Here is a 69,946-nt window from a genome sequence, read left to right on the forward strand (position 1 = left end):
GTTTCCATCCTATATGGGATTTAGTTTGGTTCACTGGCTCTCAGCACCCGCACTATAAAAAGTTCCAGCCCGCTGGCCACCCCTAGGGTGAATGCAGTTACCTGGGGATAAAGGTGCCTTTTACCAGAATAGCTCATTCCCCTTCCCACATGGGACTAGCTAGAAGCACCTTTATATGATATAACTACACCCACGCTAGAGAGGGTGGGACTGCTTTGATACTGTACCTACACAGACAAGCCACAGGAAATCACCCCGGCTGATTCGGGAAGGAAGCCGTGAGCTGTCCGTTGGTTCCAGCGTCATGCCAAGTCCTCTGGCGTGGGACGGGACATGTTCGGTGCCTGGGCACAGCTGCTGGTGGCAGAGCAATACCCCAAGCCACACCCGGCGTAGTAGAAAAAGTAGCGGCCCTGCTTCCTCCTGGATGGGGGAGCTTGCTTTGGGTCCATGCTGGGAGGGGCAGGGTGGCATGAGAAAGTGAAGGCAGCCTCCCCCTCCCATTCCCACCCGTGCGGAGTGGGGGCGGAACACGGTCGCATCAGAAGGCAGCAGGGATATGGCTGTGGAGGACTGGACGGGAGCTCCCTGGCTGATCTCTGTCCTCCCGCCACTTGCCCAGTCTAGGTCACAATGCTGTGGACCTCTGCGAACCCAGGCTCGAGGGCAGACTTTCAAAACACCCTTCTCCTGTTTCACCTTTCCCCTGCTGGTCTCCTCTCTTCTCCCGTTTGCTGCCATTATGTCACTGAAATCGACGGGGTTTCTGGGAGGTTGGGTAGGGGAGCCAGTGTAGGCTGGGGGGAGGGATAGCTCAGTGGTTTGAGCATTGGCCTGCTAAACCCAGGGTTGTGAGTTCAATCCTTGAGAAGGCCACTTAGGGATCTAGGGCAAAAATTGGTCCTGCTAGTGAAGGCAGGGGGCTGGACTCAATGACCTTTCAAGGTCCCTTCCAGTTCTAGGAGATTGGTATATCTCCAATTATTACCTTATTTTTATATTACCTGACCTGGGTGCGTCTGGTGCCTCGGGCAGCACAGCAGACGTATTTATTGCCTGTGCATCCTTGGTACCTTGAGCAGCAGTTAAAGGGTTAAAGCGATGGCCTCCGGGTTCCTTCCCGCACCAAACACCTTCCACTGATCAAGGCCTGCGAAAGACTCTGCTTGAGACTCGGACCCTAAGCAGCAACCTGGAGAATTCCCGCCTGCATCCCCTCTGTGTAACTGATTCCCACCCAGGGCAGCCGGGCATTGACATGGCTTGGAGCTCATGGCAGGGAAGCTGAAATCAACAGACGGTGCAAATACTAGTCACGGCTAGGTGGGATTTGGAGGGGGGAAAAGCTGCAACCCGGAGATGCAATGCAAGCTGTTCCCTGCCCTCGGCGGTGCTGGGGGGGAACTGAGACAGTCGCATAGGAAATGGCTTAGGGGAAAGAAGAAAGTAAAAGGCACACAAGCTGAGAGATGTGTGCAGCTGGCCAGCCAGTGAGAAGGGCAGCTACAGGGGAGGCTACTCCAGATAACAGGAAGTGCAGAGAAGGGTCTTGCAGTGCTAGGCAGGTCGCTTGAAGGGACAGGGGCAATGGGGACGGAGTTCTGCGAGTCGGTGCCGCAGCGGGGCTCCGTTCTAGGTTCTATCCCTGCCTCCCTCTGGACTATCTGACAAATCGCTCTCCCCCACCCCCGTGCCTCAGTTTCCCCATCGGTCGAATGGAGATAACGATCCTTCAGCTGTTGTGTCGAGTTAGATTGTAAGCACTTCAGATCGAGGGGCTGGGGCTGCGCAGCACCCAGCACATCAGGGCCCCGATCCCCGCTGGGGCCTCGGCAGGCTGCTGCAATGCAAATACCAACACTCAGCAGGGGGAGTGTTGTAAAAGGTCTGGGTAGCCAGAAACCTTGTGACACAGCCACGCTTTGTGGATGCCACCCTCGCTAGAGCTTGAGAAAAAGCCAGGGGCCGCCTAGGCATCAAAAGGCTTTTCCCTTCCTTTTCTAACAGCTGACAATGCAAACGCCACTGGGATCTGGCACCCCAGGCGGTGGCCTTAGCTTCTTAGAACTATCACCAGCAATAAAGGTTCCGCCGCTGGATCTTAGCAGATGGGTCTGTTGGTGAGCAAGGGAGAATAGACTTAAGCTTGTTCCGCTAACAGTTGCACTGGCCCTGCAAGGCTAACGGGCTTGAGACAGCTGCCGTTAGAAAAGGGATCAGAGCTGCTGAGCAGGGAGCCAAGGTCATTTTCCTGAGCATTGCCCGGCTTGAAAAGAGAAACTGGGCCACCACAGAGCTGCACTACTACAGAGTTTACGGTAAGCTATTCTGTTCTGTATACTATTTAGCTTCTCCAACCCTGCCCAGCACCATAGTAAGCTGAGCCCCTTTGGGGTGAATTATGGTTCTAAGTGATTGAAGAAAGTAGCTCCTATTGGGAGGAATTAAAAGTGTGGGATCTCTTTCTCTCTTTTCACATGCTTTGCTTCCTCCTTGAAGTCCGGCCCTGCCAGCCTCAAGTATTTGGTTAGGGTTCAAATGAAAATGAAGGGAATTTGTGCCACAGCATAAATTGCTTTGCATTTAGCAGTCAAAAAGCAGTTCTGCTCTGAATCAGCTTGAAAGGGGTCTTAGCAACTGGGAGCAATCTGCAGTCTGGTGCATGATCTTTGCAAAGCCAGACCCTTTGCACAAATGCAGCAGTTACCAATGTGTCTTGCTCTGATCTACTGCCGGGACCTTAAATCTATCTGCACTGCAGACGTGCTGGGTTTAACATCAGAACTGTAAATTCATGCAGCCTGCAACCGTGGGGCAGTATATAGGGTCTAACAGGTCATTCTCTTGCGTTGCTGACCCTAAGCATTGGAAAGTCATGCATCAGGCCCTGAAAAATCATGTTTGTTTGTTTTAAGTGAGAAACGTGGAGGAAGTTTCTTTGATTTTGGAGCCTTTCGGTGATCACTTTTTCAGCTTGCCTCTGCAAGCACAAAGGCCAGAACAGGGGTCGGCAACCTTTCAGCAGTGCTGTGCCGAGTCTTCATTTATTCACTCTAACTTAAGGTTTGTTGTGCCAGTCATACACGTTAACGTTTTTAGAAGGTCTCTCTCTATGAGTCTGTAATATATAACTGAACTATTGGTGTATGTAAAGTAAATAAGGTTTTTTTAAATGTTTAAGAAACTTCATTTAAAATTAAATCATAATGCCGAGCCCCCCGGACCGGTGGCCAGGACCCAGGCAGTGTGAGTGCCATTGAAAATCGGCTCGCGTGCCGCCTTCGGCACCCGTAGGTTGCCTACCTCTGATCTAGGTTCACTTGGTCCTGCTTAAGCGCACGGGGCTGGACTTGATGACTTCTCAGCAGTCCTTCCAGCCCTACATTTCTGTGATCAGAGAAGTACATCCCAGCTCTTGTCTCTCTCCAGTTGAGGGGCAGGGTGGGTGTGGCAGATTCATGGCACAGCCCAGGGTGGGAGGTAGAGGGGAATGTCAAATTTTAACCCTCGCCCTGGACAGTCCACGTGCTGACAGGGACATTTGCACATGTGGCCTGCTAGGCCAGCTCACCATCTCCCTAGCGAGCAGAGTGGTGAATCCCTGCAAGCCTCGGTAGCTAACTCGCCTAGCTAGCGTGCTGCCTGTCTCCCGCCGGGAGCTAACAACTATTTCTGGGGCTCCTCTCGCTGCACCATGTGCTTGGTTTTCTTGGCTGGGTCATAGTCGGTCTAAATTTAGTCTGATCTATTTCGACGCCTGTCCCCTGCTCTGTGTGTCTTGCGAACGGGAGGGGGTGAGGGGGAAGCTGCTGAGGGAAAATGGCAACGAGGGGGGTGGAGAGAGATCAAGACTCCTGGCCCCGGGGTGGAGTGCATGGAATCAGCACGGTCCCTTTCGCTGCAAGAGACGGCATCTTCTCCTGACCCTGTCTCCTGGAACGTACCCTCGGGGAAGCACGCGTCGGGGTCTGGGAATGAGCACTGCAGACCCAGGTGGATGGCACAGGCCGCCTGGCTGGAGTCACCTTGCTGCTGCCTGGCGTAAAGATTTGGCTGGTAAGAACACCGGGCTGGTCTTCGAAAAGCAGACCTGCCTGGAGGGCTGCACCCTGGCTGTTTTGCTATTAACCCTCGCTAATTAAACCCTATGTCCTGTGAGCTAGGTAAATATCATCAGGGCGGAGGGGGGCGGCCACGGAGGTCATGGGATTTGCCCAAAGGAATTCGTGTCAGAGCTGAAGCGTGGGGCAGCCGGCCCAAAGGGAGGGAGAGAGGGAACGGCCATCAAGTCATCCTGATCGGAAATCTCCTCTCTCCTGTTGGTCTCACAGAGAACGTGCTCTGTCCATGCTTGGTACTGGCCGGGAGCGGGTTGCTTGGGGAGAACGGCGGGGGGGGGGGGTGCTGTATTATACCCAAGGCTTCCTAGGATGAGCTGGGGGCGGGGGTGGTTCACTAGCAAGCTGAGAGCTCAGATGGTCCTGGAGAGCTCGGCGTGGCGGTTCCCCCTTCCATTCTCAAAGCAAGCGCGGGGATGTCAGCTTGGTTGTTGGCGGCAGGGAAGGGGGCTGCTGTGTGGGGCGGGCAAGGCTGGCTGAGGGGAGGGAGGGTCTGTACGAGGGTGGTGGAGGAAGGGGCATGCGTAGGGGAATGGGGATGGGGTGGGGTTAGGGAGCATCTGGGATATGGCGGAAAAGGAAGGGGCAAGTGGTTCGGAGCTGCCGTGGATGTGGGTGGGGAGAGACAGGGTCTGCGCTAGGGGCTGGTGACAGATGGGGGAGCAGTGGATTCGGGCGGGGGGGGGTCTGTGCTCAGGAGGGAACATGTCACGGGGGCGGGGCACAAGGGGAAACGTCGGCACGCGGGCCGTGGGGGTGGTTAGGGTTCTGTCCCTTTCTGAAAGAGGAAGCAGATTGGCACGTTGGCCGGGGGCACTGTGTGTGGGGAAGGCAGCCGCAGGGTCAGCCTTCTGGGCGTGTCTGGTCCCCGGCTCCAGTGCGCTCAGCCAGAGCCCCTGCACCAGCCACGGCTGCCTGGCTTTAGCAAGGCGGGGACACGGGGGTGATGAGAAAGTGAGGCCGATCTCTCCCGCGACTTATAAAGAAGAGTCAAGAGAATGAAATCTAGTGAAAGCTGCTGATCTCCTGGGGCCTTGGGGGAGCCTGTGGGGTGTGTATCAGAGCCCTGGAACTGGGGGAGTCTGCGGAAGATCTGTTCCAAGTGGACAACCCATTGTGGCAGAGGAAGATGTAGAAACCAGAGCCTTTGCCCCTGCTCTAACCACTAGACCACACTCCCTCCAGGTCATCCCAAATTTGAGCAGCCTCCTCCTCATGCACGTGAAGTGCCCTCCAGTTCTCATGTGCGTATAGATTCTGCAAATCTCATTGGAGACAGGGGCCGGATTCTGATCTCAGCGTAAATCCAGTATCATGCTGTGGAAGTCAATGGTGTTTTAGTGGTTGGAGTCAGATCAGAACTGTTGAAAGCGAAATTCCAGTAACACCTTAAGCAGACGCAGCAGGTGCACTCAGCAACGTTCTCTCTCACGTTCAGTTTGTGCAGGCTCGGTTATCAGTGCAACAGTTTACCCAGGGAACCAGAATACAAATCACTGGCATTTTATTACCTACTTGAGTTCCATTCTTCACGAGATCACAGGCCTCTGAGCCTGGCTACTGGATATGATGAGAAGGATGTTTGGAGGGGACAGATCTTTGCCCTTCTTCTAGAAACGCTAACCCTCACATGCCCTGTGAGGTCTTTTATCCCCTTCCTAGAGCTCGGGAAGTGGAGGCGATTAGCCTGAAGCCACACAGCAAATTAGTAGTAGACGTGGGAATAGACCTCTCACTCGCTGTCCTCTAACCCCTAGACCCAATTCCTTCCCTGATCTGAGAAGAGAACCCAAGAGTCCTGACTCCTAACCCCCCCCTTGCTCTGACCGCTAGACTCCACCAAGCCACGTGCATTCTGTTGGATTCTCCCAGGCCCTGCCAAGATGGTCTCACTTCACGTGTCTTGAGATCAGATCTCCATCGCTGGAAGTCTCCGTGCCGAGATGCTTTAGCCTAACCCAACCTGTCGGGCTCCACAGTGGGGTAAGCGGGTGACGTGTGATAGGCTGGATGTCACACGAGCTGATCTCCCGGCCTCCAGCTCTGTGAATCAGAAGCTTCTCTTACTGGGAGGCTCTTGTGGGAGGGGTGATGGCAAGGCCTGGGCCCCGTCCCGTGGGCGGAGCATGTGGCGGGTTGGCTATTTTTTGGTGGGGAGCGCTGGGTTGATCATTAGCTCCGGCAGCGAACCCAGAGGGAGCTGGCAGATGCTCCCGGGTTGTTTATCGGCTTAGTCAAACACCCCAAAGTTCAAGCGCAGTTGCAACAGGCAGAGCTGGAGAAAGCGAATGCGAAAGGCTGGACCCGTTGAGCGAAGGAGGCAGAGGAGAATGAACCACCTGCTCGTATTCCTTCGGACCCAGCGCCCGTCCTAAGGGACAGAGGTACAAAGGGAGGCGACAGCGTTAGTGTCTCTAATGGGACAGGGCAAGGGGGATGACAGGGCCAGTTCCTAGGGCTGTGAGACAAGAGGATCACCATTAAGAGCCCACTGACTGAACCAAGCCATTATGAGTCCCGGGGCTAGACCAGTGCTGCTGATCTGAGAGGATCTGTCTGCTCTCGGGATAGTGGTGCTCTGCCTGTCTCTCATCCTAGCAGGAAGGGATCCTGTTGCAGCAATTGAGTGTGTGTGCGCGCGCGCGCACAAGCGTGCCTAAAAGAGACTCGTACCTGCTTTTGTAGGGGCGATAGACGAGCCCCAGTTGGAAAACGGGGGCAGCGAAGCAGATCTTAACCACCGGTAGCCGATCCACCCCAGGGCTGCCCGGGGGAGGACGGGGGGCAAGTGGGGCAATTTACCCCAGGCCCCGCAGGGGCCCCGCGAGCCCTGGCCCGGCGGCGGTCCGGGTCAGTACAAGCGCCGCAGCTCCCCTGCTTTTCCCCAGGCCCCCTGAATCCTCTGGGCAGCCCTGATCAACCCAGTGATCGCTGAGAGACCACCAGATCAGGCGTAGGGAGCAGGGATCTTTTCCCTTCAGTTTTCACAGCTGATCAGAGGCGTGATCGTTCCACCAGACTCTTCTCGACAGCTTTTCTTAGAGCTGGGAACGGTACTGTACTCCCTAAAGCCCGCATCCCATCTCCCCCGCTGCCTTCCCGCCCAGGGTCCAGGCCCATTGGCGGAGCAGCATGGTGGCGGCGGCAGTGTAGATAGATTCCACCACCCAGTGTCTGGGTAAATCTGCTGCAGTGCTTGTATGCTGCGTGTGGCCTGCGGCTCTCCGTGAGCAGTGAAGGAGAGGGTGCGGCTAGCGTGCCACGCCAGGACTCGGGAGAGCTGGGTTCTGTGTTCCTGACTCTGCGGTTGGCTTGATGCACCTCTCTGTGCCTGTGTCCCCTCCCCCATTTGTAAAATAGGGATAGCGATACCTGCCTCTACATAAACGGTTGTGGGATTGATGGATGTAAACCACTGTCTATTCTCGGAGCGATGAGGACTTCACAGGGAGGTGCATGCACCCATAATGACCAGAAATGGACATTAGAATCAGTCTACAGGTGTCCAGGACTGGAGACAGAACTTTCTCCGGGGATGGTCTGAGTTTGTGCTATGAATTCCCTCAGCAACCCAGGACTATCACAAACCTCACCCCTCTCCTGCTCCACATTTAAGGTGCATTTCTTGGACCTGGCCGTCTCTAATCCAAACGCACAGTGACAGGTATCTGCACATGCTTCTCCCCCTGGCGGGAGGGCGAGAGAACAAACCCTACAGGACTGACGTGTAGTCACGTTGCTTCCTGTCCGAGTGGAAGGTGCTCAGATACTACAGCAATGAGCATGGTATAAAAACCTATTGAGAACAGGATTTCAGACCCAGTATCCATAAGCCTATAGAAATCTAATCCTGGGTATACACATGCTCCAGACTTGCAGAGGCTGCAGCTCCCTCCTCCATTGCAATCCCATTAGATAGTTCTTGCTTTAGGACAGGTGTTGGCCAGAAGGACAGAGCGTATGTTGTTAATGAATGCCAAGGAGGTGCTGTTTTATTTTTTCCTTGGGCCAGATTCAAACCATCTCCCACCCCCTATCCTCCCCACCAGCCATTAATCTAATTTTATTTTTCCTGGCAGCAAATGCCTGGGGGTGGGAAATGTTCTAGCCATGGCTATGGTCCATCCAGCACAAATAATGGCCTGGCATTTAGCAGTTGTGACCCTACTGTCTCCAGAATCCTCTTCCCTTCACAGAAACTTTTACTTCATTTTCAGAAACTTGCAAACACTGCCAGTGTGAGCTGCTCCCAGAAGGGAGCGGAGTTCAAACTCCCACAGGCAGCTGGGCCAGTCAAAATTAAATGTGTGACCCTCTCTTTTAAGTAAAATAGAAGAACCTTTATTTACACATGCAGTATCTGTGCCTGTCACTACCCCGCGTACACTTGCACATCCCAGTTCATATCCGTGCATCTGTGGGACCGTCAGGATCACCAGTGGTCGGCACCCTGCAGTCTATTCCTTAAATCTAGCAGCAGGGTGGAGAAATTGCTAGTTTTGAGTCTAGCTGTTAGCTAAAATACCATGTGCATCCCCCCCACACCCCCATGGAATTTAGAGTGTTCCTTATCCCAGCCCAATGCATGAGACACGTGGTTAGACTGTTAGCGGGGTGTTCATGGTGCATTCCTCTACATCAGAGAGAGAGAGAGATCCCGGTGAAGTCAGACTCAAAGACATAAATGCAGGACTATCAACGCTATCTCCTGTATCTAGATTTTTGCATTGGCAGCCAGCATAATCCATTTCAGGTTCCCACCCACAGTAGACCCTAAAATCCAGCTTCTTTCCTAAGTAAGACCATTTGAACGGAAAATGAGAGAGGGGAAAAAAATCCCTTTGTTTCTAGAGAAATTCTCCCCTTAATTTTCCATGTGTGCATGTGACCGAGATGCTGTGAATCTGGAAAGTCCCCCTGGTTCTGGATACTAACTCGCTTATTTATGCGGACGTGGAGTCAATTTAGTGTAGAGGTCAACGGAGTGAAACTTACATAATAGATGCCTGCATGTAATTTAGCCATTGGAATAATGGTACCCAGGGACGTGGTGGATACTCCATCGTTTGAGATCTTTAAATCACGACTAGATGCCTTTGTTTCTAAAAGATGCATTATCACTCAACCAAAAGCGATGGGCCTGATGCAGACGTTACCGGCTGAGGTTCTCAGGAGCTCAGACTAGCTCATCACAGTGGTTCTCTTCTGGCCTTAAAAAAAGAAAAATCTACAACTCTGTGCTTCATTCCTTCTGTTTTCACAATGAGCTTTTCACCGGCTGGAGTCACAGCTGACGGCTGTTAGTAACGCATTCCTCTGTGCACCAGCAAAAATGGCACAGGCTGTACCTAACCTCGCATATGGGGACCGCTGCAAACAGCTGTCTGCAGATCCAGGTCCTCTGGATGCAAGAAAGGGCTGCAGCAAACGATCGGGCTCAGTGTCTTGTGGGGCTTGACAATGGAGCAGTGACCCTTTCGACGGGGAGCCGAGTGATTAAGTCCAGCGCAAGTCGCTAATGATCCAGTCTTGTCTGCTGTCTGGTTTGGGGGCCTACATGAAATGAGTTTGGCGGGTCTCAGTCCAATTTCCAGCAGCCCACTGTCCCCGCCACAAAAGTCAGCAGCCCAGTTTTGGTGCCCGTTGAGGTTAATCTAGGCATAGAGGTCAAGGACTGAGTGGACTATGGAGGATGAATTCCCCTCTCAGCCCCAGTCCCTTCAGATTAACATTAATGCTGCCTCGCCAATGCATGCTAGATAGCAGCCAGCCCATTTCTGCCCTCTCTTGCCACACGCACCATATCTGAAATTCTCTTTGATACCATATTTCTGTTTGAAAACATCTGAATTTCAATACAACTTGACAATTATATCATGCGCTTTGATAGTGGCAAGTTTCTGCCGAAGGATCCCAATGCACTTCGAACTATATAAATGCAGCCACTTCGGGGGTGGGACATCAGAGAACATTAGAACACTGGGATGGGGAGGAGAAGGCAGTTTGGACCAGGGAGAATCCCATATCACGTGCCATAGGGTCACTAATGTTCACACACAGCAGACAGGACCCTGTTATTAAGCTGTCTTCTAAAAGAGTCACACAAAGTAACTTGTAGATGTGTGTCTCTCCATGGGAAAGATGAAGATGATTTAGTTGGAGTTGGACTAGATGACCTCCTGAGGTCCCTTCCAACCCTGAGATTCTATGAAGAGGGTAGCTGAGCCTGCTGGATTTTGAACCTGCGGCACTAGGGATTCTGGCTATTTCAAACGTGAAGCTAAGGGCACCAAGCCATCCTGTCCAGCAGCTCATGTTAATTTATTTAGCCCAGATCCCTGTATCTGCTTTGCTTCCAGGGGAGCTGGTGAAAGAAAAGAAGAAAAGGGAGGTGCCTAATCCCCATTGGCTCTGGATGGATTGGAATGGGGAAGTCAGCCTGCAGTACGAGCCCACAGCAACTGGAAAGCACCTGCTTCATCCTCAGAGCACTCTTCCTTCTCCTCTTCTGCAGGCATGGTAAGGAGCTGAACATGCAGAGATGCCAGGGGTCAGCGGCACGCCAGCAGTGGGGATTCCAGTGGGAACGTGAGCAGCATGCACCTGCCAGAGGCAGGGGATTGCTGAAATAGAGGGGTGGGCATCTGCTAGCGTGGTGGCAGTTCCCCTAGAGAATACAAAGTGGTGGCAGGAGTGTGATGGCTCATTGCATCATTAAAAACAGCAATGGCCCGGCAGCATTTCCCTGATGCACCGGTTATCGGCGATGAAAAGGTTCTGCCGGGTCACCGTGGGAGCTTTGCCCCCAAATTCAGTAGGACCAGGGTTTTGCACTTAGTCTTTCTCCTTCCCCTCACCAGTGTGGGATTGCTCCCAACCCCTCTGGGAATCTGTAGCTTTGAGATCTTCCTCCTCCTGCAGTCCCTTGCCCAGAGGCTCCCTCCCTGCTCTCAGGACATGCTTGAGATCTGGCTTATTTTGCAATGCCCCAGTGCACCTCTGCCTCCCATTTTCCATTCCCTTGTGCAAGCTTTAGCCTTTGGGGAAGCTCCAGATCCAAGAGAACAGCATATTGCTGGTGGTCAGCCAGAGAATACGGTGCCATCTCTCGCACTGTGAGGAGGCAGTGCTGAGCCAGGGGAGAGTGGCCCTACTGAATTACCAACTCCGTTGCCTGCAGCACCCCAGTGGTTACTTATATGGTCTCCCACCGCAACCAGGCCCAGCCCTGCATATCTTGGGAGATCTCGCATACTCACCGCTCTCTAAGGCAGTGTAGTAATATGGCCTGGGACGGGAGGATAGAATGTTTTAACACTCTGTTGCCGCCTTTAGCCCAAGCAGTTAGCCAAGATTTGGGCCCTTTCAGGGTTGTTTCCATTAGGACGAGAAATCTGTGATAGGAGTCGGAGAGATTCTTGGTGTGATCTTGTTTGTTTACAAAATAAAAATAAAAATGTACAGAGAGTCCTCGTGCCGTGAGCACAGGAGAAAGAAGCAGCAAGCAGTTTTCTTGCGCAGAAATCCCCGTGTCTGCCCCTGTAGCGAGCCCTGTGCCCAAGAAGCTCAAAAGAAATCCTTCCGTCGAGCTAACGCCTCTTGGAGAGGTGGATTCACTGCAGCCACTGTGGCGTTTCTAGTGTAGACACAGGCTCAGGCTCACACCACAACTGCTTCTCCTGGCTTTCAGCCGCTAACATACACAGGTGGTGACTACCATCCTAACTACTGTGTTTGCAGTCAGGGAAACCCCTCGACCCACAGGGCTCAGGCTTGGTCTACACTACAAACTTATGTCAGTGTAACTGTGTTGCCCTGAGTGATGTCGTTATACCAACCTAAGCCCTGGTGTGGACAGCGCTACGTCTCTGGGAGGACTTCTCCCATTGACACAGTTACCGCCTGTTGGGGAGGGGGAGTGCCTACGCCGATGGGAGAAGCTCTCCTATTGGTGTAGGTAGCGTCTTCACTAAGTGTTACAACGATACTGTAAGTGGAGACATGCCCTTAGATCTGACCTGCCATGTACCTTGGGTGGGGGTGTCCCTCCATTGTTGGTCATTGTCATTACAAATGGGCTTAATTGCTCCTTCCAGCGAGGCACAAAGAGAGAGTGCTTGGCACAGCCATTGACTTTAACAAGGTCTGCGGCTGTCCTGGCATCCAAGGCCTCCTGGATGGTAGCCATTAGCCCCTTTCAGCAGAGTGGTGTAGCACTGACATCAGACGTGATGCCATACGCTCTGTCTCGCCACCCAGCTTGCTGCCAGTGTAAGATCCTGCGCTGCAATGCCGACTACGTGGCTGCCACCCTCAACCTGCGCGGCTCCAACAAGGACGCGGCTTACTGCAACGCCCTACGCTCCTACTCCCACTGCACCCGCAAGACGGCCCGGACCTGCCGGGGCGACCTGGTCTACCACTCTGCCGTCCACGGCATCGAGGACCTCATGATCCAGCACAACTGCTCCAAGGAAGGCCCCACCTCGCCGCCCCGGCCCCGCCCACCAGCACCCAACCACCAGGGCTTTGAGTCCCTGGACATCTGCAACTACGAGAAGAGCTTCCTCTACAAGCATGGCCAGTCCCCCACCTACCAGCACTGCGCAGCCTTCGGGGACCCCCACGTCCGCACTTTCCAGGATGAGTTCCACACCTGCCGCGTGGAGGGCTCCTGGCCTCTCCTGGACAATAACTACTTGTTTGTGCAGGCAACTAGCTACCTCGTGGCAAAGAGTTCCAACGCGACTGCCACCGGCAAGGTAACGTCACAGCCTGGGATTGGCTGCTGGGGGTTCCCCAGGCTTTGGGCGGCTGCCGTTGCATTCGCGGTGCGAGAGGGATGGAGGCTCAGAATCAAATGTAAGAACCATTCGTGCAATGACAGAAATGCTCTCCAGTTGCTCCTGGGCATGGGAAGGGGGCGGAATAGATTAGAGGAACAGATCTCAAACGGCGGCCCATGGACCACTTGCTGGTTGTCCATCTGCACCTGGCTGCGCACATGGTGCTGGCCCCTGCTCCTTAAGAAAAATACATTAAGTACTTTCCTAATGGGACTTTTCACTTGCCACATAGGGCATGGTAGGCAGCCCTAAGGGTGGGGCTTATGCAATTAGGAATGAGAGTGACGCTTGGGGTCAAGAGACCATCCTTCCAGCGGTCACCAGGTGAACAGTGGGAGGGGCTCATTCTGCCCTATGAGGTCCTCCAGGTATGGGTCCAGCCTGGGATTGTGGAAACCCTGTATTTCAGGGTTTCTCAAACAGGGGTCGCCTCTTCTGTAGGGAAAACCCCTGGCGGGGCGGGCCGGTTTGTTTACCTGCCCCATCCACAGGTCTGGCCGATCGCGGCTCCCACTGGCCGCAGATCGCTGCTCTGGCCAATGGGAGCTGCTGGAAGCGGTGGCCAGTAAGTCCCTCGGCCCGCGCCACTTCCAGCAGCTCCCATTGGCCCGGAGCAGCGATCTGCAGCCAGTGGGAGCCGCAGTCGGCCGGACCTGCAGATGGGGCAGGTAAACACACCGGCCCAGCCCGCCAGGGGCTTTCCCTACACAAGCGGTGACCCCTGTTTGAGAAACCCTGCTGTATTTGGATGTACAGCAGGGTTCTCAAACTGGGGGTCGGGACCCTTCAGGGGGTCACGAGGTTATTACATGGGGGGGTCGCAAGCTGTCAACCTCCACCCTAAACCCTGCTTCACCTCCAGCATTTATAATATATAATAAAGTGGGTTTAATTTATAAGGGGGGAGGGCGCACACAGAGCTTGCTGTGTGAAAGGGGTCACCAGTACCAACGTTTGAGAACCACTGATGTACAGTGACCTGCCATGAGTCCTAAGAAAGATGATGGGCCGCATGGTAACTTCCTGATCTCTTACTACAACGTCAGCCAAGGGCAGGGCCCTACTGCGCTGGGTGGTGCACAGACAGACCCAGTTTCCCAGTCCCCAAAAGAGCTCACACTCTAAACAGCCAAGACAGATGGACATTGGGTGGAAGGGGAAACAGTTTTCCCAAAGTCTGGCAGCAGGTGAGTGGCAGAACTAGGAACAGAACCCAGGAGTCCTCAGTCTCACTCCAGTGCTCTGGATGTTGGACCAGTAGTTCTGTACCTTGACCTGCCTCCCATCTATCAATACGGGAAGGGCAGGGTGGTTGTTGGATCTCCTGACAGGTATCCAGGAGAGTCACAATCCCTTCCTCTTTCCCGTCTCCCCACCACGGTTAACCGGAACTAGACCATAGGGCCTCTGATCCAGCCTTGCTGCTTTCTTTTTGCCCTGCAGCTCACGATCATATTTAAGAACATGAAGGAATGCATCGACCAGAAGGTCTACCAGGCCGAAATAGACAACCTGCCGGCTGCCTTCGAGGATGGCTCGGTGAATGGTGGCGAGAGGCCAGGGGGGAGCAGCCTGACCATCCAGGAACGTGCGCCCGGGCAGCACGTGGAGATCCGGGCTGCCTACATCGGCACCACCATCGCCGTGCGCCAGGCGGGCCGGCAGCTATCCTTCTCCATCCGGGCAGCCGAGGAGGTGACACGGTCCTTCACCGAAGAACAGGACCTGCAACTCTGTGTGGGCGGCTGCCCGCCCAGCCAGCGCATCTCCCGCAGTGAGTGTCGCCACACCGGGATTGCCACGGAGACGGCGCGACTGCTGTGCAAGGAGAAGCTGCCGGTGGAGGACGTCTACTTCCAGTCGTGCGTCTTTGATGTGGTAACCTCGGGCGATGCCAATTTCACCCTGGCCGCACATGGTGCTCTGGAGGACGCAAAGATGTTCCACCCAGACGCTGAGAAACTGCACATCTTCCAGACTGGGGCGGGCTGCTGTCTCATCTCCTTACCCTTCCTCCTTGGCATCGTCACCTCTAACCTCTTGGCTATTCAGTTGCGCTTTTAACACTCCTTGTCCATCAGGTACCAGGTACTGTAGCTGCTCTGTGACATACAGACTGGAGTGAGGTGGACATCAGCTGAAAGGAAACGGTGCCCTATCTAGAATCTGCTATTATGGGGGTGGAACCAAACTGGCAAAAGGCCCTGGTCTTAGAGAAAAGGCCTGGAAATAGCATCTCATGCTTCCCATTCTCCAACACGCTGAGGACTGGATTAGTTGAGTTTTGTTCTGCTCCTGAGCGTTAATGGAATTTTCCCATCGTGGGTTCTGATTTGTATTTTTTTTTTTTAAATAAAAGTGGGGAATCTGTTGCCACATGGGAAAAAGCCATGCAGGGACTTAACTTCTATTGTCTCGCTTTTTTTCTGATCACGTGTCTGAAACCCGGAGCGTGGATCCTCTGAGCTTCTGCAGCGCTTCTGCCAAGCTAGTTGTAGCACACAAGATAGGTAATTTGCAGGACCCCTTCTTGCTTTTTCTCTACCCAGCATGCACTTCAGTTCCAACATACTTGTAAACAGACTCTTGCTCAGGAACCTGCTAGAGTTAGAAATGATGGAATCCAGGCTGGGGTCAAAGCTTTTGGATGGCAAAACTTGTTGATTTGTAGCTTCAGACATTCTTGTGAGAGCTGCTGTGGAACCACGTTGGAATGAAGTAGAAAGCAGTAAGATGGTAACCAGAATGTCTTGTTCAAGGTTTGAGATTCCTTGAACCACTTGAGCTAGGAACAAATATTTTTCTCTTGTATTCTCATTGTTTAGACTATTGGTATAATGCTAACTTGCCAGCTGTCTGCAAAATGTCAAATCTCTGAAGTTTCACTTTAAAATTGTCATCTCAGCATTGCAATTTCTCTCTTTTTGGCACTAATCTAGGACTGAATATAGCAAGTCCCAGACTTTGGACCAGTGTTGAGTTTCAACAATACAGTATAGAGAAAAATCCATCTAATTTTCCCCTTTTTTAGCCCAAGCTTGATCTGTTATTCTGTCTCCCATAGCCCCACAAAAACCCAACCAAAGCCACTGGCTTGATTTCAAGAGTAAGATTAGTAATGTGATAAACCCCAGAAGCAGCAAAGGCCAACGCTATCAGATTGCATCACTGACTAGGTAAAATATTAAGGAATGTACATAAATATTGCCGTGAGACTGAAGTTAAATGTTTAATATATTTGAGGTTTTAAGAGACGTGTATAGAGTTCTATTTGTTAACAAATATTTTCCATATACAAAGACTTTAAAAAAAAAAAAAAGGATTCATCTGCTAAACAACTTTGCAATTCTTGTCCTGCTGAACTGTGAGAGGAATCACAGAGCTTTGATCCTACAAAGATGGCATTCGTAGAAGAGAACAGTCTTTGGGGGAAGGCTGGTAGGATTTGCAAACATTGTTGCATGAAAGAATTTTTAAAATAGTGTGAGGGAAGGCTCATCAAACCGTAAAAAACAAGGTTCGTTTTTATGGCTCATGTTTCAAGCCATATTTGGTTTATTTGTCTAGTCCTGCTTTTTCATGGCTCCTCTGATCAAAGTCACAGGAAAAGGTATAGTCTAGGGAGCTTCTAAAGTACTTCTCGCTCACACACTGTCCACCATGTGGTGTCAACCGTAAGAGTTTCTCCGTTTCTTGTACACCGGCATCGTTGATCCATGAACGTTTGACATTAAAGGTGTCTATTTTTGAAGTCCTCATTTCCTGTCATCTGTCTCTTATTTCCCTGGTTGGCGTGCAACAGGTGAAGATAATTATATCTTGTATTCCACCCCATCGCTCCTTTCATTCCAAAGCACTTCATGATCTAAATATACACACCAGGGCACTGGGTGTGGGAGGGAATAGCAGTGGATACGCTCACACTCCACCTACAACCAAGCTCCGCCCACTTGTGATACCAAAATGGGGACACCACTTGCAATAGATTGTGTGGATCTTCAGAATGTAATCATTGCTCTTTTTCTTTGCCCCCCGTAAAACACTCATGCCAGTGTTAACACGCCTCAGAAATGGATGAAGGCCCTTCACACCTCAGAACTGTTGTTTCAGGCTCTCTGCAAATGCAGGCAGACATTCCTGCAATGGTTAACATTTGGTTTGCATTTTCAAGGTTCTCTTTGCAAAGATAAGGGCCAGAATCTTATTTTATTTATTTTAAAATGAACATTTAGATTCTGGAACACGTTTCATCGTGGCTCCTATTTTGTAATCAGCTCACTGGGCGACTGTGACCCAGCCCAATTAGGTCCCTATAGATACGGAATTTACTTCACCCATTATTAAAATGCATCCACCTCTGGAATGGAACGCAGCAGCTGTTTAACAGCACACAGCAATGCTGCCCAACGGCCAGGAAACAAAGAACAACACAGTATCTAAGTGAAGTGCCAGGGGCAGTTTTAGGGATGCAGAATATAATTACCCAGTAGAATTTGAGCTACGATACAGCAGCTAATGAACCTATTACTGGGGAAAGTGACAATGGCTCTTTCAGGGACCCCAGGTGATCAGGTCCTCAGTTTAACATCTTGGCTCCTCCAGACCTACTGGAATCTGGTTCCCAGCTCTGGCCTCTTTGCACCTCTCCAGTGGCATAATGGGGTAGAATGGCCTTCTGGGAACAGCAACCAATGCAGAAGCAACAGTGGCAACCCTGTGCTGCCCTTGGGCATGGGCATGGCAAGGGAGTCGTGCCAGAGAGGCTGGCCTACTCTGTGTCCCTTAGCACTGTGCTGAGGCATTGGCTCTGTACTGAGAGGGAATAAACCATGCACCGGCTACTGCCCCAATACTGCCCCAGTCTGCAGCCCCCTGGCTTTGTGAGACTCTCATATCCAATGCCAATCCTGCGTCTCTCAACCTTTCCCTCCCTGCCTGAGAGATACAAACTACAGAGCAATCAAACGTCCAGATGGCACAAAGTACCTGCCCACCAGCGCCCAGTGCCTTGATCTGGTTTCGTTTACGTCTGCTGAAATTGAACCATTTTCTGAGGCCTGATCTTTGGCCTGTTACTTGACCAGCAGAGGTCACTCTTTGATAAGAAATAGCACTGATTCAAAGGCTACTGGAGTTGACTGGGGGAAGGGGTGGGCGCAGGGCCGGCTCCAGCTTTTTTGCCACCCCAAGGGGCAAAGGGGAAAAAAATAAATAAAGCCACAATCAGCGGCACTTCAGCGGCTGCTCTACCGCGCCGCTTTTATTCTTCGGCGGCAATTCGGCAGCTGGTCCTTCCCTCTGAGAGGGACTTGCCGCCGAAGACCCGGCCGTGCCGCCCCCTTCCATGGGCCACCCCAAGCACCTGCTTCGTTCGCTGGTGCCTGGAGCCGGCCCTGGATGAGGGAGAGCGTTTCCTTCGATTTCAGTGAGCTTTCGATCATAGTACTAAAATACACTCCAAAATACAGTACGCCTGCCAATTAGCACCGAGCTTAGAGCTGATCTTCAGCAGGGAGGGGCAGAGGGGTGGTATTAGGGGTCATCACCTCGCCCTGTCACATCTTAATTGTGCACTTCACATGTACACGGCATCATTTATCCAAAGCAGGCATTGAAGCCGTCCACCCCACGTCTCTCAGAGGTGAGCAAATTTTACCCCCATTCCACAGGGAGGTAAAAATCAAAGTGAAGTGACCTGCCTAGAGCGAGCCAGGGAGTTAGTGGCATTGCTGTGAATGAACCCAGGAGTCTTGACCCCTCGGTCACAATCCGCCTCCCACAGCAGGTAATAAAACCCAGGAGTCCTGGTCCACTGATCTACCCACTAGATCACAATCTCTCCCAGCATGCAACACAGAACTCAGGGAGTCCTGACCCTCAGTCACCTGCTTTATTAGGAATTCTCTCTCTCAAATGCAGCATAAGATTGGGAAGTTATCATTCGCATAGCACCAAAACACGGTATACAGTTGAAGGACCAACAAAAAAAAACCCATGTGTTTTCCATATGTCAAAGCCACCGAAGCAGGCAAACAAAAGTGACTGAGTGGTGATGAAGGGCACGCACCTTGTTAGTTACAGGAGCACCCAGAGGTCTGAGTCAGGCAGCTGGGCCCTGATGTGCTAGGCCCAGTATAGGCACAGAGAAGACCAACTTACATTCATTATTGTTTGTTTGGGTCTTTTCCTTTTAACATTACGTCATGGGAACAGCAGTGATTGATAGCCGCCTCCCCCCCGCCACCCCACCCCCGCCAGGACAAGTGGGAGCTTTCAGGAGGCAAGGAATGGACCAGGTCAAGGAGCCGATCCCAGCAGCAGGATTTTACACGGAGGGAGGAGAGGGACTGGGTGATGGGAGGATACTACAGGAACATAGCAAAGTGCAATCTTACCAAGAGGGAGGGAAGCAAGGGACGGGACTCTTCAGGCCTGCTCGTATGTCAGCGCTCCCACCGATCTCAACGGAAGCAGCACCAGTGACATGTCTGGGGCAGTGACCAGAGGAGAAGAGACCTGTCCACTGCCAGCAGATTTCACGCCGCAGTCAGAAGCTGCGCCGAGGCCTTGATCCAAAACCCCTTGAAGCCAATGAGAGCCCTTCCATCGATGTCAATGAGCTTTGGATCAAGCTCTTGGTTTCCTAGCGTATGTTGCATGAGAGGACATCAGGAGCATTGGCTGATGTTTTACAAAATGGCCACAAACTCTGGACAGCCTCCATTTTCGGACGCCCGACTTGAGACATAGGAACATAGGAACTGGCAGACAGGATCGATCCCAAGATCCATCTAGTCCAATTTCCGGACTCCAACCATGGTCAACAACCGATGCTTCAGAGAACCCCACAGTCAGATAATCTGTCCCCCTACATCAATTCTCCTCCTGATCCCTAAAAATTAGAGATTGTCTTAAACCCTGCATCGTTGAGTTTAACTTCCCTTCCAGAATTTCCATTAGCATTAGCTATTATACAACTTCAAGGGGGCTGATTTTCAGAGGTATTCACTATCTCCAGCTCCTAGAGACTTCAGATGCAATGTACTCGGCCAAGGTGTCTCCAACTGGACACCCCAAAATAGAGCCCTTCAACTCAGAAGTCAGTCTTGAAAAGCTTAACACAGGTAGCTTCAGTGCGCCTTCAGTGCCAGTAACACACAGGCTTGCCTGACTTCATATGTGCTGCAGCCAATGCTGCAGCATGTGCTATTAACTAGAAACAGGCCCCAAGATACAGAATTCAGACCCAGATTTTCCCAAATGTTCAGAGGGGTGAACCCAGCATTAAATGGGTCCCAGAAATATATGGGAAACCAGTAACTGTGTGGCATTAGCTAAACAGAATCTATGCATGATAAAACTGGATGCTGAGGTTAAATTAAATACCTGGCTCTGACCTCAGCATCTTTCATAGGAAGAGCTTCCGGTATTTCAGCAAGGACATAAAGGTATTTGTAAAAGGGTGGACTCACCCCTGGCACGCGCACCTCCCAGCTGGGGGTGGTGTAGATGGCTCTCGTCCAGCACCTCCTGCTGGCAGTCGCTTCACTCCGGCATCGGTCTGCCACTTCTCATGGCTCAGCCTTCTGGCCAGGTAGTCCCACCCCTTCCAGGGTAACAGCAGGGGCAACAAACAAGTCCAAATAATTCCAAGACCTCGACAGGTCTTCAGGCCCCGATCCTGGCCCCAGGAGTCCTTACACCCTTCTCCGCAGGCTCTGAATTGTCCTTATCCCTTTCCCTCAGGGAGGCTTTGGACTTCTCCTGTGGCTGTAAGGGATTCTGGCCTGCCCCACCACACTGGGTCAAGCCCACAGACCTTTTAACCAGCCACCAAGATCTGCTCCATCCAACTTCTTGTTGCTGCCTCTGCAGGACTCCTTCCTACCGTGGCATTTCTCCCCAGCCCCTTTGCAGGCTCTTGTGGTGAGCAAAGCCACCCAGAGCTTCTACCTAGACAGCCAGGTCCTGCCCTTGCCTGTGTCCCCAGTGACCCTCGCATCAGGGATCCAGTGAGCCAGCCCCCTGCTGCAGTCCATATGCCAGGCCCCTCTGCCTTTGAGTCCTCCCACGCTGAGCGTGCCCAGGCATAGGTGCTGGAACAAGAGATTGTGCAGCACCCCTGGGATTGTGCAGCACCCCTGGGATTGAAGTGGTTTCCATTATGTACAGGGATAACAGTTTGGTTCAATGGCTCTCAGCACCCCCACTATACAAATGGTTCCAGGGCCCCTGCATCCAGGAACCCTGCTCTTGGATTCAGCTTCTTCCCCTCTATCTTGGGGCCCCACCTGAGCCTTCTACCCAGCAGGATTCCCCAGCTTTGGCCAGTTCCATCCTCCTCCTCCAGCAGGTCATGCCTGTCTCTCTGCCATCTACTAGAAAACAGCTGCCGAGTTCTTCCCACTCTCCCTGCTAACCTTGTCTGCTCCAGCCCTCTTCACTTCACACTAACAACTCAGCTCCTCTCCCAGCTGGGACTCATCTTTAATCAGGCCTGGCCCAGCCTCCCAGTGCTTTAATTAAGCTCTCATTAATCCCGTTAGTGCCAGTGTGAAGTAGATACCCCATCACAGTCATCATTTCCATTTTACAGAGGGGGGAGTCAAGGCAGAGAGAGGTGAAGTGACATGGCCAAGGTCACGCCAGCAGGCTAAGTAGCGGAACTGGAGAGGGAACCCCGATTTCTTGCATTCCCAGTCCTCTAGGCCACATTGCATTTAAAAATACTACAGTCATCTGGAACCTGGTTTACACTATTTCTTAAAGCCATGCCCTTCTCCTTCTTAGAACCCCAGCATACTCAACACAGAGTTTGAGAGCCTCGCGCACCTTAAAAAATAAATCCTATCAACAGGGCTCAGCCTGCTAGAAATGTGCTCGCACCATCTGGGTTTAAATGTGGCCGCAGCTAACATGGTCTTGAACCCTTCGTGGATGGGTCCAAAATCACTTCTGAGACACCGGTCAAGAGAGGCAAAGGAGTGAAGAATCATTTCTGGGGCTCAGTGCTGTCATGCTGTTCCTGGAGAGGCCGCTAGATGTCTGTGCACACTCAGAAATAAGGGCCAGCTATCAATAGCACAAAAGGAATCTGGGCTGATACCCAATCTTGCTCCTAAGACTACTGTACCCTTTTCAGGAGGCTGATTTGTCTGGCATACCTGAAGTTTCACCTCACTTAAAAACTACTTGCTTATAAAAATCAGACATAAAAATACAAAAGTGTCTCAGTGCACTAGTACTGACAAATTGCTGACATTCTCATTTTTACCATATACTTATCAAATAAATCGATTGGAATATAAATCTTGTACTTATATTTCAGTGTATAGTGTATAGAGCAGTAGAAACAAGTCTGTATGAACTTGCAGTTTGTACTGAGTTTGCGAGTGCTTTTCACGTAGCCTGTTGTAAAACTAGGCAAATATCTAGATGAGTTGATGTACCCCCTGGAAGACCTCTGTGTACCCCAGGGGTACATGTACCCCTGGTTGAGAACCACTGGCCTAAGATATGTATTTCCCTACCAAGAGCATCATGAAATCCCTACACAAAAATCTATACATTTTTCATTCTCATGCCTTAGCCTCAAAGTAAATAAAAAAATATTTGGAAATATACCTGTCTCATAGAACTGGAAGGGACCCTGAAGGGTCATCAAGCCTAGCCCCCCTGCCTTTGCTAGCAGGACCAAGTACTGATTTTGCCCCAGATCCCTAAGTGCCCCCTCAAGGGCTGAATTCACAACTTTGAAGTTAGCAGGCCAATGCTCAAACCACTGAGCTATCCCTCCCCCCTCAAAGTAGGAGTACAAAGCATCCCTGACCTGTGTCCATCACCAGTTGTGGCACGTAGTACAGGCAGCGCCATGGAGAAATACTCCTCTTTGTTGATTAACTCCATGACTGGGGGGTGGCAAAGAATAGAACATGAGCAATGGCCCCCAATACAATTCAGAGACCCCAATGATGTGCATCCATCAATAGCTCCTCTAGTGAGACTCTGTGCTGTGTGGCTGCTGGGCACTAAACTAGAGCTGAGAAGCTGTGGGTTCAAGTCCCAGCTCTGACAGGGACTTGCTGTGTGAGGTGGATTAAGTTGCTGCTCCTTCCTGTGCCTCAGTTTCCTCTTCTGTAAAATGGGGATAATGCTGCTCATCTATCTTTGTAAAGCACATTGAGATTTATAGATAGGAAGTGCTACCATATAGGACCATTCTACCTAGCTTGATGCTTTGTAATATTTTTGCAGTGGAGTGGGTTGGATAGGGTTTCTTTTTGGTTGCTGGTTTTCTTGGGGGGAACGGGAAAGGGAGCTGTTATTGGGTTTTTATGGCAACACAGCTCTGTGTTTATATTAGCAAAGGCAGGTTGAATAAGTGCACTGTGCACTTGGAGAAGAAGGTGAGGAGTTTTGTGATGGTCTTTAGTTAACTCCACAGTCTAGGACCAGCCCCTGAGGAAGCTCTGTCTCCTGCAACGCTGAGTTTCACCCTGATGACAGAAAGTTCCACTGGGCCTGAGAAGTGGAGTTGTCAACCACAGTCCCCATCCGGGATCGTTCAGGCTCCTTTAAATATGCTGGGCTCACTGAGCACCCCCCAAGATAAGGACTGCGCCCTTGAATTGGACTCGCTAGTCTACAGGAAGCCGATGAGAAAGGGGGAGGGGTTTGATGTGCTCATGGTAACCTGGGCTGCTGAGGAGAAGTGGAGTAAACTCTTCCCTGCTGCCTCCAGCAACATGGGGTCCCGTTCCTGTTTGGGGATTTACAAATGGCAGACCCAGCCCTGAGGGAAGGAAATCGCTCTTGCCAATCAGTAAATCTTTTGCTATATAAGAGCTTCTTCTTTTATTATTCAGTAACAGTAGCAGTAGTAATAGTACACAGCCCAACTGTTGCCAAAGGCAGAGCTGGTCCCTTGGGTTGGTTTCACAAAGTAATTGGGCAATGAGGTTAAAAGAAAAACCCAATAACATTGCAAGGCACAACTGCTAGCTGAGTAGGTGGATGGCACCAAACTAGGCAGGCACCAAACTTCCAGGCTGGAAGCATGTGGTGTCATACTGCATGTGTCCAGAAGAAGTCAGTCTCTACTAGCCAAACAAATGAAATCCAGCCCTCTCTCCCCACAAGGCATTCCGTGGGTATGGAGCTCGTTCTCACTGCTGGTTATGGGTACTGGTGATGTGACCTTTCACAAACTCTAAAATTACATCTATTTTTGTGTATACATGGTTGGATTAGATCCCAGTCACAGACCACTTGGGTGTAACCAGCTCTGGCTCCTACTCAACTCATTATAAAAGCCCTATCTGGGAAGGATATGGAGAAGAACATAAGAATGGCTCTACTCGGTCAGACCAAGGGTCCATCTAGCCCAGTATCCTGTCTTCCGACAGTGGCCAGTGCCAGGTACCCCAGAGGGAATGAACAGAACCGGTGATCATCAAGTGATCCATCCCCTGTTGCTCATTCCCAGCTTCTGGCAAACAGACGCTAGGGACACCATCCCTGCCCAGCCTGGCTAATAGCCATTGATGGACCTATCCTCCATGAATTTATCGAGTTCTTTTTTGAACCCTGTTATGGTCTTGGCCAATTAACTCAACAATCCATCAGCTAGAAAAGCTTTGCGAATTGCATTCATGCCAAGAGCTTGCAATCTGGGACCTCCAAACTGGATCAACGTAAGCGCTTACCCTGTGCTGCTGGGACAATCAGGGAGAGATAGGTTCCACTATGTGGCAGAGAAGTTGAAATCTATGCACCAGATTGATAAGCACCATGGGAATCTTTCAGAAGACACCTGTGATGAGGTCACCTAACCTCTGCTAGGAACTGAACTGGGACCCACCAAACTCACGTCACATAGATCCCTGAAGATCTATCAGATGGCAACCATTTCCAGTCACTACCAACCTGGGCTGGATTTGAAATAGGGACCTACATGGTGTAAGGTCCCATGGCTCGTTACCAGTTTCCCTGACCCCTAAAATCTTCATCCATTTTTTTAATTTAGAAACATTTCACTTCCTTTCTGAAGGTAAAATTAAACACCCCATTATCTGCTCAGTTTTGAACATAGGCAGCCAGTCCTCCTTTACCCCATTGTTGCAGTAGGGTGTTTCCACTGGCCACTGATCCTTATAGGATTTGGGTGATGAACACAGAGAACCCAGATCAGATATGAGCAGAAAGGAGCAAAGCAGGGGATAGGTGTGGCCATTCAGGAGGACTTTCAAACCACAGCCCCCTGCTTAGGCTCTGAAAAGACAGTTCTTTCTTCCAGGCCTCTGTTAATCAGCTCCCACCCCCACCAGCGGAAACAGCTTTTGCAATAACAGTGCTGGAGTGGGCAACGGAACAGTCAAGCCTTTGCATGACAGTCAAGTCCCTTTTGGTAGGGCCCTTGTGAATGGTTTGAAATTGTGTCTCTGTACTTTCTGGAGGAAACCATATATGGCTAAAGTACATCTTGTGTAAACAACTATTTGGAGTTTTACGCATGGCAACAGCAGCCCACAACCAGCCCCCTTCAGAGACTAGAGTTATATCATTCGTTGTGGGGTGGATGAGCAAGCAACAAAGGACACGCTAGAATGATTGACTCCTGCCATGTGACAGAGAGAACTTTTTGTTACCCTGATCCATGTCAAGTAACTTTAGGCCAGGAAATAAAGATGCTTAGCAACACTCTCCAGTGCATCAGATCTTTGGTACAGGGGAAATTCAGATCACCAAGGGCAAAAGGGATCAAGACTAGAAGAGGGTTTGTAAATTTGGTTTAAACACAGTTTGTTGTCATCATCCCCCCCTGTGTTTGAGCTGAGTTAGCCTGAACCATGTTTGAAACCAGTTCAGGTAGCAAAGCAAAGAGCAGACAAGGCTTTAATGAACCACCTTCGAGAGCTGCAGGGAGACGGAGACAACAGTTCAGTGGTGCTCACCTCTGGCATCTTCTCTTTGAAAGTGATGTGACAAACTAAAGATTTTGTTTTATGAGCAAAAATTCCCTACTTAAAAACCAAAAACGAGTCTTTCCAAATCCCCCTTGTCGTCTAATCTGGCATGTTGCCCCAGAAGTTTTACTATGCCCCCCATGTGGAAGCATTCATAATCTAGTCCCCTCCTGAGGACATCACAGTCCCCCTGCAGGATGGAAGTGAGGCATTTTCAGGAAGTCAGGGAGGCAAAGGCCAAAAGCAGCCTGCCAGGGAGAGATGGCTGGAGAGGATTCAATTTTTGTAATGCGCCTTGGATCACAGCTCTGGCAGGCTGCCTGGCCCAGGGATAAATGTTCTGAGACATCCGTGGAATGTGTGTTATCACCGGCTGAGAGAAAACAACAACGGGCTGCAGCTTGGAACAGGCCAGGGCAGTACAGCCAGAGGGAATATAATCCTTCAGGAGATACATGCACTGAAGGGAACCAAAGAGGCAGGATTTAACGCTCCTCCTAAAGGAATGCAAGATGTTCTGTTAAGGAACTGCATTCAGAACAAAACCGACCGTCCAGCTAATCCAGTATCCCATCTTCTGCCACACTGGAACAGACAAGTGGGCCATCTAATCTGGTATTCCACTTCCTGCCAAATTAGACTAAATCAATGTCTCACTTTAGCCCAGTGTCCCTCCACCTACCACATTGGAATAGACTAGTGGTATCAGAGGGATAGTTGTGTTAGTCTGTATCCACAAAAACAAGTGGTGTATCTAAACTAGTACCACGTATCGAACACTAGCTGTTAGCAGCTGTTCCAGAAAAAGATGCAGCTCCTTCATTTCACTCCTAGGCGGCCAGTGCTCCTTTTCCCCATTGCTTTCTCATAGCAAGGAAATTCCTTCTTCGAGCCAGCAGATAATCAGTTTATATCCTACCTTGTGAGGAACAATTGACTTGGGGGTGGGATACACAAGCCAAATTCTAATCTGAGAATGTACGTGAGCTTAGTTACTACAAACACACATACTATTCCCAGTCCCCATTTCGGGGCGAAGGACAGCGAAGGGAAGTGACTATACTGGGGACACATCCCTTTCCCCAGTTGGCGGGGCAGAGGTTTTAGAAGCAAGAGGAAGAGAGTCTCTGATTTCCCTATTCCCCTGTCCTTTATAAAATCTTGTTTTAGCTGGTTAACGACATTGTTTACAGCAGGGGTGGCCAACCTGTGGCTCCAGAGTCACATGCAGCTCTTCAGAAGTTAATCTGCGGCTCCTTGAATAGGTGCTGACTCCTGGTCTGGAGCTACAGGCACCAACTTTCCAATGTGCCAGTGGTGCTCACTGCTCAACCCTGGGCTCTGCCCCAGGTCCTGACCCCACTTCACCCCTTCCCCCAAGGCTCTTGCCCCTTCCCCAGAGCCGGTGGGGCTGAGGGAGGCACTGGAGGCGGGAGGGGGGAGCTGATGGAGGGCGCTGACATATTACTAAGGCTCTTTGGCAATGTACGTTGGTAAATTCTGGCTCCTTCTCAGTCTCAGGTTGGCCACCCCTGGTTTGCAGCTTTGCTTGCATGAAAATTGTATTGATCTAAAGCAGCGTTTCTCAACCCTTTTGATACCAGGGACCGGCTTGCTGCCTTCCTAAATTATGTCATGGAGATCTCAGGGACCAGCGCCAGTCCACGGACTGGTCGTTGAGAAACACTGATCTAGAGAAACAGCTTTTAAACTATGCCAAAATGGACCACAGTTGGTCAGGGATGGGATGAATGCCTGACAACATGACGACTGAAAGAAAACTTGAGGGCTGCTGTGTAGAAATATACCCAGAACAGTCAGTGAGTGGCTTTGTACCAAGATCCCCCCACTCCCCAAACACTCAGGAGGGTGAGGTGTGTGAAGCTGCCCCTGTGTGGTCAATAAGAGGGAAATGAGGAGTGGGGATGCTGCTTATTTGATGTCTAATATCCCAGAAGTCAGAGTCTTCAGGGAGTCAGCACTTGATCCGACAATAAACCTGTTTTCCAACCATCAACTCTGCAAAGGACGAGGTGCTATGATCATGCAACTCTGCTATGATCCCAACGCACGGCTTGTCGCCCAGAATAAAAGCTGTGACATTGAGCCCCTGAAAAATCAGCTTTGTTTCCTATTTTTTCACCCAGTCACCCTGTTTCCTGTATTACAAGCAGTCAGCCCCATTGCATGTGATGTCCTTTAATACAGTCAGAGGAGGGGGTGGAATTTGTGCAACTCTTAAACATTCTCAGTGTGGCTAAATGAGGATTTTTTTGTTTTCCTGAGGGGAAATCTGTGTGTAGCGATGGGGATGAGGTTGGGGCTGCGGGGCAAGTACATTTTGGAACTTGGGAGGGCTCTTTGGGAAATGGGGGGATTTGGTAAAGGAGCAGCCCCCAAGTATAATCAATAGAAGGGTTAGGAGAGGCTGAGATCTCCCCACCCTCAATTATGATCTGTGACATGGGTTTGCGGGGGACTATCAAGCTGTATAGTCAGTATGTGAGAGGAGGTGTAGGGGGGCTGTTGAATTGCCCCCGACAGTGTGTGGGGAGCTGCTGGGGTGGGGGCTGTGGAACTGCCCCCCATGATCAGTGTAGGGGAGGCGTTGGGGGTTGCCATGATCAATGTTGGGAGTGGTGTCAGGGGGCTGTATAAGTGCCCCCCCATGGTCAGTGTTGGGGGAGGTGCTGGGGGACTGTGGAACTGAACCTCTATAGTCAGTGTGAGGGGAGGTGTAGAGATGGAATTGCCCCCCCTCGTGATCAGTGTTGGGGGTGGGGGAGGCTGTAGAAGTACCCCCCACATAGCCAGTATGGGGGGATTTGTCAGGGGGCTGTGGAATTAACACCCCCATGGTCAGTATGTGGAGGGGGCAGTACTGGGGGGGCTGTGAAACTGCCCCCATAGTCAGTGAGGGGGAGTTGTCAGGGGGCTGTAGAACTGCCCCCTATGGTCAGTGTGGGGTGAGGTGGGGGGGCTGTGTAATTGACCCCCCCCATGATCAGTGTGGGGTGAGTAGAGGGGGCTGTGGAAATAACCCCCCGCCAGTGTGGGGTGAGTAGAGGGGGCTATGGAATTAACCCCCCCATGGTCAGTGTGGGGTGAGTGGGGGGCTGTGTAATTGACCCCCCCATTGTCAGTGTGGGGTGGTGTAATTGACCCCCCCGGGTCAGTGGGAGGAGGGGCTGCGGAACTGCACCCACGGTGGGGGGGGCAGTGCTGGGGGGGCTGGGAGCTGCCCCCGTACAGTTTATCCGGGGGGAGCCTCCCTGCCCCCCCGCCCCGAGGAACGGCCGGGGGGGAGCTGACATCTGCCTGTGAGTGAAACAACAACCCGACCACAAAAACCCCCTCACATCCCCGCCCCGCTCCTCGGGAACATTATATCCCGCCCTCTGCCCCTGATTGGCTCGCGGCGCCTCCCTGCTTGCCTCTCCTTGGCCCGCTCCCCCGTCGCTCTCTCCTCCACTCCTGCCTCTCGCAACTCCAGCCGGCACAGCTTACACACGGTGTCCACGCTCCGCGGTCGGCCCGGCGATTGGCTGGCGGGGATGTAAACAAGACCGCGGCGGCCAATGGGAGCGCTGATCACGCGCCAAACACGCTTGTCCACGCGCCTTCAGCATGGAGAGCTGAGATCAACACGGGAGGGGAGGGGAGAGGGGGTATAAAGGCAGCATCCGGCTTTTCCTGGGCTCACAGCTTTGCAGGCTGGAGCAGAGTGGGGTTCTCTGGTGCTGCTGAACTAAAGGAAGCTGTTGCCTACCAGGAGGATCCCGTCCTGCTATTGTTCCCCCTCCCAGGATTCCATCATTTAAAAAAGGGGCTGAACTTAAAGAAAATTGCCATAAATAGTCATTTTGTAACCCAAAAAGGGGTGAATTGATTTGCAAAAACTCTCTGAAGTTTTGCAACTAGAGCTTTTTTTTAAAAAGTCATAGTTGCTTAAAACCTCTAGATCGTGACTCAAAACCACTCCGGTTCCAAAAAAAAATTTCTTTTTGGGGGGAGGAGAGAGAAATCTTTGCAACCAGTCGCCATGGTGGTGTTCAAGAAGATCAAGACCTTCGAGATCGTCTTCAGCGAGCCTGACAAAGTCTTCTGCAGTGGAGAGAAGGTAGCCGGCCGTGTGCTGGTGGAAGTGACCGAAGTCACCCGGGTCAGCTCCGTTAAAGTGCTGGCTTGTGGGGAGGCCAAGGTGGTCTGGATCAAGGGACCCCAACAATGCAAGCAGGAGATGGAGTACCTGCGCTATGAAGATGTCCTCACCCTGGATGACCATCCCACTGGTGAGAACCTTGGTTCAAGAGTCGTTTTGTTGTGTGTGGGGTTCCCACTAAGTCTTTGTTCTTAAAACTAAAGGCCTGGGATGCATTAACTTAACTGAGGATTGGTGGCTTTTTAAAGGTTTCTTGATACAATTATAGAGAGACAGATTTTGGGTGTAAAGATGCAGACTTAAATATTTGCATCTTCCTGGCTTTTGCTAGAGTATAGGAAGCGCTAATCATTCATTTGAGCCCTGGCAGACCTAAGCTGGCTAAGAACAACATTTAGCCTTGCAGGGGAAACTCATTGCAGTTTGAGAATTTAGTGTTATTTCCAACTTAGTAATAAAACTCTAGCCACTAATACTCACGACATTGCCAAGGAAGAAAAGCGGGTATAATTATAAGCCTTGTGGCTACTTTAGCCAGCAGAGAACAGTTGCAGATTTTAATATGCCTGTAGGACTGTGGGAGCAGCTCAGAATGACAGATGAGTCTTTTTAACCTTCGATTCAATTGCAATGGCTGGCTTCCCTTGATTCCTAGGAAGAGATGTGGGTACAGTCTATACTGATAAGCAAGTACAGTATGCAGAACAGGTGTCACCGTAGGGAACTGCAAGTTTAGCTTGTTGGCACGGGTATGGATTTCCGGGATCTCTGTAACAGGACGTTCCCCATCAATCCTGCAGGCAAGTTGTAAGTGGGCAGAGTTGTCAAACTTGGCAGAGCTTCTTAACAGAGGGTGAGAAAACTAAGATGAAAGAGCGGTGGGGACGAGAAATGCCTTGAATGGCTCCCCCCCTCCAACCGGGAGACTCTCCTAGCAGATAGATCATGGGAGGGTGGGGAAGGAGAATTCAAAGGGAAGTGCTGTGTTGAAGCAGAAGTCAGGTGCTGGCCTGTCTTAAAACGAGACTGTTACAATAACATCAAGCCTAGATCTGCAATATTACTCCCCTTCCAAAAGGGCATCAGCAGAGTGTCCGCTTGTTTCTGTCTAGGGGGTATCAATGCAACAGCTCCGTTGACTGTTACAACTGTGAAACAGGACAAGCCTAATGAAGCTTAAAATCTCAGTCCGGCAGTGTGTTTTAATGCATTCCTTTTTCTTTAATCTTTCTAGATGAGGATGGTTCTGTGATCTTGAGACCTGGCAACAAATACGAATACAAATTCGGATTTGAGCTTCCCCAGGGGTAGGTACTGGCCAAATGTGGCTACTAAGAATCCTACTCTTGTTAAAAGTCCTTCCTTTGGAGTTATCCTGTGCGTCTCTAACGGGCTCTTCTGCCCTCTTGTATTGCAGGCCTCTGGGGACCTCGTTCAAAGGGAAGTACGGCTGTGTGGATTACTGGGTTAAGGCTTTCTTGGATCGCCCATCCTGTCACACTCAGGAGATAAAGCAGCATTTTGAGGTCATGGATCCTGTTGATGTCAACACTCCAGACTTAATGGTAATTATCAGGTCTCTGTGTCTGTGCATGTGGGTGTTAGTGGCTGGAACTATGGGATGACTCAGATCCTTTAGGAAAGGACATTCTCACTGGCCTGAGGAATCTCTTTAACTGGCTTTGCTGCCAAGTACAGATTAAATACTTATCTCTGGGGCTGTAGTCCGTCCAATTAGGGCTGGTTAGTACTCTGCTTCATGAGACAGCCTGTCTGGAGGGCAACCATCTGGGCATCAGAGTCTCGCCTACTATCCATAATGCAGGATGTTAGGGCCTAATTGGAGTTATAAATTAAACTGCAGCAGGTTTGAAACACAGATGACAGGGGAAAGGTCAGGCAGGGGGCAGACACAGAACTTCCAAGAATGGGGAGCTGAGGAGGTGAAGACAGCATTTGGCAGTGCGGGGGGGACATGGACTGATGTTGTTGTGGCCTGTGGCCACTTCGTCTGTGTAACACAATCTCCCTGTGAATCTCTTCCAGTCGCCAGTCGCTGCCAAGAAAGACAAGAAGGTGTCCTGCATGTTCATTCCTGATGGGCATGTGTCTGTCAGTGCCAGGATTGACCGAAAAGGATTCTGTGAAGGTGAGATCTGGTTTCTTTCCTTGGAGAGTTGGATGGTGAGGGAAGAAGGGGGGTGAAGGGCTAAGCAGAGTGCATGAAGGTAGCAGTGCTCCTGAGGGATGAGACCACTGGCAAGGATTTGAAGTCTGAAAATGCAAGAGGGGAAAGGAACTGGGTGTGGCCCGAAGGGTCTAAGTAGGAGTATATAATAATGCAGTGTGAGTGTAGATGAAGCTTCTGTAGTTTAACTAGTGAAAACTAGCTCTCAACACATTGTAGGGCACAGCACTGGTCTGCTAAGAGACCTTAGGTCTTCTCCATAACTAAGCTTCCATATCTCTTTTTCCAGGTGATGATATCTGCATAAATGCGGACTTTGAGAACATCTGCTCCCGGATCGTGGTACCCAAAGCAGCCATTGTTTCCAAGCATACCTACTTGGCAAACGGGCAGACCAAGGTTTTGACCCAGAAACTTTCCTGCGTCCGAGGCAACCCCATCATCTCGGGCATGTCTGAGAGCTGGCGGGGTAAAACTCTCCGGGTCAAGAAGATCAAACCATCCATCCTGGGCTGCAATATCCTGCGGGTGGAGTACTTCTTGCAGGTAAGGATCTCGCTATCACAGCAACCCTTTATTCCTAGCTGCTGTTTGGATTCCAGCTCCATCCTGCTTTAAGAGGATGCCCACTTCTGCAGTGAACATGAGGGATGCCATTATAAGGGAATTGGACACGTACGGTTGTCCTTACATCATTAGTTAGTCTCGCTGTAAATGGGAACGTAGGCATATGATTCACTAGCTCATGTCACTTTGACCAATGAAGGATGGATTACACTTAATCAATACCATAGATCTTTCCCCACATCACTGCAGTTTCACTAGGAATTCTAATGTGACACAGACTCTTAATTTCGTATCAGGGTAATGATGTAGTAACCAACTCTATCCTGGTCTTGTTCATACAGATCTACGCCAGCGTCCCTGGCTCCAAGAAGATCCTTCTGGAGCTGCCTCTCGTCATCGGTAGCAGATCTGGGTTTGCCAGCCGCAGCTCCAGCATGGCTAGCCAGGCTAGCTCTGAAATGAGCTGGGTGGACCTCAATCTCCCTGATGCTCCAGAAGGTGAGCTGAGTGCTAGGCTGTTTTATGGGGATACTTGCTTTAGTCTTTAGCAAAGAGGGCAGTGTGGGTGTCTCCCAGCGCTCTAAAAAAAACCACTTCCATGAGAGACGTGGGCTCGGGGGTGTTTTTTCCCACCCCCAGTGAGGGGGAAGCGGAGAGGGGGGAGTGGATTGCTTCATCATAATGGCCTGGGATCTAGGAATAAAACTGGGATCACATCACCAAGCACTCTCCTACACAAATACCCTGTAGGGCTCACAAGCTTCTCTTCTTACAGCACCTCCATGCTACCTGGACATCGTATCTGAAGATCACCGTCTGGAGAGCCCCACCACTCCCCTTCTGGATGATCTCGACAGTTCCTTCGACAGCCCTATCTTCATGTATGCCCCAGAGTTCAAGTTCATGCCTCCTCCCACTTACACAGAGGTGAGATTTGGTGAATACTTGAGTGGCTGGTTTCAGCCACAAAGGAAATAAAGCTGGAAAAGAGAAGCCTAGGATTTAGCTGGGGTGGGAGGCTCATACCAGTATCAAGAATGGTAAGAATGGTGTCCCTAGCCTCTGTACGTCAGAGGATGGAGATGGATGGCAGGAGAGAGATCACTTGATCATTGCCTGTTAGGTTCACTCCCTCAGGGGCACCTGGCATTGGCCACTGTCGGTAGACAGATACTGGGCTAGATGGACCTTTGGTCTGACCCGGTACGGCCTTTATGTTCTTATGTTAATGCTCAGACATGGCTAGACTCCTACTCTGTATTGTCAGGAAGACAGAAACTGACAGACTAGAAGAGACTAATGGTCCTTAAGATACTGATGCGAATCTGCCCAGGGATGCATTAAAACCGCACTACATCTGCTTGTGCAAAGTGGCCCAATGGGGATGATGGTGCATCTTACTTAAGCTGTAACTCAAAGCTACTCAGCTGATTTCTCAAGTCAATTTCCTAAACACCTGACTATAGTTCACTAGTCAGGGGAGACTGTATATCTTGGCTGAGGTTACCAAGTTAGTATTTTTCAGCAAGTGTCTAAAGACCTCCTTACTTTTCTTCCCCAGGTGGATCCCTGCAATGCTAACAACAATGTGCAGTGAGTGCCAAGAAGCAGCTGTTCCTCTGTTTCTTCTACTTTCCTGGACTCACTTTATATCTGCAGTGATTGTACCTAGCCAAAGTTCAGAACGGGGTTTCAAAGCCCTGATGCGGGAAGAAAATGGTCCCAAGGAAGCGTGTGGTAGGGCAGCTTCTGCCAGGCTGAAAAATGCCAGCCAGCATGGAAGAAGGCAGATGCAAAGGTCTTTCTTCCAAGATGTGCTGTGTGCACAGACTTGATGTGATGAGCGAAATGCCATGTTGGTCAGAGGCTATCGGGCCTGGCCTGCATTCCAGAACCCTTAAGAATCTCCCTGGAAAATAAATAGTTGCTTGTGTGGAAACTGTAATGGGAGTGCATGGGGTGGAAGAGGTGTGTGCTCTGTGGAGAGCACTTAAGAGTTAATTTGTTAGGGAGAGGCACGAAGCCAGCAGATTCTGACTTAAAAAAAGGCTTCTATGCCAGAAAAACTACCATCACCGTGCCTTGAATCTGTTACTATGCTGTACTGATGATCAGTCGTGTTTGAACACATGATCTATTTCTCAGTGTTTTTGTTTTTTAATGTCTGAAGATTTCAATGAAACCTGCTATTTTAGGATTGTAAACTTGTTGCTCTGTAAGGATTGTTACTTGTGCTTGAGCTAGCACTGTAAATCTCAAAGCTTTTTACAATCCTCCTGTTGAGGATTTTGGGTGCTGGTGGAAACACTTCTGTGCCTTGGCAATAGGCAGAAGTGAAGAGATCAAATAGCAATCGTTGAGGGGAAGAACTTAAGGTTTTAATATGCAAAGAATATTTATGCATGTGTTTTTTTTTGTTCTAACAAGCAAATGAAACGTTATCCAGTCCAAATGTCTCCAAAGCCAAGATTTTATACAGTCAGTTCAGAGCAGTGTCCTATGACTTGTTTTTATTGCTTTGGTAGCATTTATTGTTCGACTTTTGAGTTTTCTGAATCTGCCAAACAAGTGTAAGCTAAACTCCATGAGCCTGTTGAGAAGAATCACTATCTCCGTCCTCTTTTGTTTTGAATTTTTATCGTCCTTTGTGCAGATAAACCAATGCACCCCCCAAAAAACCCCCAACCATCACTACTACTTGGTTCAATTGGCCTCAGCAGGTGCACAGAGGAGTCTGGCTGGGATTGTGCTTCAAGGACCAGCCAAGAAATAAACTTCTCTGTGCCCAGGCAAACCCTGAGAATTTTCTCATGCTTTCCCCTGCCTGCGGGTCCCAAACCCACTCTCTGGCACCAATTGAAGAAGCTTCGATCAAACTATCTTGTGCAATGTCCAGAGACCAGGGGAAAAGGCGCATGGCCTAAAGCGACGCTGTCCCAACTTAGTCAAGTTAAACCCAAAAAAATGACTGGAAGGTTTTCTGGTTGCGGGGGGTGGGGGCAAGGCGAGAGAAGAACTAGTATCTTAACTCTCCCCCTCCGACTGGGTCTGTCTTCTCCTTACACAGAAAAAAGCACTTTTTCCCCCCCACTCTTGTGTATTCATTAACCCAGCACTGCATGTCCTAAGTGTTTGTTCATCTGTATTTGGCAGAGCCAACCTTGCTGAGCCTTAGCAGCTGCCTCTGCCTGTCATGACACGAATCGGGTGTACTGAATTTTTCTACTGTGGTTTTTTTGTATTTGTTTTTGCAAAGTTTTTTATATTTGTACAATTTAAGATGTTATATCCACCCCCGGGGGGTGACATTTTTAATAAAGACAATTGAAATAACCAAAGCCTCCATCGTTCTTGGGGGGGAAACTTCTCTACTGGGGGTGGGGTGGGGCAAGGGGGCGGGAGCTCGTATGGTAAAACTGATGTGAAGCTTCAGAACTGGTGCGATTAGGATGTTGGGCCAAGTTACCAACTTACCAATTCCACTGCTGGGGCGAGGGGGATAAATTGCTGGGGCAGGAGAACCAGCAGCTGCTTGGGTTTAAATAGTCTGCAACAAAAAGGCCAAAACTTTCAAACGTAGGTGCCTGTGAGACAGTCCCTGCCTTTTATCCGTGACTTTTAGTTTTTAATGGCCAAAGCACCTCCAATTTCCAGTGACATCAATGGGAGCCTGCGTCCAGTTCTATTGTAAATAGCACTGTTATAAGCGCTGAACCATTTGACCCAGTGGAAAGGGTGCTGGGTTGTCCTGGGGTTAAAGTGACCGGCCTTTTTATTCCCAGCTGTCAGCTAGCCAGCTGTGTGACTTAGGGCAAAGTCACTGATTCTATACTTCCTTCTGCCCCTGCTTTTTAACATGGAGACTTGACACCTTCACAGATCATTAGTCCTCTAGTGATCTATCACAAGCAGAGAGGGAGGATACAAGTTCTACAGGAGGTCAGATGAGATGATTAGTAGTTCCTTCTGGGGTGTGTGTGTGTGTGTGTTGTGTGGTTAAGGGTCTGAGACCTCTATAGGCAGTTTTGCCACTGATTAAGCGATTTGCCTAAAGATTTGCAGATAATCTGTTATAATACTCGCCTAATTCAGCATTGAGGCTAAACCCCTTAGCAACCATGGTGTTCAGATACTAGGATGACATGGAGGCTTGTATGTGCTTGGTTTGTTAGCGATCTTTACCAAAATTGGTGACCATACTGCAGAGAGCCAACTTAATTCACCCCATACTGGCCTGGTCTACACTAGGTTGGTATAATGACATTGCTCAGGGGTGTGGAAAAATCCACACTCCCTGGGCAACATTGTTAACCCCAACTGGGGATGGCTAAGTCAATGGGAGAATTCTGTCGACACCTCTCGGGGAGCTGGATTCCCTATGCTGATGGGAGAAAGCATAGGGGGGGGCTTCACAGAACAGCGCAGCATTTTAAGCATTGACCTACACCTTGTTACAACAATGGTGGCAGCAAATTAAGAGGTCACATTATAATTAATGAGAAGGCACATACGTGATCAAAGGAATGTTCTTTCATCCGTTGCATGCATAACTAAGCTTCCTATATAGCAAGGTTTGTAAAACTGACTGTTTCCTTCCCCTCCTGCAGCAAAATCGAGACATATTCAAAATAACACTTTCTCTTAAGCAAATACTTGTGATGGAAAATGTAAGGATATTTTAAGATGGAAACTTTAATCCCCAAGGTCCTGTCTATTTTATGTGGCCACTAAAAGTCCCATAGCTTGCTCTTAAGAGTAATTGATTACCCTTGATAAAAAAAAAAATTCTCTATCCCACCCCTGACATCTGCCTTTCTGCTACCCCAGCAGTGGCTGCATATCGCTGGTGCTGTGTGCCCAAGGGATCAATAGGAGAAGGATCAGGCCCATCATTTGAAATGCTTTGGGATGGAAAGTGCCATATTATATTTGTTTCAACCAATTTTTCCCCACAATTTAATTTTTACTACCTGCTTGTGTGGCTGCTTAAGACAAGTACCCAGCCGTGTGTTCTGCTCAAACAGTCCTTGCCCTGAGAGGCTTAAAATCTCACCCAAGACGGGGTCTATTTGAAATCCATGCTGCAAAGCTTATCCACAGAGAAGAATAAAACAGCTGCAGGAGGTGATCCAAAATGATTTAGGGACCAGAAAGAGATGAGCTTGAAAACATTTAAGCATCAGTTAAGTGGAACTTCACCCCTGCCTAAAAATCACCAGCTCTTCTTGCTGAGTATTCCAGAGCGCTGGTCAAGAAGGAATGGCTGACACTTCTACATTCAAAGATTAGATGTAAAGGCCAGAAGAGACCATTACAGCGCATATCCAGGAGGTCAGGCTAACAGGCCAGAACATTTCAGCCAGTTACTCCTGTACTGAACCCAATAACTTGTGTATGACGAAAGCGTCTCTTCCAGAAAGGCATCCAAAGGCTTAGAAGACATCAAAAGATGGAGATGCCACCACTTCCCATGGCAGACAGGTCCAGTGGTTAATCACTCAAATATAGCACAGCTCTGTTCCGGACCCAGTAGCCAGGGGCGTCTCTATGTCCTGAGCTACCGAACTTGGCTTTAAAAACCTTTGGTGGGGAAATAGTCCCACTACAGGCCCCCATGGTGCTACCAGGTGGCAGTGTACCGCCCCGTGCTAGGTAATTTCACCATGGGGCTGGGTATTGGAGACACGGTGGGGAGGTCTCATCTTTCATTGGACCAACTTCTGTTGGCAAAAGAGACAGGAGTGGCAGAAGCTCTCATATAGTGGAGGAGGGGGCCACCGGCACCCAAACTGTGCCCCCCCCCTCCCTGAGCCCCCACCCCTTCCCCCCAAGACCCCACCCTCCCCCACTCACTCCTCCCCCTCCCCCCTTTCTCGGTGCCCTTGCAAAGAGACACGGTTTCAAGCTTACTCAGAGCGCGTCTTCAGGTACGCTGAGGGCCACAGCTCAGCCCACCATTGAAATGCTGCACAGGACCTTCCTAGATGAAGTGGGCCATTAACACGGCTGCCGGCCTCGCACAAAGGAGGGTGAGCGAGCGCTAGCGTGTCGCGTAAATCCGATGGCTTTAGCGAGTCCCTGATTTGCAGGTCCCAGGCTTCGTGTGGGGGGCAGGTTTCTTTGCGAACGAGAACAGATATGGGCGTAGAGTTAGTCACCGCTGGTTGTAGACGAGCACCTAGCAGCCTTAACCGCGTGCTGTACAAACACCTAGGGAGAGGCCGGCCCTGCGCCCCGAGCTTACAATCTAGGTACAGCTGGGAGGGGAAGTGACTTGCCCAAGGTCGCTGGCGGCTCTAAAGAACTCAGGTTTCCCTAGTCCCAGGCCAGGGCCTGCATAGCTGTAGTGGACGTGGGAGGTTGCGGGAAGGGGACTGGGCTGATTCTGAGCCCTGGGAAGTCGACCCCTGGCGGGAAAAGGGCTCAGCAGCGGAAGGCAGGCATGGGGGCGCGGGGGGAGAAGACCCTTTTGTTCCTGCTCGCAGCGAAACGCCAGGCGACACAGCATGGCCCACGGAGCCAGCCTCCCCCCCAGCCACGCAGTTCATCAACAGCCGCAGAGACCTGCCGAGAGCGACCACATCGCAACGAGGCCCCTGCCACAGCCACAGCGTTCCCGCTTCGCTCCCCCAGGTCCCCCTCGCCCCGTTAGGATCCCATGGGAGAGCTCGCCCTCCCTGCTGCAGGATTGTTTTTCTTGATACGAACAGGGCCCAGGTGCCTCTAGGGAAGGAAAATAGCACATGCTGCTCAGAGGTCGGCCGTGACCTTGGCAAATGGTTTTTCTTGCAGAGGCAAATAGCTCAGGCTTCGGTTTCTTTGCATTCCCCTCTCTGTCCGTTGCTCATTAGCAAGGCAACACCCCTGGACAACAAGTGCTGCTAGTTAAGGAAGCGAAGGCCAGAGCTTCCTCCACACAGTGTGGAGCGAGGGGAGCTTTTCAAGCGCTTCCATTAAACCCGTGCGAATGGCTGTGTAGACGCCCCTACTCGGGCTTGAGCCAGGCTTAGTTCAGTGCAGCTTAAGTTACTCAGAAATAGATTGACGCTAAATCGAAATAAGCAACTTTTCTTTAAGGCAGAATCAAATGCAGAAAAACTGGCAGCCTCTTGCCTAGGCAACACCGGTGTTCATGCTTCTCTAAAGACAAGGACAGTTTACACTTCTCACCACTGTGTCAGTTGCAATAGTGCAACAAAAAAAAACTTCAAAGCCAGACTCCAACGAGAGACGGCTGAATTGGAATTAATTCGCAAACTGGACACCATTAGATTAGGCTTGAATAAAGACTGGGAGCGGATGGGTCATTACACAAAGTAAAACTATTTCCTTGTGTTTATTCCCCCCGGCCCCCACTGCTCCTCACACCTTCTTGTCAACTGCTAGACATGGGCCATTTTGATCACCACTACAAAAAGGTGGGTTTTTTGGTTTCTTTTTTTTTCTCCTGCTGGTAATAGCTCATGTTAACAGATCACTCTCATTAGAGTGTGTATGGTAACACCCATTGATTCATGGGTATGGGTGTGGGGGTGGGGGTGTCTTCCTACTGTATTTTCCACTGCATGCATCCGATGAAGTGGGTTTTAGCCCATGAAAGCTTATGCCCAAATAAATTTGTTAGTCTCTAAGGTGCCACAAGTCCTCCTGTTCTTTTTAGTGTCAAAATGGGACTAGGTGTCAGGACTCGTGGGTTCTTTTTGTAGCTCTGGGGGTCTTCACACCCATTGCGTAGTATTAAGCAGTTAGGGCAGGAGACTGGGAGCCAGGATTCCTCGGTTCTATCCCCAGTTCTGCCACTGATTCACGCCACAGTCGTGGGCAAAGTACGTCCCTGCCGTGTGCCTCAGTTTCCCCCATCTGTAAAATCAGGCTGCTGCCACTCCCAGGCAGGTTGTGAGAGTCTAATTAAGTAATGCAAAAGGAACACGCAAACCCTTAGATGAGCCAAGCGGAGAGCTGGAAAGGCAGCTTTTCTGGGAAGCGCTCTTTATCTCTCCGCCGCACACAGTGCTGACTTCAAAAAGCAGCTTCCCGACACGTCCGCCAGCCCCGTGGGAACCAGTGCAACCCCAAACACCAACCAGCACAGAGCCAGCTGCCTCTGTCACCCTCTGATTGCAAGTTATTGCCCTCAGTACCCAATGTGTGATTGCAGCTCCCCTAGCTCTAGCTGTTCTTGGATTAGATCCCACACTTGACTTCCCGCCAGGGCTGGCCTGGTGCCCATAGGTATGGGCTGTGCAACAGAAGATTAGTTGGGTTGTTTTGGTTACTGAGTGACATGTTCTTCTCTTGCACCAGTCCTCTGCAGGCACCTGGCTCCAGCTGTGTTTTAAAACATACACTGATGAGCTTCGAAAAGAATTTTCTTTCCATGAACGCCTTGGATCCGGCTTTGGGGAAGAGAACGCTTAGGGCTGGTTGGGAATTTTCCATCGAAACGTTCGCTTTCAATGAAAAATGGCTTTCTGCAGCAAGAGACCAAAAATCATCCATTTTCACCAACAATGTCCACTGGAAAAAACAGGGTTCAAACATCCTTCCCCAGCCCGCTCCACAAACAATTCAGAGCTGGTTCTGTTCCGAAAACAGACTCTAGAAATAGCACCTGCTTCCTCAGCAGATCCACTCTCAGGGGTGAGTCAGATTCTTCTCTGCATCCTGAAGTGATCGAAGTCTGTTGGTCCTATTCTTAGCCCTGCAGCACCATCCCGGCTATGGCAAAGGGAGCTGGTTTCTAGTCGGACTCGCGCATCGCCACCAGAATTTTATCACCTTCTAACGGCAGGGTCCAATGTTCAGTTATGGTGGCCGTTTTCACCATCTAGTAGGGACTGTTGCACTCCTTGCACATAAGCCACCAAATGGGCTTTGGATGGCACTGACTTCTAGTAACATTTACACACACTGATGCAGTTATCCAAATTCTGGGTGAGCCAGCCCCTGCTAAACAGTCCCATTCCCTCCACCACATCATTCACGTCGGCCTACAGCTTGTAACAGGAGAGGCCGCAACAGGTAGACAGAAAAAGGGCTGGGAGGCAGAACTGCTGGGATCCATCTACACCAGGCAAGGAAATAATTGTCCGGATCACATACAATGACCTGGCTTCAGGGCCGCCCAGAGGCTTCATGGGGCCTGGGGTCTTCGGCGGCCGGGGCTCCCGCTTTGGCAGTAATTCGGCAGCAGGGGGGTCCTTCTGCTCCGGGACCCGCCCCCGAAGTGCCCCGAAGACCCGGAGTGGAAGAAGCTCCGGGGGCCCGGGTTCCATGAGAGTTTTCCGGGCAAGTGAAGGACCCTGCTCCAGGGGCCCCCAAAAAAACTCTCGTGGGGGCCTGCGGGGCCTGGGGCAAATTACCCCACTTGCCCCCCCCCTTCTGGGTGGCCCTACCTGGTTGTATCATTTGGCCTTGCAACAGTTCCATCGCTGCTCTTTCTGCACTATCCATTTCAATACCTCCCCCGGCTGCACCAGGACACTCGGGGATAGCGGACGTACCCAGCCTTATTGCTTACAACAGGGGCTTAGGAGTCATTTCCAAACAGAAGACCCTGCGTGGGCGGGGGGACGGGGTGAGGACGACTGGCTGACCCGCTGCAGCTGCCCTAACGGCACGGGGAAGATCACTGTACCCTACCCTGGTTCAATGAGATCGGAGCTAAGGGCCGTCTCCGGGGCATTTCAACCAGCTCCAAGCAATATTTCGTGTGATGCTTGCTCCAGGCCCCTGGATTCCGGTCCCCCTGCTGTGGGACACCTTGGGCACACTTGACCTTAGAGTCCCCTCGGCCTCACCGGGAGGTTTAATGAGTGAATGCTTGAGCACCGTAGGTTACCCGCAAGGTGCTGGACGCGGCCTGCTGATCCGAGAGCAGACGCAATGGAGGATGCTGTGAACTTTGTACAACATGCTTTGTAGGGGCATGAATAGCAACTGATATCCCTGCACAGCCCATGAGTGGCAGGCGGGCATGCCTCCCGGGCGGGCACGCCGATTGCATAAGCCCCTGAGCTCATGGGACAGGTGCAGCAGCAGCCACAGCCAACCAGGGGAAAGGTGAGCCCAGGGATGTGGCCAAGTATGGGCAGAAAGCAAAGTTAATCACTGGGTCACCCTCTGTCTGGTTGGGTGGCAGCTGGGATCCACCCAGGGTCTCTTAGGGAGCTCCTGGGTGGGTTGGCTTGGACAAAGGAGATTTTGCCCACTAGCCCGTGGGTCTGGATGGGTCCAGGCTCCGGCAGCAATCAATGGCCATTCCCACTGGGCTGCTGTTTGGTGGCCGACATGAAACAAGGTTGCTGGGTCTCACAGCCACATCCAGTGGACTGGTCTCAGAGCCCATTGAAACAACCAGAGCGATTCTGGGTCCGTCCATCCCATGAATCACTGTGCTCCTGGTTCCCATGCATCAGAGTGTCCCAGAGGCCTCTACACATGGTGCTGCGTACGCACATAGCGAGAGACAGTCGCTGTCCCATAAAGGTTTACAATCTCTATCCACAGAGGAGGTATTACCCCCATTCTACAGACAGGGAGCAGAGGCACAGCAGAGAAGGTCCCAGAGCTCAGGCTCCAGCCTGAGCAGCTACCCTGCACTTTTACAGCTCTGGAGCCCAAATCTGCTGACGCAGGCATTTAATGACACTGTAGGCATATCCTAAGTGACTTGCCCAAGGTTTTTCAGGGAAGCTGTGGCAGAGCAAGGACTTGAACCTTGGTCTCCTGAGTCCTAGGTTAGCTCCCTCCCAAGCACATAACTGGGATAGTGCCAAGGCTCGCCTCTGTCCCTCCACAGCAGGATCTAGCCATGCTGACCTGAGAGGAGAGCCTGGAACCTTTGGCACTGATCCTGTAACTTTTCTCCAGCAGGGACCCGTACAGACAGGCACTGGACTCTTGAGTCCTGCTTCACGGCTTCAGCTACAAGCCCAGCTCCCTACTTGCTTTGCCGCCTCTGCCACTCTGAACTCGATGTCTGCAACCCAAGCCTCCAGCTCACACATCCTTATAAATACCCACACACACGGCCAGCTGGCCCAGCAGCCGAGCCCAGAGCCAAGCTTAGATAAGAGACCCTGGTAAAGTTACATAAGATACTGTCCAGTGACAGTAAAGAGTGGCCGAAAAAGGGCAAGGTACGCAGGGGCCAGTGATTGGTGCCAGGCCAGCCCCTGGCAAAGGCGCAAGGTGCCATTAGTATTTGCGCTGAGTGCAAAGGCGAGTCTCTGGGGAGTGTTCCTAGGACTCGCAAAAAGGCCACAGGAGGATGGTCGACCCAGTGTTAGGTGCATTATGGTTGCATCTAGAGGCCTCTGCTGAGATCAGGACTGCACCATGCTGCACAGACAGAGATGCTATGTACACACACACACCAGCAAGTCTCAAAGCCTGGGTCAACCGATGAGCTCGCAAGGCTCCCGCTGCAGGGCTGAAAATAGCAGTTTGACGATCAGGCACAGCCCGGGCTCTGAAACCCGATGAGGGGGTTGGATCTCAAAGCTCAGGAACCAGCCCAAGCCTGAAAGTCTACACTGCCATTTTCAGCCCCGTGAAATCCAAGTCGGTTCACCTGGGTTCTTCTCTCACTGTGTAGACATGCCCGAGTAGACAAGACTGAATTACTCTGAGTCCCATCCCACCTTCATTGCCTCCTTCTGTGTCCAGTAAAGGGGAATGTTGTCTAACAGAGCTGGGCCAGAACTGGATTTTTCATTTCACAGGGAATCCTGCAAGTATGAAATACTTTTCTGTTCCAGAACAGAATGAAAGCCAAAGAACGCCGAGTTAGCCACAAAGCAAAACTGTGGAGATTTGTTTGTTTCTGGTTGATCGCAATGGTTTGTTTAGATTGGCATGAAAACGGTTCCTTCCAGTTTCAACGTCTATATTTAAAATTATAGCCTAAATGGTCACGAAACGTCATCGCAAGCGAAAAAATTCAAAGCAGTCCATTCCAAAACGATCAAAATGTTCTGCTTAGTTCCAGCCAGATGGAAATGTGTTCTTCAGTTTTTCTTTTGAAACAAACGTTTGTCTAAATTGACTCATGGACGCGAAACACTTAGCTTTTGACAAAAAAAAAAAATCAGCATTTTCCAATGGAAAAACATCCCATCGCCCAATGCTAAAGGATCCCCCCCGCAGCCTAAGGGGAGGATCTACAGGACCTCAGAAACCCACTAATTTCGGGGGACAACTAATAAAAGAACAGGGACAGGAGTGCGGTCAAAGGGTCATAAGAAGAGAGCCTGACGGGGACACCGAGCAGGGGACCCCGGACAGCGCCCACTGCTCCTCGAAGGCGTCAAGGGAGCCAGTGGACGCCGCCCAGAGGAACTCCGCCTGGATACATGAACGGACTAAGGACCGGAAACAAGCCCCACAGTCGCAGGAGTCTCCATTGGCTTACAGGAACCGGGCTCCCTCCTTGTTCCAGATAAGAGATACTAAGTCGCTTTGATGTTACAGACCCACCTTGAGCAGAATCTCCCGGAAAGACAGTTCGATCTGGCGTTACTGAGACAGACAGATCTTCAACGCTCTGCTCAATTGCCTGACAGTGAAAAAGCCACCAGTGTTTGAGGGGTTAACGTGAGCTGTTGTGAATCTCCCCGTCTCATCTGGATTCAGGGGGCCACTGGTTATATCAATTTTCCCTTGCGTTTCAGTCACTGGCATGTAAGAGGTACGGAGAGAGGCAGGGCCAGATGGCTGCAGCTCAGGGTCTGGTGCAGAGAATTGTGGGTGGGGAGCTTCAGGAAGTTAGATACACCCAGCTCCCAACGAATTGAGGGCTGGGCTTCTCCAGAGCAGGTTCAGCTGCAGGGGAAGCTTCCTGTGCCCTCCTGCTGATGGGCCTTACCATGACCTGGAGGGGTAAATGGGGGCTGAGCCCCTCTCCCCGTTCACCCTTGGCCCCTCTGCTGGGGCCTAACTGGATACCTGTCCACTACTAACAATCTTCGCCTCCATGATATCTTGTGACAGTGAGTTCCACAGGTTACTGGTGCAAATTAAGTCTTTTTAAATGATTATAAAAGCAGCAAAGAGTCCTGTGGCACCTTATAGACTAACAGACGTATTGGAGCATGAGCTTTCGTGGGTGAATACCCACTTCGTTAGATGATGTTTATATTACCATAGAACCTAAGAACCCTCATCATGGACCAGGACCCTGTACTTTCCAGTCCCACAGAGCGTCCTCTAGGCCGGGATTCAAACTGGACAGCCAGAGGCGAAGGACAACCCCCAGCGCCACCCAGCCCCTGGCCTAGATACAGAGGGTATTTTTGAAGGTGTTCAATCAGCAAAAACCACCACCCATCCAGAGCAGCCTGTTTACTCATTCCAGCCAGCCCAGCTGTCCTTGGGCAGCTTAATGCTAAAGATACCCAAGAGAGAACGCAGCTTTTTTTTCCAGGAAGCTGTTTACAGCCCCCGAGGGAGGCTCGAGATGGGGGAGAAGTCTGGGCAACTCCGCTCCCTATAAGGAGACAGAGCCAGGTCCCCCGGCAGCGACGCGACACTGGGCCATGAATTTGTTCCCCAAAGGCAAAGGAGCAAGTGGACAACACGTTGCTACTGCTAAGATCAGGGTGTTTGTTGGTCCAAGCCTGAGCTACTCCGGGGAGAGTGGATATAACCACAGCCTGTCCCCCCCAACCATGCCCAGATAGACAAGGGGACATTCGAAACAGCTCACATTAACCCTTCAACCACTGGGGGGTTTCTGACGGTCAGTCAAATGAATGTTTATGGGGATATCCTCTGTCTGTCTATCAATCACAGTAACTACACAGGGCCAATACAATCCTTGGATGTATAAACAGGCGTATGAGAAGGCAGGGGGAGGCGATTTTGGATGCAGCATGGGCGAGACGGAGACCGGAATGGCATCTGCATTTTTTAAAGGATGTTGAAAAGTTGGAGAGGGGGCAGAAAAGAGCCATAAAAGTTATTTGAGGGCTGGAGAAAATGCCTGGCAGGGAGCTCCTTAAGTCTCTCCACGGGTTTAGTTTAATCATAAAGAACATAAGAAACAGCTACACTGGGCCAGACCATTGGTCCATCTAACCTGTCTTTGGACAGTGGTCAAAGCCAGGTGCTTCAGAGGGAATGAACAGAACAGGCAATCGTAGTGTGATCCAGCCCCCATAATCCTCTCCCAGCCTCTGGCAATGACAGAGGCTAGGAACATCCAGGGCAGGGGGTCACATCTCTGGCCAATAGCCATTGATGGACCTATCCTCCATGAACTTACTTAGTTCTTTTTCAAACCCCATTAGTGTTTTGGCCTTCACAACATCCCCTGGCGAGGAGTTCCACAGGTTGACTGTGCATTGGGTGAAGAAGTGTTTCCCTCTGTTTCTTTTAAACTTTCTGCCTGTGAATTTAAGTAGGTGCAGCTCGAGGGGTGACTTATCGGTGAGCCAAGAACCAGCCAGGTACTATAGGAACCTGTGATCGAATAGGAAAAAAATGTAGAACAAGGCAGAAAGTTACAGCCAGACTCATTCAAATGAGGACTAAGGCACAATTGACTACCAGGGAGGGTAATTAACCAGCTCTCATTGTAGTCAGCTGGCCCAGGTGGGGAAATGAGAACGTGTGGATCCCTGTGCAAAAGAAACAGGCCCCTGAGAATGCCCCTCTCCCCCCAGGCAAGGGGTGTCCCCAGCCCGTGTAAGGGTCCCACATCAGCCCTGGATCCCAGCCCCAGGCATACAGGGTGGAGCGGGGCATGGCCAAAGTGCTCTGAACTATGGTAATAGGAACAGAGCATGAGTTAGAGCCACCTCAGGGCTGCTCTAACTTTCCAAGGGCTTTCCTGGCCCCTAGTGTAAGCCCCAGAGTACAGGGAGAGCAAAGGGGGCTGAAGTCTCCTCCATCCCTGCCCCAAATGCTGGAACGGTGCGATTCCCTCCCCCCCCCCCCCCCACACACACCCTTTTAAATAAAGCTTCTTCTGTATGCAGATGTCAGAGCTCAACATCCAGGGTTCCAGAGCCAGAGACTGGCCTCTGAGTCAAGGGAGGCCAGGCGTTGTAGACCACCCTCCAGCTGTCAGGCAGAGCATTCATCCACCCCATGGGCGACTGTAACTGCGGGGCAGCGTCGCAGACAGTGTGGAAAGGAATCCAGGCCAAGCCGGTGCATGGTTGAGGCAACTCTGGTCAAGCCAGAGAGTAGCCTGGTCCAGGAGGAAGGTCAGTGATGGAACTCCTGGATTTACTCAGCGTGTTCAACTCTTTCCCAGCAATGCTTCTCCACGCCGGACGGATGTAATGTTTGGCTCCCTGGTGGCACTGATGGTCCGTGCATGGTAAAGGGCCAGCAGCGCTCCCGTCCGAGAGCTGTTGAGCTGCCGTAGCAAAGGGGCGTTGAGAGATCAACCGTGCGGGCACACCCCGGCCTGCAGGAGCAGGGAGTCCGGAATATGAGCAGACTGCGGGTGGGGGGAGCGTGTTGTTCCCGGTCTGAGAAAGGGGCATCAGTCAGCCAGAGACCGTATAGGTTGGTTTCATCGGTCGGTCACAGCTCTCCAGGCGGACTTCGCAGGAATGGCCTCTCGAAGGTCTGGCGGAGCGAAGTGCACGAGCGTGCACAGACTGGAGGTTGGGGGAGAATTCAAGCAGCCATGAGTGAATTGCACTTAGGCGGTAGATCAGATCTTAATTCTGCCAACAGAATTAAAGTAGCTGAGCGTGGCAGCCTGCAGAGCAGCAGCTAACCGGCCAAACCCTAGGGCCAATACAGACATACAAAGGACGGACGGATCTGCTCCCCAGGAGGCTCCCGAAAGCTTTCATATCAGGGGGGTAGGGGAAGAGATTCTCATGTGTTCCAGGTGAGGCTGGTATGTCAGGCTACGGCCAGGTTTTACTCCCAATATGTGACAATAATGTTATTTAACGTCTGATTGCCAGAAGCTGGGAGTGGACAACAGGGGATCACTCAGTGATGACTGGAATGGCTGTTTACTAATTAGTCATTGGCTATTAGCCAGGCTGGGCAGGGATGGTGTCCCTAGCCTCTGTTTGCCAGAAGCTGGGAATGGGCGACAGGGGATGGATCACTCGATTCCCTGTTCTGTTCATTCCCTCTGGGGCACCTGGCACTGGCCACTGTCAGCAGACAGGACACTGGGCTAGATGGACCGTTGGTCTGACCCAGCCTGGCCGTTCTCATGTTCTTAACTGATTGGAATGGCAGTGAGCCGTCCTCGGGCATGGAGCGAGACGGGTTGATTGGCAAGGTGATTGCTAGATGGACTGTAGATGCCACCATAAACCTCCATTGCTGGAAGAAAGGGGGTAAAGTATCCATGTCTGGGCTAGGGTCCCCTTCATTCCTCTGGAAGTGGTTTCCCGGATCGCCCATACAGATGTCCTCAGCATATGCAGACTTCTCAGCCAGTATTGCAGGAAGGTCGTACGTGTATATAGATTGAACAACAGAGGAGCCAAAACTGACCCTGGTGGGAGCCATTCTGGACTCACTTCAGGAAAAAATTTGAGAAAATCAGTTGCCTTGATATAGCAGCGGGTGTTTGCTGCCCCAGCACTCTGCTCTCTGCAGAGCTAAACAGCACAGGTGGCGTTAATCCCTTGGCCAGTGCAATGTGGCACAGAACTTGTTTTTCCCAGCCTGGGGGTTCGCAGCCAAGTGTTATTCCTGGAGGGGGGTTTCATCTGGTTTTCACTTGCTTTGCTCCTCCTGCAAGAGCTGATCTGGGGCAAAGGTGACCGGGCCGTCAAAACAGCAGCAGCAACCAGCATCCACCACAACGGACTGTCCATGTCTCCGCTGATGGCAAGACCGCAGCGACCTTGCATATTGCATTGGCTGGACAGCTGCCTAGCGTCTCTCCCGCTGTGCAAGTGCAGGGTGCGACAGCTAATGGGGAGTTAAAGAGACTCCCCCACGTGCTGCCTGTTATGGTGGATGAGGGCGTCCTCCCTGCTTTGCACGTGGCTGCCCCACCCAAAGGATGGGCCGTGAGATAAAAGCAACTCAGGCAAATCTAAGCAAGGCACTGCCTTGGGGTTTGCAGGGCTCGGGGTGGGGGAGATGGGGCTGCGAATGGCCTCCCAAAGGAGGTGAATTGAGGGACCAGATGCAGCCAAACTCCACAGCCTGCGGGGCAGGGGGACCCCACTCAGCCTGTTGTACAGACTCTCTCCTCCCAGCTGTGGGGTCCCCACTTAGAGAGCTCCTTCAGTCAAGACACTGGGACTACGCCGTATAGCAAGGTGCCTACGTCCGAGCTTTATGGAGCACATGCACACAGCAGGACCGAAACAGGCAGGGCCTGGTTCTGCCCTGCCCTGTGCTTTGCTTGGTCACACGCACCAGGGGACGTAGAACGCAGCCAGGGCAGAGAAACTGCATACTTTTCCCCGCTCTTGGCTCACATGGCAGGAGATATTTCGCCAACACTTCTGGCTGGGCGAAACTCTGATGGCATTATATTTTCCCTAGACTAGGATGGATTCGTTTCACCCACTTTTCCTTTCAGGGGGTGGCACTGAAGAGTCATGTTGGTTCTTGATTCCAATCCCGCCTATGTGGAACAAAGGAGGCTTCTAACTAGCTGCTCCACGGTTACCATCCCATGGTGGTTTGAAGCCAATGGGGCTACTCACAGCAATAATCTTGGCAGCACAGTGTTGGCAGATCTACCACCTAAGTGCAATTGACTCACCCTCCATCTTTCCTGGCCTCTCTTGTACATTGCACCAGAGGCCATACTTAATCCAAATCAGTCTGGTCTGTCTAGATAGGGTAAGCCCAACAATTTACGTCACACAACCCCCCCCACCACCACCTCCTCCAAAAGACTTACAAAACCTAATGTGAACAGAAACGTTTCATGAATCCTTCTGTAATTCAAGGAAAATTGAGTCTTGAGGGTGAGGGAGGAGGCCACTGCTGGAAACCCAAACACTGCAACCTTGTGGTAGTGCTTGAATACTAGAAAATGAAACAGACTGGACTCCAAAAGGAAACTGACCAATCTTGTGTCATCATCCATTTTAAAATAAAAAAGCAACAAGCATCATAAACTGGGTGAGAAGCAAATTAGATTTTTAAGTCCTTCTAGATTTAATCTTTTAAGGTGTTAGTAAAATGGGTAAGGATTGGGGGAGGGAGGGGTTGTAATACACACACACACACACACACACCCCATTATCCCTTCTAACCTTTAGCACTGATTTAGCAATGAACCTGCTCAAGTCTTAATTTTAGCTTCATTTGAACAAAATAATTTTTAAAAAGGCAAATTAAATACGTCCAGGAACCTCTAATGCCCATCACTAATCCCCCAGGTTTTGCCAGCTAGACAACTGTGCAAGGTCATTCTCAAGCAGCTCCGTCTGCTTTTAGCGAACAGCGGCTCACTCCCCAGCCAGGGATTGAAACGCGGTAGAAGACCTAATGCTGCATGCCGGGACAGTAGTTAATATTAGATGTTTTGCTGTATCGCCCCGGCCCGAAGCCAATTTGGGTAAAAGGCAAGTGCATTGTCTTTATGCTCGAGGCTCACATGTAAGGAGGGCAGTTTTCCACCCACGTGATGGGTTTTGTCGTGGTCCTGGACTCCTAGCAGGAGACAGCATCTTTCCTATCACAGGACATCAGCGAGGTATTGACACAATGCAACGATGCCCAGCGGGAGAGGTGAAACCAGAGGCAAGCAAGATACGGGGTGGCATGATGCATTCATAACACCTTTCTTCGCTCATATATAGCAGCTTTACCTCTAAGGGTTAGACTCATCCATTTCACAGATGGGGATAGTCATTTGCCCAGAACAGCCTGAGATTAGAAAGCAGGTCTCTTGACTTCAAATTCAGCACCCAGCCCACCGCACCAGGCTAGGATGCCACCCAAATAAGTGGTAAGGTAAGGGCCAGATTCAGCCTCTCTGGAAAAAAAAAATAGATCAGACCCTGTTACCATATAAGGCAAAAATCAGACCCTCTGGTGTACAAGGCACCCGTTATGCGCCATCTGGCTGGGCATCATGCTACAGAAAAGAGCAGTGCAAAGGGAGATCTTAAGGGCTTCAAGGGATGTTTATAATAATCGTAACAATTTGCCCGTCTGAGCCTCTCAAAGCTCTCTGCTGTCATTGGTTAATAAAAGCTCACAGCCACCCCAGGAGGGAGGTAAATATTTATTAGCCCTGTTTTACAGCGGGGTGGACTGAACACATGGGATTCCTTTTCATGCCCTGAGGGAACCATTTCTAGCACTGAAATAGTGGAGAAACGGGTCTGTTCCCAGGATTGTCACCATCCAATGTCAAAAGGAGGCCAAAGCTCCTGTTTTGGCCCTTGGGGCATTGCAAAAAAGCTTTGAAATGTTTTCTCATGTTACCTTGTCTGTATCCACCTAGGGTCTCCTGCTTAGATCTACGGGGCGCAGCTGTGTTTGTTTGTACAACACCAAGAACCATCGGGTTCTGGTCCATGACTGGAATTCTTAGGTGCTACCATGATACAAGTGATAAGTAATCAGGACTTAAATACAAAAAAAAAAAAAAAACCGATCAAGATTTTCAAATGCTGTTTGTTATTTCAGTGACCTTGCTTAGGGCACTTTAAAGGGGGCTGATTTGCAGCCAGTGCTGAGCGCCTGCCCTCTGAAAATCAGGCCCCTTTTAGAGGTCTCAAGCTAGACCCCCAAAAATCACTAGCCCCCAAAAGTCTGAAGGGCTTGATTGTGGAAGCCTTAGGGATATCAAGCACTGACAGAGTCTGTGGGGCTATTGAGTGGAATCAAGCAGACTGACTGGCGCAGTTCAATGTCAATAAGGGTGTCAGACCCTGCCCCAAATTCTTAACACAAATTGGAGGCGGGGGAAAGAGGGGTCTGGCATGTTCCAGGGGGTTATTTGTAGCAGGAGAGTAGCAGAACCCAGGAGTCTTGACTCTTATTCCTTCCACCACCCTGAGAGCATTTGGGTGCTTAGTACAGTGTGATTCAGCTGAGAAAAACAAAAAGGAAATGAACCCCGAGAACAGCTGGTGCTCTGGTGTCAAACCCTGATCAATTTCTAGCAAGTCTCCCCCAACCCTCACTCACACACACACACACACTTGCTATATATATATTATATATATATATATTAAAGAAAACACAGGACTAGATCCTCAGCTAACTTCAATAAGGCAGTTTAATCTAGCTGAAGATCTGGCCCTTAATTCTTTAGTGCTAATGCTGAATCTTATTTGTGAAGACAAAAAAACCCAACCCAAAACAAACAAACACAAAAAAAACCCCAGTGAGACAGGTGGTAAAAATAGAAAGGCAAAGTTACCTATGAGTCAGAATTCCTCCCCCTCCCTTTCTGCTAGATACAGTTATTATGTCTGATCTCATGCTCCTGGGATGGGAAGTTGTCCGGATTGGCGGGCAGATGATCAGCTGCAAGGAGATTGGTGCAAGCTGCGGTGCATGTGAACAGCACTCACTGCCTGCATGCTCTTCTGGAGGGGAGGGGGGTGGGGGTTAAGTACTGTAGTAGTTTTCTTTTCCTCCTTGTGGTTTGGATCAAAACTAGGTCCTCTCCTTGACATCTTGCTCAACAGCGGGGCCTGTAGGCGGGGAGTTGCCAAGCCTACACACTTTTTCCTTGCGAGCATTGCAAGAGCAATGTGCGAGGGTGCATGTGTGTCGTTTTCCCTGTCTCTTCACAGCACAGTCAACACAGGTTGCGGCATGGGGTTACTGGGTAGCAAGGCTTATTCCTGGACACCTGTTTAGTAACAGACGAGGCGTCACTAAGCAACCCACAACCGAGGGTACATTTCAGGCATCTCCTGTGCCATGAAGCACAGAGGCAGGAGAACAAGGGGCTGACTGATACCCCCACCCCGAGGGGTTCAAATGCTTTGCCTCTCAGCACCATGTGGCGCATGATCGAAAGACATTCGGAAATCTACCAGCAAAAAGGGACAGTCTGCGTAAAAATGTGAAACTGACAGAGCGGGCTCAGCAGCTCTCACAGCCTTTGGGTTTTGGTGTTTCCCCTGGTGCAGGGGCATAGGGGTAATTTTCATTGTTGGCATTATGGTAGCAATGAGAGTCCCGGTCACAAACCAGGACTCATGGTGCTAGGCACTGTACAAATACAGAAATTGCCAAAGCGGGCCCAAAGCATAGCCATCTATGCTGGCATTTCTCCACCTTTTCAGGTTGGCGACCCCTTATTTGAAAAAAACAAAAACCCGGTTGTTTTCCACAGCCTCCTTCCATTCACTTTGAAAGCTAAACAATAATCCTTAGTGCTTTTCCTGCATAGATCACAAAGTGCTTTACAAAGGAAGTCAGTATCATTACCCCCTTTTATGGGTGGGGGAAACTGAGGCAGAGAGAGCCAACGTGACTTGCCTAAGGTCACCCAGCAGCACAGCCAAGACTAGGATGCAGGTTTCCTGTCTCCCCCGCCAGTCCAGTGGCTAACCAGCTAGGCCAGACCACTTCCCTCTAAGGGGCTGTAACTGATTTGCATGTGCGGAGAGATAAACAGGGGATACTTGACCTTGGAGAGGAAGGGCGTGCAGGGAATGGGATTCTCTTTGCTTTAGACTGGGATACAATTTTCAAGATTTTGCCCCCTGATCTCATTGGAGTTGGGACCCACCCCTTGAGAAACCTTGCCATAGTCATCCAACAGCAGTGTCCAGTGCCAGATGTTTCAGAGGGAAAGTACAAGAAACCCAAAGTACTATTTCTATTACTATTTCTATTATTTTCTATTACTGAGAGGCCCACATCCGAGATCGGTGCCCCATTGTGCCGGGGACTGCACAGACACTGAGTGAGAGACAGGCCCTGCCCTGAAAAGCTCACAGACTAAATAGACAAAGGAAGGATTGTTATCCCCATCTGACACATGGGGAAACTGAGGCACAGAGCAGGTGAGATTTGCAAAGTTGCCTAAAGGATTTAGGCTCAGTGATTGTGGTGCCTTTTGGTTCTTTTGAAAATCCCACCCTAAATGACTTGCCCAAGGTCACCCATGGAGTTTGTGGCAGAGCCAGGAACTAAGCCCAGTTCTCCCGAGGCCCACTCCAGTGTGCTCACCACAACTCCTTAGATCAGTGGACCTAGATGGTCAACCCTTTGGGACTGGAATCTGGCTGGGCTGTAAAGCATCAAGCATGCCACTGAGGCTAGAATAAAATGATCCCCATCATGGTTAGCACATAGCTTTGGAGTTATTTTGGACCAAATTCAGCCGCCCTTTGCTCATCCTTTCCTCCAGACAAAGGCCTCTTGAAGTCGTTGGCTGCAGCAATGTAGCCTAGACACTTCAGACAGCAACTGCAGCAAACCTACCTCTGGAAGAGACGGTGGCTAGGCTGACAGAAGAATTCCTCTCTCAACTTTGCAATGTCTATACTGGGCCTTAGACATTGTAATGCCAACCTCTAAGGTCACCCCTGAGCAACGGAACGCAGCTGGCCTGAGTTTTAGGTGTAGACCAGGCCTGAGACCCTTTTCCTCACATAGGCAGCCTGCCCCCCATTTAACTGGATTTTCCTCTCCTACCTCCCTGGCTTGTGTCAAACAGAATCTGAGCCAGCCCGGCTCCCTTCCTTCACTGCTGCCCAGCGAGTTTCCCACTGGAGCTGGATTTCTGCAGCCCTAGGAGCTAAGCTTTGCAGTGCCTGCCAAGGGAGCTGCTCCAGCAGAGCCAGCTATGCAGGGAATCTCTGGTAGCAGAGTCTGTTTTCCTGCCTGGGGGGCGGGGGCAAGTGTGTCCTTGGCATCTCTCAGCAGACAGTCCAAGGCCTGAACAGGCCCGTGGAGACCTCACCCCTAGAGTCTGCCCCTCTAGGAGAGGGGTGTGGGAGTGGGAGCTGGGAGAAAGGGTGTGGAGCTTACACACTCCTGCTGACCAACAAAATTCATTTCCAAAAACTGCAGGGAAGTTCCAATCTCTCAGTGAAATGTGTTTATAACATGGGGCACTTGTTGCATGGACCTCGAAGCACCTTAATCAGCAGCTTCCTAACCACACCTGCCCCCTCATGAAGTGTCTGAGTGGTACTACACCCCTTTTACAGAGGGGGAAACTGAGGCACAGAGAGGCAATTTGATCTGCCCAAGGTCACGCAGCCAGTCATGGGCAAAGTGGGGAACAGAACCCAAGAGTCCTCTACTCTACCCGCTAGACGACACTCCCTTCCTCTTTGCTTTACACACTTTCTGTCCTGCACCTCATTCGGAGTTCAGTTCCCTGCCGCTGTTCGAGTGGGCGCAGCGGTACAGGCTTGTCTACACTTGGAAACTTACCAAAAATTGCTTTTCTGGAATAGTTATTTCAGTGCAAGCCACCCACTTATGCCAGAATAGCTGTTCCGCTCCGTTTCCAAGGGTAAACGAGCCCTAAGAAGAGATGGCCCCTATAATGAATAGATCCCAAAGCGTTTTGCAGTGTGGTGATCCCTGTTGTAGGGATGGGGAAACCGAAGCACAGCGCTTGGTTGGGGGTGGGGTGGGGTCCAAGCTGTGTTAGGAACGGGAGCATTTGCTTCCTAACCCACATGGTCTCCCAATGGGGGGAAAATGGGTGTTTGCTGCCGCTCCATTCGACTGCCAGCCCCTGTAAAAGTTCAACCTGCCAGGATTGTCCTGGAGTCTCCAGCAATTCAAGATTAATCTTTAATTAAAGATTATGTCACGGGACGAAACCGCCAGGAATACGTCCCACCAAAACTGGCAGCCCTAGCCCGAGGGGAGGGTTTCAGCTCTGTTTATGATCAGCCGGTAGATGGGGCTTTTCAGAGAAGGGATCCCGCTACTGATTCGGCCAAAGTCCCCCTGGGAAGTGTGTGTGTGGGGAAAAAGACAACTAAAATTGCTTTCAACCAGTTCCTCCAGCTGCCTGCATTTCCAAGATGTTCTCCCCCCCCTTCCTCCGCCCTCTGGGTTGTAACTCATGACAGGGATGGGAAACACCCCTGTTTCCTGCAACTCAGGCACACTGCAGCATCCAGAGCAGAAGCTGGAGGAAGTTGGTGGAAGAACCAGCCCAGAGCATGCGGCCGACGTGTGAGCACCCATGTGAAAAAGGGCCCTGGCCAATCAGCAGGCGCCTGATCCCACCAACTGGCCAATCGGCATCCTCTTGCACTGCGTGCCCTGGTGAATGGAGCGAAACGCCCAGCCCAGCCCGGCTGTGGGAAAGGATGAGTGGGTGCGTGTCTGTCCGACCCCTTGGGAAAGCCGCACGCAAGAGCGGAACCAGGCCTTGGCGAGGGGCCCAGATGCTGCAACAGAAGCGGTCCCTGGTAGCTGAAGTGCAACGGGTTCAGGGCACCGCGCTGCGGGCCCCGCACCAGCCTCCTGGGTTCTCTTCCCAGCTAGGTCACTGACTCAGTGGGTGACCTTAGCTTCCCCGTGCCTCAGTTTCCCTCCCCTCTGGAAAGTGGGGGTGTATTTCTACCCACTCAGGGGCTTTGAGATTGCAAAAAGGGCCCCAAGTGATAAACACAGAGCCTGAGAATGAGAGAACGCCACAAAGTTTCATGCAGAGAGGAACTTTCCTGAAGTTTTCGGAAAGGAATTTCATTGGCCAGAGCATGGGGCAGCTGATGACGAGGCACACACAGGAGCCATTTGCAGCTTCTCCACAGCATGGTCCAGGGGGTAGGGCTCACCTCAGATTGGGGGAGACCCAGCTTCAATTTCTGCTCTGCCACAGATTCCCTGTGTGACCTTAGGCACATCACTTAGACCCAGATCCTTAAAGGTATTTGGGGATCTAATGCCCATTGATTTCTCTGAGAGTCCAGCACCTCAGTACCTTTGAGGCCCCGTGCCTTGATCTGTGTGTGGCTCAGTTCCTCGCTGATAGCACTGCCCTACCTCACAAGGGGGCTTTGCAGGGAGGATGAGGCCCTCAGATACTCCAGTAACCAGGGCCAGTCTCTGCTAGGTCCTGAGTGTAAGGGCTGCTCTGGGAACAAGGAGAACGTGGTCCTTATGGCTAAGACACTGGATGGAAAAATCAGGCCCCTGGATTTCTAGTTCTGCTTGTGGGCAAGTGAGATACTGGCGGTAGAGAGAATTGGGACCCGCAAATCATCAGTGTCTAGGTAGCACTTGGAGACCCTGGCATGGAGGGTGCCAGAGGAAGCACCGGATTTTCAGAGAGGTGCTAAGTACCCCATAGGGCCAACGAAGCTCAACACCTCTTGCAATCAGGGGTAGAATGAAGATACCGCCACCAACCCGAGTGATGCAAGAAAGGCAGGGCAGGAACAGAGATTGTTCGCTATGCTGAAGTCCCAGGTAGGCGCTGGCATTTCCACAACCTGTTTCTGTTTGCTCCACCAAGCTGAGACATACGCAAATCCCAGGATGAGTCAGTCAGGTGTCAGCCACTGTCCCCTGAGCGCATAGCCTGAGGTAGGAGCTCTGCATAGCTAGGCCGTAGACTCACCGAGAGCACTGCCGCAACACAACCAGGCCTGGGACACTGGCGGTGCGAGTCAGGGACACTCCACAATATGCTTTCCAGGCAAGCAATTCCCCTCCCTACAAGGAGAATGAGAGAAGGACCAGCCCACTCACCCCTCACATCTTGTGGCAAGACTTGCATCTCATTTTATTTGAGAATTTAGGGAGTGTCAGACAGTAGCCCTCTGCCTCTGGCAAGCCCTGGACTTGGTTCTAATATCATTTCCCCTTTTCCCAACAATAACGTCCTATTCTTGCACCAGCATCGCCGCGCTGCCAAGTGGTAGCAAATATTGAGGGTGTTGCACATCACCTGCTCAGTGGCGGAGAAATTAGTGAGCAGACGCTGGACACTTCCTAAGTGTTACTGATATATACACACAAGTCTTGGGACAGAGGTGGTCAAACAGCATGGAGGGCTAGTCATTCCGCCAGGAATCTCAGCCCAACCCCAAAGCCTGGTCCCAGAGAACAGCCCTGCCTCCAGGAATAGCTCCAATCAGAGCTTTATACAGAACTTTTTATAACCAAGATCTGACAAACACCAGTATTTATTCCAATCTAAAACCTTGCTCGCACACGAAGCAAAATAATTTGAAAGGTGCACAATGGCGCCACCTGTTGGCACATGCAATCACCACAACTCTGCAGCACATTTTGTGCCAAAGGATCCTGAAGCCCTTTGCAAACCATACAGGGGGTCGTGTCACCTACCTGTGAAATGCAGCCACTTCTGGGATGGGATATGGCAGCTGTTTAACACAGGGCAAAGCAACAATAGAAGATTGTCTAGGACATGAAGCAAAATCTACCATATCCAGTTGAAAATGCTGGGCAAATTTAAGGTGGCAGAAATGTTGTTACCCTAACTGGAATTTGGCCAGGACACCGGCGCTGCGGATGCATAAGGCGGCAACGGGATTTTAAGGGGTTGAGATCTTAGTGTTATGACTCAGCGGAAAGATGGCCCATTAGCCCCAAAAGGCTCAGAAAGCTGCTCGTAGACCATAGCAATTGTCAAGCTTGACGGGCTCTGTTGGAAGAGCACCCCCTGTTGAGCCCCGAGTACTACTGTCTGCAGCACAGCGTCCCCTTCTGGACAACGATTCAGGACTGACTCCGGAGTCAGCTGGAGTCACCAACAGCTCCTGCAATACCTTGGTTTCTCTCCGGCTTGGGTACTAACTGGGTAACCAGAGGCCCTGATTTTATAGGAACAGTCTCGATTTTTGGGTCTTTTTCTTATATAGGCTCCTATTACCCCCCACCCCCTGTCCTGATTTTTCACATTTGCTGTCTGGTCACCCTAGGTACTAACCACACCCGTCCCTGCTTAGCTGTGGAGATCTGCTGGTCGCACCCTCTGAGGTTCCAGAGCCGAGAGTGAACGAGATGTTCCCTAGATAGCAGGACGCCTCAAGCAGAACATTTTGGGTGCAGAGAGAAAATTCAGTATCTTTCTCCAACATCTGTACATGCGAGGCAAGCTCAGCCCAGCCGCTCTCTGATTGGAGGGGGCCCTCTGTTCACATGATCAGCCATGCATCAGCCGCATGCCGCTTGTTGACTTTAAAGAAAGTCACCAATGACAGGTCCCCTCCCTATTTGCATGTTAACTGTGCTTATATGGATCTGGGGGTTATTGGGCAAGAATAAAAAAATACCACAGCCCTGAAACAGACACATAGCAACCAGAACTCTGGCCACCTGCCAGCGGAGATAAGCAGCCTGCAAAACACATGAGGAGCAGTGGTGATTAAAATCCCTCACTTACCCTTTCTGCATAATACAAAAACGGGGGTGGGGGGAGGGAGAGTGAAAGGAGAGACCCCAGTTATTAGATGGATTCAAGGATTACAAACAACCTGGGGAATCCCCAGTTGCAGGCTATAACCTGTGGAACTCCACGCTACTGGGTATTACCAAGATTAACCCATAGAACTCAGAGCCGCAGGGTATTACCAAGATCATGCTGTGGAATTCATATCCATGAGGGTATTCTAGATGAAGCATATTCCTGACGTTTTCCTGCAGAACTTGCTGCTATGGGGTATTAATAAAGGCAATCTATGGAACATGTTGCTGTCACACTCTGTTCCTGGATGGATTATCAGCTGTGGGGATTGAACCTGGGCCCTCTGGATCTCAAAACATGAACCGCTACTTCCCGAGTTAAAAGAGCAACCTCTGTTACCCAAGGTGGCAGCAGGCTGTGTGTGGGGCCCAGATACCACGAGAGAAGGACAGAGCACCACATGGAGTGGGTGTGGCTTACACTGCTGCAAATTACTGAGGTTAACCTATGGTCTAGCTACTGTGGGGTATAATTGAGAGCAACTTTTGGAACTCCCTGCTGCAGGATGTGGTGGGGGGGATTCCTTAGCGAGCTCACACCAAAAAAATTGATATTCGTGAGCATCATCTACAGTGCCAGGAGATAGGGTAACTAGTGCAAGGGCTGTTCATCCCTTCGTGTCAGGGAATTAATTAATTGTCTTGGAAGAGTCAGGAAGAAAATTCCTCTCTGCCTCCATGGGACTGTGGTGTACAATCAGATGGCACATTTTCCTCTAAGGACTCCTCCTGGTGTCTCACACTAAGGTCCAGGAATAAACAGAGAAATGCAGTGGTGGCTGCAGGGGCAGAGTGTCAAAAGCCATCTCCTGAAGGTCAGTGCTTGCTTTTCAGTGGGCTTCCATCCACCCGCTACTGACCTGCTGGGTGACCCTGGGCAAGTCCCTCCCCTGCTCTGTGCCTCAGTTTCCCCTCTCACCCTCCGCCTATTTAGCTCAAACTCTTCAGAGCAGGGACAGTCTCTCACTCTCTGTGCAGAGCTCAGGGCCCTGATCTCAGTCGGGGCTTGCAAAAAACGCTGAAATATAAATAGAATAGAGTTGGTCCCAGCCCCCCGCGCTAACCCCTCCTGGGTACTTCAAAGGGGTTGCGGTTCGAATCCAGTTCAACTCATTAGTCCCTAGGGTTTTTAGTGGGAATGATAAAGTGCCTGGTTTATACCACAGCTACTGCAGCCTCCTCTACGCTAGCAGCATAGCACCTGACTTATAATGACCCAAAGGGCTGGACTGCAGCGTGCCTATAGGATTCACGGTGAACGAACTACATGACACTGACTCCTCCTAGCCTATTAGGGATATAAAAGTTCTGCAAAGGGCACGTCTTCTGCATATCGACAATAAAAAGCCTCAGAATTGCCCCAAAGCCTTGACACCTGAGGTATTGATAAGCTGAGTGCAATGACATAGTCAAAACACTCCCCTCCACCCCCTGTGCTACCAGCTGTTGCCATGTTATTGCAAGCCAAGTACTGTACTATTTTGTGTTTTCTGTTAAAACCCCAGCTCCTGGAGTCACTTGATGTGAGAACTTTTTTAAATGAAAGCTGAGATTCCTGTAATTGCAAAGAAAATCTAATTGCCTGTTTCAGTGGGACTTCAGCCCCATGCAGGCAGAATTCCACTGGCACCAGGGGCACTGTGGACTCATGTTACCTATACCAGTATAATCAGTCCTCCAACTACATTCCCACAATGCAACATTCCCTTCAAGAGAGTGGCCTGGCTCTCTGGGCTGAAATAGTAACCATTCCTAGCTCACACATGTACTTTTCCTCAGTAGATCTCAGTGCTTTACCAAAGAGGTCAGTATCATTGTATCCCATTGTACAGATGGGGAAACTGAGGCACAGAGCAGGGACACCAATTGCCAGCAGGCCAGTGGCAGAGACAGGAAGAGAAGCTGGCTCCCCCTCAGACCCAATGCAGTGCTCTATCCACTAGGCTACACTGCCTCCCTGGCAGCAACTTTTGGAAGGGATATTAAAGGTTGAGATTCAGGGTTTAAGCCAATCTCTATTAAAGATCAGGAAATGACCTATGCAGGGTGGAAGATTATTCCCCATCTGCTACCACAGAGCTCTTCCACCTTCCTCTGAAGTATCAGAGATGGGGCACTAGGCTGGAGGCACCTCAGGTCTGATCCAGTCTGGCAGTTCCTGAGAGATCTAGGTTTTATTCCCTGCTCTGCCACAAATGTGGGGCAAGTCATACAGTCGCCCTGTGCCTCAGTTTCCCAATCTGTAAACAAAGGATCATGGTAACTACCGCGCGGGTGGTGTTATGCTAGTGAAAAGCTCTTTGGCGATCTTTCGATGAAGTGAGCGATTGCCAAAAAGCCTTCTACCAATGTTACAAAAAAAAAATAATCTCAAAATCTTTGGCAAACAAGATTATCTGGAACTTCCCACTGGAGAGAGGCTGTTCCTGGAATAGCGGCTCAGAGGTCACTTATGCAGCCGGAGGGTTTATGTTATAGATACCAGATGAATCAGCAGCCTACTGGAGAGTGATGCATCATGGTGTATTATTATAAATCTGAAAGTAGAGGGGATTTTAGCTATGACTGAGCCTTGGCATAGCCTAGGGATAATTAGGCAACAGAAACCCAGAAAAAAGGAGCATAGCAGGATGGGGAAGCAAGAACTAATTACTCACAGGCAGGATTGCAGATCTGTGTCAGCATTTTTTTAATCAAAAAAATCTCTGCCACTGATCTGCTCAGTGATCTTGGCAAAGTCACTTTCCCTGTCGTAATGGGGGTGGGCGGGAAACCTGGCAGGTGCTGCGACCCCACGCCCCAGGTCGCAATATTCAGAGCCAGGCCAAGCCCCACAGGCAAAGAACTGCTGCTGCAGGTGATTTTATTAAAAAAAATTATGGGCACAAGAGATACAGACAAAGAAAAATCACAGGTATCCACAATGTTTTTATCACCATGACAAATAGCACTTATTTGTAGCCTCCGAGCTCACAAACAGAGGGCAGAAATGTAGCCACAGCTCACGATCAGCCCCCAATGACTCAACGACCCGGAGCTATAGAGAATTATGGACAATTAAGTGTCATAACAGGATAGGATGCAGCCAGGATAGGATGGCAGCATGGCCTAGTGGCTAGCACACTGGCCTGGGCCACAGGAGACTGCCCTCTGCCACTGAGCTGGTAGGTGACCCCGTGTTGGACACTTCCCCTCCTAATCTTTGCCTCTCGTCTATTTAGACTGCAAGCTCTTCGGAGAAGGGGAAAGCAAGAGCCAATGACTCTTACAGTGTGTTTGTACAGCACCTAGCACAAAGAGTCCCCAACATTCGGTCGGGGCCTCTATGTGCCATTGTAATCATAATAGAGATGGGTTGCAAAAGGGCTAGTCCCAAATCAACCCCCTGGACCCAGTCCCACCTCTGAGCTTCGAGGTGTTTGCTGCTAGATCCCAGGTCTGAGCTTTTAGCAAACAGCCTCTGTCGTCCTAATCAGCCGAGCCAAAAACCACACCATGGTGTTCAAAGTCTGGGCCTGAATTTTGCAGCAGGAGCGCGCGCCTCTGATTCTGAGCGGCCGGGGCCTCCCTCAGCTAAGAAACCGCAAAGAGGGCAGGTACAAAAAGATCTCAGTCTCTCTGCAGCTGTCCACCCCACGGCTATTGATCATGTTCTTCCTGCTTCTCTGTGCATCCCACATGGAAACTGACCTAGTTCTCATGTTTGTTCTCAAATATTTCAGGGTTCAGCTGAAATTTCAGCCTTCAAATTTTCACTTAAAAAAAAAATCTCTGTGGAAAATTGACAAATGTGAATTTCTTTCCGTTGGAATTTTCCACAGGGGGGAACAAACCAAACATTTTCCACCTAGCCCTACCCCATCTCCTCTACTGAGCCATAAAAGAAAGCCCCTCACCCCAATACCAGCCTAATGAGCCCCTCTTAAAACCCCCCACCCAGGTACCGGCAGCTAGATTTAAAAGCAGGCGAAGGTGGGTGGAAATGAGGGTGACCAGACAGCAAGTGTGAAAAATCGGGACGGGGGTGGGGGGGTAATAGGCACCCATATAAGATAAAGCCCCCCAAAATCAGGACTGTGCCTATAAAATCGGGACATCTGGTCACCCTAAAAATAAGGGTCAGAAATGTCACTGAGTGTTAATAGCAATGACTCGTCGAGTGACCTCAATAGTGATTTCTTCTTGGGAGTCGGTGGTGGTGGGACCTCGCCATCAGCCCCCAGTCCCACGATGCAGGTGAGGGCACCCGGTGCACGAAGGCTGGCTCCCACATTCCTGATTGGCCAACACGTGAGCAGCGTGGTTCTTTCAGGGTGGTTGACAATCTTCTCACTGATCTGGGCAAGGTTCCACCTCTGGTGCGCTGTGGTTTTCCCCATTAGAGAATGGAGCTCGCGAGCAGCCTGGAAACGTAGCCAGCAGTCGACTCGCGGAGGTTAAAGCCCAGGGAGTCTCGGCCAAGAGTCTTTTCCCCCATAGGGCGTTTTGTGCCTTCACTCGGAGCCACGTATCTGATAAGGAGGTGGTATGGGCCCCTCTGCCTTTTCCTGCTCCTTCAGCATCCTTTGTGATTTCATGGCACTTCTGAAGAGCAGTGCGTCTGGCAGCATGGCGCCCCTGGGGTCCACACTGCTATAGAGGGGAGAGCACCCCCTCCTGAGCCACCCACCTCACGCCCTGCAGTGCAATGCTGTGTGGCATTGGCATCAGCCCCAACCCAGAGGGAAGAGTCCCCCTTTCTGATTCACCGACCGCAGTTCCTGCCCCTTCTCCGTTGGTCCAGTACCAACTCAGAGCACCTGCTAGTCAATCCCCCATGCAGCTGCCCTGCTGGGGTGGGCAATATGCTGGTGAAGTGAAATTCTCCAGCTGGGGGCAGAATCTTGCCTGTTTCTGTTGTTGAATTTAACTCAATTAAAAAACTAAAACCAGTTTTCCTGCTTCACTCCCTGACTCCTAACTCTCAGCAGGTGGAGTGAGGCGCTGAATCCTGTGGGAAAGAAAGTGAGTCAGGAGCTCCTGCCAACCAAGAAGGAGACTGAAATTAGCTGCCAGGATGCTGGAAATACAAAAGGTTGGAGGGCAACTTGCCAGGCGGGAAGAGACCCAGAATAAGGCCGCAGCCCCGTGTGGGTTTGGTTTACAAGCACTTGTCCATCACGATGCCCTCGCTCCATTCCTGGTGTGCATGGCACACGTTTCATAGGCAGCAGTCAGGTTTCCCCGCTCGCCCACCACTCCGTGGCGATTAGGGGCCCTGGCAAGTATCAGATCCCTTCCCCAGACCTCTGCCCGGCTCTCCAGACGGGGTGGGTAAGGAAGATTGAGACCCACTTACAAGCCGTGTGCAGTGTGGGCAGCAAGCCGAGTGTCTGTGCACGCGCATATTTTGCCCTCAAACAGCTGCAATCTGCTCATCCTCGCTGCCACAGGTTCTATTGGCAAAAGATGCACCACGCTGCTGGAGCACCCCCCCCCCCCGGTCTCCCAACAACCATCCCAGCAACCCCAGGACTGAGAATTGTGGATGCATTCAAGGCTGTGGAGAGGGAAGGCAGGATTTCCCAGTGAGGCTCTGTCACACAGAGCAGGCAGCAGGTCACTAAGGGAAGAGAGACGCCCTCTCTTAAAGGCAAGGGGAGCAGAGATCAGTCACGGGAGAAACATGGGATGCTTGACTGAGGGAGTCGACTGCTCATAAACACACCCACTCCCGCTAGGGATTTGTGTTCATGGCTTTCTTGGAAATCATTAAACTTGGTAAGAACAGGCCCTGGAGCCTTTTACCTCTTAGTCACTGGATCAAAGGCAGGTCTATCGACAGTACTTCGCTGCTACCACGGATTATCTGAGCACTTAATCTTCACAGATTTAGCCTCAGTCCCCCTGCCAGGTAGACTAGGGATATGATCACCATTTACAGAGGGGGAACAGAAGCACAGAGACAACACTTGACACACAAGGAATCAAACTCCTGTTTCCTAAGTCTCAGGCGAGCGCTATAACCACTAGGCAATCCTGCCTCTCCCCAAACAGCCTCGGCTGATGGCTGTTCTATCAAGTTAGTTCAGTGGTCTCAGCCCAGCTTCCAAGTGACAAGTACGCCGCTCACCCAAGTGGGCCAAACACCGTCACAGGACTGACATCTCCAGGTCAGCAGCCTCAGTGGGGAGGCCAGTGATTGAATGGAGCATGGAGGGGGATGTGGGGGGAGAAGGGAGATCACACTACCACTGCCCTATGAATAAATAGCACAGCACTTCATCAGTAGATTTCAGAACACTTTACACAGGACATCAGTCCCATTTTACAGATGGGAAAACTGAGGCACAGGCAAGTCACTTCACTTCCCTACGGTCACCCACCAGCAGAGACAGAAGCCACAAGACCAGAGCCCCAGGACAACACGCTATCCGCTAGGCCATACTGCCTGTTAGTGGGCTTTGCTCTGTCCAGCCAACATTCTTCCCCCAAGCGCTAACAATCAAGCACCCTCCTCCCCCACAAATGTATCCATTTCCAAATAGCCCTTGAGGCCTCTAGGAAAGGAGCAGACATTTCCTTGCTGGTTATGAGCCTTTAGAAAACAGGCCAGCAGGGGAAGCTGGGTAGGATGTGATTTCAGCCCAGCCCCCACCTAGCAGAGGAAAATCCCCTCCCTAGAACTGAAACAAACCTTGGGCAAAGGAAGAGGAAAGGGAGAGGACGACAGGACAGGAAACTCCTGCTCTTCAGATAGCGACACAAACCCTGCTCCTAATTCAGTCTATAGGAGGCTGATGGGGCTTGGTGTTTCCACAGGCAAGGAGAGAGCAAGGCCTCTGGCCAGGAGGAGGGGAAAGGCTTTTGTCCTGGGGTGTAAAAAAAAAAAAAAAGAGAACCAATGTGAAGCCTCCAGGCGAGAGCCTGGTGCAGGCGCCTGCTCTGTAATGGGGTGCAGCAACCTTGGGGGACACAGAGCGGCTGCCCTCTCTGCAAACGGGCTGAAGGCAGGGAAGAAAAAGGCAATAATGCTTTCACACACCCCAAAAGCTGTTTGGCTCCAGGTAGCAGTTCAGACCCCCGACTTGCTGAGTGACTGTGGCCAAGTCCCTGCCCCGTGCCTTAGTTTCCTCATCCGTACAATCATAGAATATCAGGGTTGGAAGGGACCTCAGGAGGTATCTAGTCCAACCCCCTGCTCAGAGCAGGACCAATCCCCAACTAAATCATCCTGGCCAGGGCTTTGTCAAGCCTGACCTTAAAAACCTCTAAGGAAGGAGATTCCACCACCTCCCTAGGGAACCCATTCCAGTGCTTCACCACCCTCCTAGTGAAAAAGTTTTTCCCTAATATCCAACCTGAACCTCCCCCACTGCAACTGGAGACCATTGCTCCTTGCTCTGTCATCTGCTACCACTGAGAACAGTCTAGATCCATCCTCTTTGGAACCCCCTTTCAGGTAGTTGAAAGCAGCTATCAAATCCCCCCTCATTCTTCTCTTCTGCAGACTAAACAATCCCAGTTCCCTCAGCCTCTCCTCATAAGTCATGTGCTCCAGCCCCCTAATCATTTTTGTTGCCCTCCGCTGGCCTCTTTCCAATTTTTCCACATCCTTCTTGTAGTGTGGGGCCCAAAACTGGACACAGGACTCCAGATGAGGCCTCACCAATGTCAAATAGAGGGGAATGATCACATCCCTCGATCTGCTGACAATGCCCCTACTTATACAGCCCAAAATGCCATTATTCTTCGTGGCAACAAGGTCATGCTGTTGACTCATATCCAGCTTCTCGTCCCCTGTAACCCCTAGGTCCTTTTCTGCAGAACTGCTGCCTAGCCACTCGGTCCCTAGTCTGTAGCAGTGCATGGGATTCTTCCATCCTAAGTGCAGGACTCTGCACTTGTCCTTGTCGAACCTCATCAGGTTTCTTTTGGCCCAGTCCTCTAATTTGTCTAGGTCCCTCTGTATCCTATCTCTACCCTCCAGCGTATCTACCACTCCTACCAGTTTAGCGTCATCAGCAAACTTGCTGAGGGTGCAGCCCACGCCGTCTTCCAGATCGTTAATGAAGATATTGAACAAAACCGGCCCCAGGACTGACCCTTGGGGCACAATGGAGATAAGGATACTGCCCTCCTTTGTGAAACGCTTTGAAATGTACAGAGGGAAGACGCTACATAAGAGCAGGGCCGCCCAGAGTGGGGCGATTTGCCCCAGGCCCTGCAGGGGCCCCCACGAGAATATACCGGTATTAGTCTATAACATTGCAACTTTTTTTTAATGGAAGAGGCCTCCGAAATTGCTTTGCCTCAGGCTCCCTGAGTCCTCTGGGCGGCCCTGCATAAGAGCAAGGCAATTTTAATCTCTACACGTCCCTGCTCGCCGTCTCAGGCCCATCGCTGTAAAAGTCCTCACCAAAACGGTGTAAACAACCCAGCGTCACCAACCCCTGCCTTGCCAAAGGAGCTGATGCTGCGTGCTCACCGGCCACAGCACCACTGCCTCGGCCTGCGAGGCTGCGAACAGCATGTTCCCTTCTCCCAGGCGTTCCTGTCATACCACAAGCCTGAAGCGCCCTCTGCGGAGCCCTTGCAAACACAGACCCTACAGCATCGCTGAGCTCAGCACGTCTCGCTGCAGAGAGCGGAGGAGGAAACTTTTAACAGCCTCTTTCTGCTGAGTAGCAGTTTAAAAATATGACAGCGAGGGGTTCAACAGGGTTCAGCAGCCTCTTCTTCTGAATCCCGTGTTACAGGAAGAGGAACAGACTCTGCAGTGACAGCAGCTAGGGGGAGAGTAACAATGACTGGATATGGGGAGACAGCATAGGCCACCCATGGAACTCCTGGCCACATGCTATTCATGCTATTAACCTGGGGAACTACCAGAGGCAGAGGATTACTGAGGTTCATTTATGGAACTCACTCCCCCCTGACATGAATTAGAGCTGAGCAAGGAGCAGCAATTCCATTTTGTGGCAGATTTTGAGATTTCAGAACTTGGTTTCATTCCCATTTGGAACAAACACCAACAATTTCAAAGTTCTCCACCCATTTTGACTAGGAGGCAGGGGCTGGGAGGCAGAGGGGGGTCTCACCTAGTGGTCAGAGCAGGCATCCAGGGCAGGGAAACAAGACCGAGGGTTAAGGCCAAGCCAGAACCAGAAATCAGAACTGAGAGGGGCCAAACCAGGTTACCTGGAATCCAAGAAGGCAGGAACAGGACTAGGCCAAAGCCAGCAGCTGCTACAAATATTTTAAACAGCCAGCACCCCCGTGCTGCTGCTCTTAAGAGCAGGTGTGCTGATCCCCTCAGCCAGTCAGGCCGCTGGGCCAGTCTGGAAGCTTAATTGGGCCCAGGTGCACTCGTTAGCCGGCAGGGTAAGCGCCTAGCAATGGGCCCTTCCATCTGACAGAACCGGGACAGTCACATGGCGGGTTCCCTCAGAGACAGGGTAACTGGAGCCCTCGGAGTCTGGGACTTTGAGGAGCTGGGAGCCAGGATTCACAGGGTGCGTCTACACTGGGATAAAAGACCCGCGGCACAGCCATGTCTGGCCTGCGTCAGCTGACTCTGGCTCCAGGGCTAAAAATTGCTGTGTAGACATTCAGGCTTGGGCTGGGAGCCCGTGTTCTGGGACCCTCCATCCTTGCAGGCCAGCCGTGGGTTTTTTATCCTGTGCAGACGTACTCTCAGGGCCTCCAGGTTCCCAGCCAGAGGCGCAGGCAGGATAGGGTGACCAGACAGCAAGTGTGAAAAATCAGGACGGGGGTGGGGG

At 50.9% G+C, this 69,946-nt stretch overlaps 2 protein-coding genes and 1 long non-coding RNA gene across 5 annotated transcripts; 2 read left to right on the forward strand and 1 right to left on the reverse strand.

Annotated features, from left to right (window-relative positions):
- The first annotated feature begins 6,393 nt into the window (after positions 1-6,393).
- Positions 6,394-16,431, forward strand: HJV (hemojuvelin BMP co-receptor). 2 transcript variants are annotated; one of them, XM_044990668.1, is made up of 4 exons: positions 6,394-6,502; positions 10,478-10,637; positions 12,378-12,880; positions 14,408-16,431. In XM_044990668.1, the coding sequence occupies exons 2-4, from the start codon at positions 10,544-10,546 to the stop codon at positions 15,026-15,028; spliced, it is 1,218 nt and encodes a 405-aa protein (XP_044846603.1). In that variant the 5' UTR covers positions 6,394-6,502; positions 10,478-10,543; the 3' UTR covers positions 15,029-16,431. The 2 variants fall into 2 exon arrangements, with proteins under 2 accessions (XP_044846603.1, XP_044846604.1); XM_044990669.1 differs by lacking the exon at positions 6,394-6,502 and having other exon boundaries at positions 10,344-10,637.
- A 13,203-nt stretch (positions 16,432-29,634) lies between these two features.
- LOC123351677 (thioredoxin interacting protein) lies at positions 29,635-36,176 on the forward strand. Of its 2 annotated transcripts, XM_044991208.1 has the most exons (8): positions 29,635-30,221; positions 31,326-31,398; positions 31,509-31,656; positions 32,138-32,240; positions 32,569-32,825; positions 33,188-33,344; positions 33,622-33,773; positions 34,408-36,176. In XM_044991208.1, exons 1-8 carry the CDS (start codon positions 29,972-29,974, stop codon positions 34,441-34,443), a joined length of 1,176 nt encoding a protein of 391 aa, XP_044847143.1. In that variant the 5' UTR covers positions 29,635-29,971; the 3' UTR covers positions 34,444-36,176. The 2 variants fall into 2 exon arrangements, with proteins under 2 accessions (XP_044847143.1, XP_044847142.1); XM_044991207.1 differs by lacking the exon at positions 34,408-36,176 and having other exon boundaries at positions 33,622-33,839.
- Positions 36,177-50,991: 14,815 nt separating this feature from the next.
- LOC123352016 lies at positions 50,992-69,424 on the reverse strand. The gene is made up of 3 exons (XR_006574082.1): positions 69,366-69,424; positions 53,179-53,616; positions 50,992-51,780 (listed from the first exon to the last, which is right to left on the reverse strand). It is a non-coding gene; the product is annotated as an uncharacterized LOC123352016 (long non-coding RNA).
- Positions 69,425-69,946: the final 522 nt, after the last annotated feature.

The sequence above is a fragment of the Mauremys mutica genome, chromosome 17, assembly GCF_020497125.1.
Source record: "Mauremys mutica isolate MM-2020 ecotype Southern chromosome 17, ASM2049712v1, whole genome shotgun sequence".
Taxonomy (NCBI): domain Eukaryota; kingdom Metazoa; phylum Chordata; order Testudines; family Geoemydidae; genus Mauremys; species Mauremys mutica.

What these genes read in the sequence shown, in the direction of transcription:
- HJV (XM_044990668.1), top strand. Translation starts at nt 10,544, where the DNA reads ATGGGGAAGTCAGCCTGCAGTACGAGCCCACAGCAACTGGAAAGCACC. An exon ending in TCTCCTCTTCTGCAGGCATG is followed by an intron (nt 10,638 to 12,377) that starts GTAAGGAGCTGA and finishes CTCGCCACCCAG; the next exon opens with CTTGCTGCCAGTGTAAGATC. An exon ending in ACGCGACTGCCACCGGCAAG is followed by an intron (nt 12,881 to 14,407) that starts GTAACGTCACAG and finishes TTTGCCCTGCAG; the next exon opens with CTCACGATCATATTTAAGAA.
- LOC123351677 (XM_044991207.1), top strand. Translation starts at nt 29,972, where the DNA reads ATGGTGGTGTTCAAGAAGATCAAGACCTTCGAGATCGTCTTCAGCGAG. An exon ending in CCTGGATGACCATCCCACTG is followed by an intron (nt 30,222 to 31,325) that starts GTGAGAACCTTG and finishes TAATCTTTCTAG; the next exon opens with ATGAGGATGGTTCTGTGATC. An exon ending in TCTCCCTGATGCTCCAGAAG is followed by an intron (nt 33,345 to 33,621) that starts GTGAGCTGAGTG and finishes CTCTTCTTACAG; the next exon opens with CACCTCCATGCTACCTGGAC.